We start from the raw sequence: 72,089 nt of genomic DNA, 5'->3' as shown, positions 1-72,089 counted from the left end.
AGGGAGAGAGAGAGTAGGTAGTTTGGTAGGTAGAGGGATAGAGAGAGACAAATACAGTAGATAGGTAGGCAGAAAGAGAGAGAGTAGGTAGGTACGTAGGTAGATAAGGGGGGGAGAGAAATACAGTAGGTAGGGAGAGAGAGAGACAATAGGTCTAGAAATACAGTAGGTAGGTAGATGTTTCCAGGTGTATTTATCCATTTGCTGGAGAAGGAAATCGCTAACAATCTGCAGCACCTAAGACTTTGTTTCTGCTGGCACAGCACTTGATCAATGTAATTCTCAGCAATCAGTTAAAGAGCTTTCCAAAAAGTTTTTGCACTTTGCAAACCTCACGAAAACACCTGTTTCTCCCCCAAAAGGGCATGAATAGCATTGGGGGGGGGGGCGGCTTGCAGAGTGCTTCTGGAGGAGTGGGGGGGATGAGCAAAAAGCAAAAATGGGCTTGTTTTTTGTCAAAAAAAAATATAGGCATAACATTATGGAGGCTTATAGAGTGCTGCTGGGGGCTGGTGTGGCAAAATACAGCCCATTTTTTGCACTTTTGCACCCCAGCCCCCAGGAGCTCTCTGAAAGCCTCCATAAGGGTATTCACGGCTATTTTGGTGAAGAGGGCAGGGCTTTGAAAGGCAAAAAATGTTGTATTTGATGTATAAGATGCACCCAGATTTTCAGCCTCTTTTTTGAGGAAAAAGGGTGTGTCTTATACTCTGAAAAATACGGTATTTGTTTGAAATGGTATAGGGTTTCCTGCCCAAGCAGAGGGTTGAACTAGAAGATCTCCAAGGTCCCTTCCCACTCTGTTATTCTATTCTATTCTAATAGAAAGGTAGTATTTAAAATGTGGTCTATTCATTAAAATTAATGTTTACCAAAAGAAGCAAAATTATTTCATAAAAGAACTGGCTTCTTGATGAGAGTTGGATGCGTCAAGAAAAACATAAAAATGGATTGAGTGAAGTGTGAATGAGGTGCTTTAAGAAGTGAGACAGGAACAGAAAAGATAAAGAGTGAATGATTGCAGAATGAACGTGGCCTGAGGACAGAAGCGAGTGACCAGTATGGAAAAAAACCCATACTGTGATGGTTTCATCTTTAAAAAAAACAAACGAGGCTCGTATTGTAAAACAAATACTTAAGAGAATAGGGAAGAGATGGGTAGACGGAGAAAGTTATAGCTTTGCAGAGCTGTCGGGATCCTGAAAAAGAGATGTGAGAAATTTAAAGAACAAACATGTATGAATATGATGGAAGCAAAAATAGTTATCTATTAGAAGTGTCATTTTGCAGGACCTAGGAAGATAATCTCTTTTATATGGTGCTTGCTTTCTGGAACATGATTCTCCCAGAGATTAGACTTATTCTGATGGCTTTCTTTAAGTCCTTGAAGATTAGGTTATACTGTGGAACCTGGAGTCCTGAGGATGTGGTTGAGCCTGTATTATGGTTACGTTAATTGTGCTTGTTGGTTTTTAACTTGGCTGGTGCATATGTTATTTATTATTTATTTTGATCAACATGAGGAAACCAAGGTGGGGCAGGTTTGAACATTGGCTTTGCTAGCCTTTTGATAAATGATTAGAGAGGGCTAATATGGATTGAATACTCCTATTTCTTTTAAAAATACTATTGCTAAATGATATGGCCACAATATGAATGGATGGCCTGTTAGGAATATAATCTAACGGTTGAGTTGGCAATATAGAAATCATGTAACAATGCTGTACCTGTTTCTTTAAATCATGCTGTAAATGTGTTTGGTTGCTGTTTCCTCAATCGGCCATAAGATTGAGCCAGAATCACTGTTAGATGCTGATCTGATCTGAGTGTTTGGAAGCTGGCTGTTAGAAATGCCGTATAGTGATTAGCGTGAGCTATTGTAAGTTTTGCAACTGCTAGCAAACTTTGTATACCGGACTGTTTGTATGATTATGGACTATGTTATTTGGATTATCCCTTAACTGAAAGATGTTTCAGTGAAAGACTGACTGTCTTAACCGTGTATGACTTGGACTGTTTGATGGACTCTTATACCTCTATTTCCACGAAAGTAAAAGCCTATTTTAACTGCAGTGTCTCTGTATGCTGGTTTGTGTGTTCTACAACACCACTCTCACAACGCTTCACTGAACGCGCTCGCTCTCCCAACGGGGAGCTTACCTAACATGGCCCGATTTTGTTTCCTTAAGTCAGAGGTGGGTTGCTTCCGGTTAGGCCCGGATTGGGCAAACTGGTAGTAGTGGCAGCGGGGGGCTCCACCCACCCACCTGGATGCTTCTGTTCATGCACAGAAGCATCACACATGTGCACGAGTGTATGTGCATCCACGAGCAAACTGGTAGTAAAAAAATTGGCAACCCACCCCTACCTTAATTGCCATATAGGGCAGAAGAATCTCATAATATTTGTATGCCAATAAATGAATGATTGATCAAATAATGATATTTTATTACCATTTGATTACTTCCATTTTTTATTTTAGATTTATGTTTGTACTATTGCTGTTCTCTTTTGTTTGAGCAGGTTGTGAACAATGATAGTGCATTTTAAAATAAAGTATTGCCACTGCAGTCTGTCTTAATCCATCTTCTTTTCTCTGTTAAGAGATGCTTTGATTTTTGAAAAGTGAGTTATTTTATTTCACAGATTGACAAATGCCAGTCACCACTGATGCATACTTTTGTCATTCTGTAGCTCTCATTGATTAAAATAATATTGGTTTATGGATATTAATGCCATAGAATTTGAATAGTGATACATCATGATAGATCAACATTATACATCCAAGGTTCAACCTTAATAAACATCTGTAATGAAGCAATAAACACTGGCAGGTGGAATGCTTCCAGTAGACTGTGCCACCACTTTTCAAAGTCCATTTAAAACGGACTTTTTATCTAACAATGTGAAAATAATCTTTATGTAAAATACTAGTTGGAATTCTGCAAGCATTTGCAAACATTGGTGAGAGTAATTAACAACAAAGAATTATTTAATTAAATACATAAAGTATTGATTTTTGCCTTTGTTAACAAACCATGATTAACCAAATGGCAAAGATAAAGGATGAACCAAAGTTGCTCAGCATGGGTGAGATACTGGCAAGTAAATGTTCATTTACTAATATTGACCTGAATAAACCTATTTATCATAAAATATTTTGGCAATTACTACCTGAAAAATGGTTACATACATAATTCAGACTATTTTATTGTTTCTCATATATTTAAACTATGTATATTTAAAATCTCTGTTTTAATTTGGTGTTCTTAAATTTAATGTCTTATCATGTAGTGATACTTACTTCTCAGTGTGCAATTTTATTTTCTGGGAATTTTAATGATTCCCAGAAAAAAAAAGATAATATAAATATTGCAAATGAAATTAAATAGGCAGTGAATTTTCAGTCATTTTAATACAGTAACATATATTAATTTACTGCTGATTTTATTTGATATTCAAAAATTATTAATGCATCTTAAAAGCAAGCTGTGAGTAAGAATCCTGATGCTATCTGTTTTAATGAAACACAAGAGGAAAACAATATTTACACTGTCACTTTTAATACTGATTCATCTTGAAGTTTTAGTTAATTATTTTTCACAGTAGTACACCCTTGGATGATTGGAGGATTTTCCTCCCTTTCTATTACAGTTTCTGATGGTGAACTCAGGCTGAATTTGACAGAATAAATCAATATGTGTCTCTAGCAGTTAATTAGAGTATATTCTTTAGAGATACATAGAACTTAACATGGCATCTCAACTACAGATTTATTTTAAAGAATCTTAATGTTTCTTGGTGACCCTAGTAATAAAATTTGAGGAAGTAATTAAAATTCAGCGGGAGTTCCAGATTTATAAAAGACGGTTCTTCAGAAGAAGCTTTTTAATGATAAACAGTTCCCTGCTGTGGGGTGGGGGGGGGGAGAGGGGGCAAATGGAAGTAGTCATCCACCACATCTGGAAAATGCTGAGTTGAAAGGGAAAGAGGTTAAGCACTTTGGAAACATTCCTTATTTTGCCATCAACAAGTACTCTTTGGGGAGCAAACTTAAGCAGAATTTGTTTCAAGCTTCTTAAATGCTGAATGGGGCTGCTGTGTGGTCTATCACTAATTGAAATGGATTACTAATTGACATCTTCCGTCTAGTCTTGTACTGCCATCATATGGGAATACTTAAAAAGACATATTGTAAAAGCAATCCTATTTTCGCATTACCCAGGAAGATGGAGATATGCTGTTGCTATATCAGTGGAACAGCTGCTGGATATAACATGTGGGAGGAAAATATTCAGCTACAAAATATGAAAAGCGCAGGATGCTGGGAAATTCTGATGATGCTCATCATAGGAATTGTCCTGCCATACACATGTGGAGACAGCTAATGAGGTCACGGTAATGGAACATCCCCCCATTGCTTCCAGATAACAATGGGACTCGGCTAATTTATCTCATCATCCCTACTTTACATTATTCTAGGAAAAGAAGATGGATACTATATCTTGCTACAGCCAGATGGCACAATGTGTTACTTTTTCAAACCCAGGTACAACCATCCAGGTAATACCCAAAGAATGGTGCTGCTGGATTCCCATGCAATTGTCCCTTGGTTTACATTCCTCCATGAAACTTCTCTGTAGTTGCTCAGTACAGCTGCCTATGTTCTATTGATCCTTGCCATAACTTGGTTGGCAAAATAGCTCCGGTAGCAATAAGTTCTAACAAAGCCTCTATCATTGCACAGTCTTGTCATATTAGTTGACACAGCATAGATGTGAATCAAATGAATCAAGTATTTACCGGGTTTACCCAATCTATAACCCTGGCCTATAAATGAAAGCCTAGCTTTGCAAACCAATCATACCAACTCAAATTAAAGCTAACCAAGCTTGATGTCTTTGGCAATTGCTGCTGCTAAGTCCTTAATTGCCCTGGTTAAGCATGTTTTGTGAACTCAGCTTTTTAGCATCTTTTAGCAGTATTGTCCTACTCTTGTCCTTCAGATGCATTGCATTTCACCCTCAGAGTGTTAAGAACACGATCCTACTTGCACATACAATTAATGCTATCTTAATTATGAAAGATAATATATTTCTTTATCAAATTTATACCCATCATAATGATGGCCTTTGGTGCTTTACAGTAATTAAGAATATGTAATATAATATCTACAATGACTTCAAGAACAAGTATGTACCGAGACAAAAAAGTTTATTGTCTTCTTTATATATCTGCAGCAGGTAAGTAAAAAATGAATAAAAACAGGGAGGAGGGTTCAAAATTCAAGGTCCCAGAAGAGAGGAGAAGCAACTACTTTGGACAGTCCCCACAATTTTTCTCTAGCCCTTCCTGTGTGCTAAGAAAAGACAAGGAGACTTTCTGGAAGATCAGAAGGATGAACATCTAGAAGGGATAAAAAATGAGACTATATACAACCAGGATGGACACTTGAAATAGCCTTATAGTGAGCTAGCAGAATATGCTAGATCCGAAACTGAACTTCTTTGGGACTAGAAGTGAGGCAGGATGTGACTCAGAGCCAAGACAATCCACAAACCACGAATACTTTTATTTGAAAAAAAAAACATCTGCTAACCATTTCAAAAATTTGCTTCAGATGTACACTGAATTACTTTTTTGTGCAAAAGTAATTACTGTATGTTTTAATCTACCCTCAATTTTTGCACCTCAAATCTCCCCATCTGGATCTGTGACCAGTATCCAGAGCAGTCTAACATTTGAGGCACTGTTGTTTTAGCCAGGCTGTAATTATTTGGTCAATGGACTAGCCCAGCTAAAAAGACTGTTTCCCTTTCCCTTTCCCTTTTTAACTTTGTTAACATTGATTCTGTTGTTTTCATCTCTCTTTAGAATCAAGGTTAAAGAGAAAAAGTAAGACATTTCTCCCTTAGGTAAGACAGTGTTGGAAGCTGAAAAATATCCATCACCCATAAGTAGATCACGTCCTATGGACCTGGGCTGCTGGGGGAAAACAGGGATGAAGAGCACCCTGCAGCTTCGTGGCATGGGAGCTACAAATTGGCCGCCTCCTGGAAAGTAAAGATCTAGAGGGTTTTATTGAAAGAAGATTAAAGAGGAAAGTTACAAGATACATAAGACAGCCAAAGCTTACTTTTTTCAGTAATATCAGTGGAACTGAAAAGTGAAAAGATTTGGCCTTGAATATATTTTTGTACTTTTTATCTGCTGAAGTTAATTGAAGACCAAGAGGTTTTAAGAATCCAAGAGCTGAAGGGGTAGGGATCCTGACCCCCGCACTAGCTAAAGAAAAATTCAGATAAGAGAACCAATTAATTTGGTAATTCCTTCTTGTAAAGTTATTTTCCTTAACTACATCTGTGTGGCAACTATAGTGTTTCTTCTAATTGTTCATGAGTGAGAGACAACACACTTTCAACCTGGCATTTTTGGGATTGTTTAATACAGCAAATAAGGGAGCAAGAGATTACAGCTGCACTTAAACTACCAATTATCACTTTTCCTGTGCCCGTTGCATTCCTTTACGATTATTTAAAGTTACACCTCAAATTGTTTTCCAACTGCTCTGTAGTTTGGAGCTATAGCCATAGCCATAGCAATTAGACTTGTATACTGCTTCATAGGGCTTTCAGCCCTCTCTAAGTGGTTTACAGAGTCAGCATATTGCCCCCAACAATCCGGGTCCTCATTTTACCCACCTCGGAAGGATGGAAGGCTGAGTCAACCTTGAGCCGGTGAGATTAGAACCGCTGAACTGCAGCTCGCAGTCAGCTGAAGTGGCCTTCAGTACTGCACCCTAACCACTGCGCCACCTCGGCTCTATTTCGGTACTCTATACTTACTAGAGACAGTGAAAACTATACACTCTGTATTGTGTGAGAAGTTTTGCAACTCATTTTATTATTATTTTTTATTGCATTCTCTTCTGCAAGCCAGTTTTGCTATATAAATTACATGGGAGAAAGATGGAAGGTCTTTGGTTCAGGCCTTGATATGCAGCTTGGGTTTCTGTCAATAGGGATGGATGGATAAATAGAAGGCAGATATAGCAATATGTCATTATGCTACATGCATCTGTGCAGTACATAAATTGTTTGTTATCACAGTTTCAAAAGCAGTCCACATTTGCCCCACAAAAAAAGAGCAATAGACCAGAGACAAAACAACCAGAGCAATAAGGAAGCTAGACCCGGCAGGTCAAACCACTGACAGCTTAGGTTGGATAAATTGTATTTTATGAAGAACTTTAAAAGGACAACCAATTAGAAGCTAGGGGGTTGGATTGTTGTGTAAAGGTGACTGGTCAGAGGTAAGAAGGAACATGCACTCTGGATCCCAAGGAAAAAAGGTTTAAATTAGTAGCTGAGAAATTTGGGACAGTCTTTTCTATTGTTGTGGCTGACTGAAATCACCTCCCCAAAACCCTTTTTTGGTCCTTGTGCAAGTTTTCCTGTGGATATGTAACTGAGCTGGACACCATATAAGGTTTACAATATAAGGTAAGGTTCCCCTCGTACATATGTGCTAGTCGTTCCTGACTCTAGGGGGCGGTGCTCATCTCTGTTTCAAAGCCGAAGAGCCAGCGCTGTCTGAAGATGTCTCCGTGGTCATGTGGCTGGCATGACTAAATGCCAAAGGCACATAAAACACTGTTACCTTCTCACCAAAGGCGGTTCCTATTTTTCTACTTGCATTTTTTACGTGCTTTCGAATTGCTAGGTTGGCAGAAGCTGGGACAAGTAATGGGAGCTCACTCCATTACGAGGTGCTAGAGATTCGAATCACTGAATGGCTGATTGACAAGCTCAGCATCTTAGCCACTGAGCCACTGGTCTACAGGTCTACAATATAGGAGATGCTTATTGATTATGATATTGGGACTTGGAGGAACATGTACTGCACTTGTCTCTTATCGCTCTGCTTTACTGTGTATTTGTTTTGCCTGCTTGCTTAAGTAAAAGAAGTCAAAACTTTCACTTGAGTATCTGAAATTGTCTGTTGTCTGTCATTAAAGTTATCTGCTTCAATGCCTACTGAGGAAATGAGAGTCCAGGCTGAATCTGAACACAAATGAGGCAACAATGTAAAGTTTCGGTAGAAACTAGTAGAAATAGTTCTAGGTGGCTAAGGAAAAAAAAACTTTGGGGAGAAGAAAGTAGGTCTGCAAATCAAATGCTCTGGTTGAATTAAATCCTTTGTGAATTTATCTAAGTTGGAATGTATGAGATGCCTCTTGCTGCCTGGGTGCAGACTTGCCAGACTGATTCAATGCTTTATATGAAGGGTATTTTGTTGACCCCAAATCTGTTGGCTGGATGATTCACATGTGCAGAGGCAAAGTTTTAGAAATAGGCAATGCAAATCATAGGGCAATTCCAGGAAAACATCTGCCAACCTCAAACAGAATAGAAGGTAAAAGAAAAGGTTCCCTTCGCACATATGTGCTAGTCGTTCCCAACTCTAGGGGGCGATATTCATCTCCGTTTCGAAGCCAAAGAGCCAGCGCTGTCCGAACACATCTCCCTGGTCATGTGGCCGGCATGACTAAATGTCAAAGGCACACAGAACTCTGTTACCTTCCCACCAAGGTGGTTCCTATTTTTCTACTTGCATTTTTACATGCTTTTGAACTGCTGGGTTGGCAGAAGCTGGGACAAGTAACGGGAGCTCACTCCGTTATGCGGTGCTAGGGATTTGAACCACTGAACTGCTGACCTTTCTGATCCACAAGCTCAGTGTCTTAGTCACTGAGCCACTGTGCCCCCCAAAAATGTAGCAATTCTCAAATCCAATAGGCTACCCTGAAGTAGCAATAACTTCCCCAGAAATCTTAAATAATTTTATTGTTGCTCAAGAAAACACTCAAAAGTGTCAGGTAGGGAAAGCAAACAGCCTGTCATTTCGTAGCTATTTCATACATTCATTCATATACCATATATTTAATGAATTATGGAATAGACAATAAACAAATAGTACTCTGAAAAAGTAAGGAGAGTAATATTCTGCATTTGCATTGTCATAGGAATATTTTTATACTTCTGTTTTTGGACATTTTTTTTTGCCTTGAGAGGATAAAAGATGATGACATTTTAAAAAATGATATGTTATCAGGAATAATTTTATATCAAAGACTACAGTTGAAAGGATTTCTGAAATGGTCTTCTTAATAATTTTCCTATCCTTTGTTAAAGTTGTGCCTGTTTCTAAAATATGCCCAAATTGTTTTACCTAGTAATATTTTTATGATTTCTTAGGAATAATTTCCACTGAAATGATTGCGGCTCACATTTAAATAAACAGGTGCTGTAGATTTTGTAATGATCCTTAAGATTTATATTAGCAGCATACAACCTGAGACCCCACGTTTATGTACAATCCTCCAAAGATGGTGAGATCTTTCCAAACCTACCATGTTTTCCACAAACTGTAATTTTTAATGTTATAGAAGTGTAGATTACCACATGTATGAGGACTGACCACATGAACAATCTTTGCTTTAATTTAAATTCAATTATTTCTGATTTGGCTAATTCTGATATCTACTTAAAGTTCAAGTACACTATTGTTGTTCACTGAGAAAGGTTGCCTAGTCTTAATTTATGCAATGTAGTGCATTACACGTATAATAATACAAATTATATTGATAAATGCATTTCAATCGCACATTATCTCAAGAAAGAAGTTTTATTTTATCGTTTCCAAGGGCCTTTTTCCATGAAAGGACAGCCCTGTTCTAAAGTCAGCACAAGTTTTGTAGGGCTTTCAGAGGTCAGTAAAAGCCAAGCCAATTATTTCTGAAAATAAATCCACTTGCCCTTCAGTGTTGAGGATATTCTGTGCTGTTCTGGAACTGTGGCTGGATATCTTTCCACTGCCAGGGATTCCTGACTGCCTCCTCCTCCTTTTAATTTCTGAAAACTCAACACCACCATCATGATACTTTGACTTCCATCTCTTTTTCTGCTGAATTCAGAAATTACTTTTCTGGTCTCCCAATAGAATAATGGCCAGTTTGGTTTTGGATGTTTTCATTCAGATGTTGGATGTTGGATGCTTGCTGCCTCCTATTTTTGGAGATATCCTGTTGGCTGGATAGAGGGAGCAATCAGCCTTTAGGGATACTACACATTATCTTTTAATGCAAGTGGGAAGAATTTCTAAGCTAAAAAAACCCATCCATTTGGATGAAGAAAGTTATTTAAAGACTATCTTGGAAGAATAATCCATCACCTTGATGAAAAGGTGGATTTTTCTTTCAGCATTTAGATTGTGAGAAGTTCTGGTTTCGAACTCCTTGATTATCTTAATCATTTATTTATCACTAGCGCAGATATGATGTAAGCATATATTTTCATCTCTATTACTTCTCTATGTTGGAGTCAGTGATGGTATTCAGTTGGTTTGGACTGGTTCAGATGAACCAGTAGTGGCAACCTGTGGTTGGCCTTCCTACCCCCCCCCCCCTGGTGCTATGCTGTACTATTTAGCCACATTTTCTAAGCTGAGCGCATGCGTGCAAGCCACGTGCATGTGTGCAAGCCATGCAGATCAGCAAAGCGCATGCATGGAAGGTGCGCACATAAGCAAAGCTAGCATGCTCTCTCTCTCTCACACACACACATTTTGTAAATGTGGTGGTAAAATTATGTGAAACCCACCTCTGGATGGAGCATCACGTATAAGGATCTATAAGAGTGTAGATGTCTGTGACTTTAAAAATCATACTTAAATCAGCTTTCCATAAGCCTGCTTTTCCTAGAAATTTTCTGGAACATCATTTCTGTTTTCATGTGAATCCTCTCGTTCCTGGCCCCATCTCCTTTTCTACAGTTCGCATACCTGACAAGTCTATTTGGAAATTACCGGTATACAAAAAAGAGGTAGAACTTTGCACCATAGCCATATCTAAGGAACAACACCAAAATCAGAATAGGGATGGTACATTTGACTTGGAATGGGAATTATCATGCTAGTCACTGAACAAGCTCATTTTATTTGCAGCAGAGAACATCTCGATGGAGGAAAAAAAGAAAAGAAAAAGAGACCTTTCCTTCTAGCTCAACATATAAAGATAAGATGTGATTCATACGGAGAATGAAAAATTCTTAGTGGTCTGTTCTTAAAATAAATGGCAGTGAACTTATTTCTTCCAGTTGAAAGGCTTAATTCAGCAAATCTCTCTTTTTTTAACCTTGTATGTACCCTGAGATCTATTCAAAGACTGTGCATGCAGCCAATTAATTTTTTTTTAGGAGATTGACACTTCCAGAACTCTGCATTAAGGAGAGAAAAGATTAAAGAGATCTACTTCAGCAGAGCTATGTGAGAAATAGATTATACTCTATCTCTTATTATCTTGAGTCAGTGGTATAATATAGCTTTGCTGGAAAAAGGATGAATATGGTTTAGGTCTCTTAATAGAACCCCAGTATTCAATATATACGAACTTACTTTCTTTGGAAAAGAGAAGTCTACAGAGAATATGCTAACATTCTTCAAATACACAAAGGATTGGTATTCAGAAAAGAGCAAATATTTAAGGCCTGCAGGTCCAAGGAGGCAGGACCAAAATGTAGCGAACATCAGGTTGCTCAGATGCTTTTCAGTTATGCAAATATTGAATATTTTATTGCATAATAGTATCTAACCCACATTAAACACACATACACACACCCACACACCCACACCCACACATATATATATATTCGTAGATTTTCACGGGTGTAGGTATGCTGGTCTTGTATTTAGGACTTTTCCCGTGTAAGATTGAGATTGGCAACGCTTCGACAAGGTCTCACTCGCCATCTTCAGGCTGGTGTTTTTGACTTAAAGCGTGGTTGGAGCTGCCGTCTTTCTATAAATTTTGGTGGGGGTGTGTGGGGTGCTGGCTTTGTTTCAGTAAATGGATTAATTGGCTGTGTGGTAGTCAATGTTCCCTCTAATATTTTTTTTAGCGTGTGTGGAAAAGTTTAGTGTTTGAGCGGCACATTTTCATGCCTGAGGACCTGAATATTTTTTAGCCATAATTGCCACCAGAGCAGATGTTGGGGAGGGGAGCAAAGAGGAAAAGGGTTCCCTCTCTCTCCCACAGAACTCCAGGAAGTAAGGGAGGGAAGGGGAGGGAAAGGAAAGGAAATGGGAAAGGAGAAAGGAAAGGAAAAGAGAAAGGAAAGAAAAAAGGATAGGAAAAGAAAAGGAGGAAGGAACGGAAAAGAGAAAGGAAAGGAAAAAGGAAAGGAAATGGAAAAGAAGGAAAGGAAAAAGGAAAGGAAAAGAGAAAGGAAAGGAAAAGAGAAAGGAAATGGAAAAGAAGGAAAGGAAAAGAGAAAGGAAAGGAGAAAGGAAAGGAAATGGAAAAGAAGGAAAGGAAAAGAGAAAAGAAAGGAGAAGGGAAAGGAAAGGAGAAAGGAAAGGAAAGGAGAAAGGAAAGGAGAAAGGAAAGGAGAAAGGAAAGGAGAAAGGAAAGGGAAAATAGGAAAGGAAAGGAAAGGAGAGAGGAAAGGAGAAAGGAAAGGAAGGAAAGGAAACGAGAAAGGAAAAGAAAAGGAAAGGAAGATAGAAGAAGGACAGAAAGGGAAAGGAAAGAGTGGACTGGATTGGTACTGCTCAAAAATCAAGTCTCAAGATCCCGTGGACTCCTTTGGCTCAGGCAGTCCAACTCCATGCTACTTTCCTCTCTCCCCAAAGCGAAGGGGTCACAGAAAAACTGCCGAGCCCAGAACGGGGCATCAGACCACACAATGCCTGAGAAACCCCGGATGTGCAGAGAAACGCAGGCTACAACCAGCGAATCCCATTTTCCCCGGAACCGATGAAGCCCCAGAGGACCAATGGGAATTGGTCATCAGTCTCTGGGCAGAGTCTTCCTTGATTTCACCAATCACCAGATGGAGGAGAGAGTTTGGTGCAGAGAGAAAGAGAGGGAGGGGGGATATTTTCAGTCACATTTAAAGATATTAAAAAAACTTCCGCATGGTGTTTTCTTGTTACCTGAGCGGCAGCGCAGGCGTGCAGCTTAGAGGGAACATTGGTGGTAGTATCATGATTGGTAGATTGGTGCTGGCTGTGTGTCCATTGTTGTTTTGTGTTGTAATGGCCTGGGTGGTGGGTGGGGCTCGTTTGTTGACTAGTGCTGGTTTCCAGATGTCTGGTAGGCAGGAGGTATCTTCATGTTTATTCATGTTGTGGGGCCTTACATCAAAGGCACCATAGATAAAATCAGCAAAATTCTCCACAAACACAATATCAAGACAGCCTTCAACACTGACCAAAAAATAGCCAACATCTTAAGAAACCCCAAAGACAAGATCCAGCTAGAAAACCAAGGAGTCTATGAAATATCACGCGAAATCTGCCCTGCAACATATATAGGACAAACGAACAGGAGAATAAATGCACGCATCGCGGAACACAAGAACGCAGTAAGAAAAAAAAAGAAAAAACTTCCTCCCTTTTCCAACACCTTAAAGCTACAGGACATGAAATTAATTTTGAAGGAACCAAATTAATTTCCAAAACTAAACACTTCAACAAGAGAATAATTATGGAAGCTATCGAAATAGAGAAACTCCCCCACATGAACCCCCAAAAAACTGAAGCCTCCAAAAACTGAGTGGCTTTTGGGGGTTTGGGCATTCTGGTGTGAGGGATCTTCCATCTTTGGTTCTGGATGGGGTTGCACTTCTTCAGGCAGACCTGGGATGCAATGTATGGATTCTTCTGGGCCGATTGAAAAGCAATTGTGGTGAGGAAGGCCTTTGAGTTGTGCACTAGTTGTTCCTGTTGCCTGACCTGGAGTCCCTGCTCTCTGTCATGCCTTTGTGACCTCCCATCTGGACTACTGCAATGCGCTCTACATGAGGCTTCCCTTGGAGCATTCTGAAGCTTCAACTAGTACAGAATGCAGCAGCAGGAATATTAAATGTGAATGTTTACTGGGTGCATGTAATACCACTACTCTGCATTGGTTGCTGGTATGCTTTCAGGTGCAATTCAAGGTGTTGGTTATCAACTTTAGAACTTTTAATGGTTTGGGACTGGGATACCTGATGGACCATTTCTCCCAAGTTATTCCCACCTATCTGACCCAATCTGGTAGAATGGGTATGCTCTGTGTCCCATCAGCTAAAATATCCTATTGGAGGGGCTCACAAGGCATGCCTTTTCTGCTGTAGTGCTGATCCAGTGGCTGGACCTTTCATAAGGCTTTAAAGACCTGGTTCAGTGGTGGGATTCAATTTTTTTTACTACCAGTTCTGTAGGTGTGGCATGATTTTGTGGGTGTGGCTTTGTGGGCGTGGCATGGCCTTGTGGGCGTGGCAGGGGAAGGATATTGTAAAATCTCCATTCCATCCCCACTCCAGGGGAAGGTTTCTGCAAAATCCCCATTTCCTCCCGATCAGCTGGGACTTGGGAGGCAGAGAATAAATGAGGGTTGGGCCAGTCAGAGGTGGTATTTACCAGTTCTCCGAACTACTCAAAATTTCTGCTACCAGTCCTCCAGAACTGGTCAGAACCTGCTGAATACCACCTCTGACCTGGTTTTGTCCCCAGCAATGGGACCCAAGAATGTAAAGGTGTCTGTCTCCTTGCTGTGTTAGCAACTGTTGATTGTGATACCTTCTTGACTAAGTATTTTAATTCTATGCATTTTAATTTTTATATTTGTGATTGTACACAGTTTTAAATTTAATTTTAAACATTGTTCATTACCCATTACATGCTGAGGTGGGCACCTATACAGCTGTATTAAATAAATTTTAACTTATTTATTTTTTAAATTTTTTAACCCTAAACAGCACAAAATAATTAGCATCATATTAGAAGACCTAGTATCATATTTACTGTATCTTTATTTAATTAATAAAGCATCCTTTCCGATCCATCAGCATTTGCTTACTTAGGAAGGGCTACTATTTAATTAGTGGCCCACTCGTTCTCCTTGTTTATTCTTTGTTTGTTGAGCATCAGAGCACAAAGTGTGTTCCTTGACAATTGATGCTTAGACAAAGGGCACCTCTGTTTCCCTGTATATAAATATCACACAAAAGGAAGTGCCAATAAAGAGATTTTCCTCACTCCTGGCTTGCATACGTGGAGCTCATACAAAATAAACAAATTTGTTCTAGGCAACAAAGGGAAAAAATCCAGAATTGCCTGTAGGCATTCATTTTGCTATAAATTTATGGTATGACTACAGAATCTGCATTAATCCCAGCCTCCCCAAATGTATTCAGAAAGCTTCTATAAATGTATTCTGAAAGTATTTCATTTCTGCTCATACAATTTACATTAAAATCCACACCAGCTTTACACATCATAATATTTTATTCTTTTCTCCATTTTTCTCTTGCCAATGAATAGCATATTTTAAAGCTTTCTCTGTGCCAACAAGGAGCTGCACGGATCTATGACAACCACCACACTTGCACTTTTCATTTACAAATCAGTAACTAAATTCTCATTAAATATTCCTTAGCAGTCTGCTCAACATATGTTTCTCTGAGTACCAGTACTTATAAGGGGAAAGCAAATTAGATCAGTAGTTAAATTTGCTTCCGAAAAGCTGTTGATATCCTTGGGACAGAATAATTTCCAAAATTAGGCCTTCAAGGTCTGTCCCAAGCTTTTTGTTTTCTCCTTAACAGAATACAAATGGAAATAACTCTGATCGTGATTAGGGTACCTAGATCTGGGTTGAAATATTCAGATGAGTTGGAATATTGTACAGCTCAGATCTGACAGGTCTGTACAAACTGGATTCCCATTTCCTTCTATAATATTGGTCAGTCATAATAATCAAATGTCCTAAGAGGATTTCTATGGAGATCCTCAGTCATCCAGGTCACGGTTGTCCCAAAGAGGCTTTTTCAAGAGGCAACTGGACTTTCTGGGTTTTTTTTTGAAGACGTTTTGCTTCTCATCCAAGGAGTTTCTTCAGCTTCTCATCCAATTCAACAGAGCTACAGAAGCTTCATGGATGAGAAGCGAAACGTCTTCAAAGAAAAAACAGAAAGTCCAGTTGCCTCTTGAAAAACACCTTTGGGACACCTAAGAGGATTTGTTTTTAAAGATCAATTAGGTTTTCTTTTTCAGATCTTTAGCCTTCCCACTGACATGAGAAATTAATAAGAAATTTGATGCGGTCTACTATACTTTTGAGGCAGGGGTGGGTTCCTGCCAGTTCTAACCTCTTCTATAGAAGAGGTTCCACAAATCTACAGTGCCGTTTAGAACTGGTTCCAGCTCCCTCCCCACACCCGTCCGCAGATCATCAAGATGAAGAGCAAGAGAAGGAATTCTGGGAGTTGAAGTCCACAAGTCTTAAAGCTGTCAAGTTTGAACACCCCTGGGTTTTTTTTTCTAAAGGGTTAGGGGTGCAAGGGTCTTGTAACTTGACAGCTTTAAGACTTGCGTGCTTCAAATGCCAGAGTTTCTGAGCCAACATTTTGGTTGCTAAGCAAGAGCGTTGTTAAGTGAGTTTCACCACATTTTACAAGTTGACCACACCCACCCGGTCACATGGCCGGCAAGCCACTCCCACAAAGCAGGCCACGCCTACAGAAGAGGTTCTTAAAAAATTGAAACCCACCACTGTTTTGAGGTATACTACTATTATTGTTAGAAGTAACTTCAGTGCAGTGGGACTTAACTTTGTAGCAGGTGCATACAAGAACTGCAGTTGGGTTGCTGAATGACAGGAGTGTTATATCAGGCTAGTAAATAGTCAGTAGATATTGGATTGTAAATTTACCATCTACCAGTCTGCCAGTGAATTTGTTTAGTTTGTGCTTCAGTGGCAACCCTCCCTGTCAGCAGAAAACTTCCAGCAACCACATCCCAATTACCATTGCATCTGTAATTTGCCCTGATGAGGACAAACAGACTTGAGTAACTTTCTTAACAGTAGCTTTCTTTCTCTGAACGGTCTACATGTGTGAAACAAAGCTTTCCCCTTTTGTCCACTGGAAAAGCCAGTTCCCCTATTGTTATTAGTCCCTTGCTACAAAAATGCCAGAGATTCTTCAGATACCCACAAAGATTAAAAATATTACGAAAACATAAAACTATAGTTGCCCCTTCTCATATCTACCCTTGTGACCTGTTGCTAGCAAGCCCCAAAAGTAGCTCAGTTAAAAACTTTCAATTACGCTTTTATGGGTTGCTTTTGTGCAGATATTTATTATTCTCTGTGCTTTTGTTTTAACACTTCCCTAAATTGTCTTTCAATCACTGATAAAAAGGAAGTAGAAGTATTCAAAATAAAAAGGCACACAAACAAGCAATTGTTTGGTTAATTGAGTTAAATTGGGTAAGTTCTTCCATAAAATATAGTGAACTATTTTGTGCATGATAACTCCTGCCAAGGATACTGGAGACTTCCTGTTGCAACGTACAATTCTATTTCTTCTGCAGAAGAATGATTAACTGAGGTGTAGGAGTACATGTCCATGTCCAAACTATTGTCCTGTTTCAAAAATAAATCTTGCCTAGTTTACTTTAGCTTGAAAATACATAATGTTTCACTTAGAATTCCCTATATGGGCTTGTACCACATCTGAAATTTGGGTTTATCTTACTACAAAGTCTTAATATTTTAACTTTCAGAGATCTGTTAAATAAGGACAGATCTTTGCTTTTTGAACAAAAAGTCTTGTAATTCTTTATTGTTTGTGATTTATATTCTGCTTTTATCAGATTTTAACAATAACCCAAGGTTTTTAAAACAATATGTGATATTTAAGTATGTAAAACAAAAGAATGAGTGAAAAAATCTGTCTAAAAAATAGCAAGTTCTGGGTCTGCAATGAAAAGCACAGTGATGATGCCATTTCATTTCTGCTAGGTGCAAATGAAATGGCTTCTCATATCATGAAATCAGCATTACCTATAACAGCCAAATCTGCCTTCAGTCAGGGAGAATAAATAAGAAAAAATGGGATGGAAATTTATCATGTCAAAAATTATTCTTTTTCTGCAAGAAAAAGTGGAAGTTGTTGGACATAGTAGCTAAGAGGCTCTCTAGAGACACTCAAAGATAACAAAAGCAGTTACCATCAACCTACCTCTAAAGAAAGGCTGGTGCTTCAGCAGAAACAGTTTGACACATATGATCTAAGGACAGGAAATAAAGTAAGCTATTTCTTTGCTTGAAACAGAACAGTGGTTTGGACAAAGGAGCCTTGACCCTAAACATCCACATTCACTTTGAAAACTGCACAGGTTGCTGTTTGACTATGCTCTATGGCAGTGTTTCTCAACCGCATCAAAGTTAAGATGTGTGGAGAGAGAAAGAAAGAAAGAAAGAAAGAAAGAAAGAAAGAAAGAAAGAAAACGTGCTAGTGTCAAAGGAGGTGACATGAGGAGTGTTTGTGCAAAGTTTCTCAAACATCTGGAAAAGTACAGAAAAAGTGGGACTAATGAGAGAACAATCAATAAAAGGAAAAGGCAGCCACTGCTAGACCCATACAGACAAGAAGCAGCCAATGAGATGAGAAAGGAAAGAAGGGAGGGGAATGGCCATTGGGTTTTGCAATGGCCACAGTCCATCTAAACAACATCTGGGCCCTGTTTCCAAGGCATTGCAATTTTGGTCTGGAGTTTCTGAAGTTGAACTGAACTTTCTGAACTGAAACAGCCAGTTTTTTTTTAATACCATAAAAGACATGGTATTCCTGATTGATTTATAAGCTTCATTCTTTGCTTGCATCCCCATTGCACAAGATATCTATGATCTTGTAATTTGTGGTGACCTCACCAATTTTTTTGTAAAAAATAAAATAAAATGGAGCAGTGCTCAATAATCAATTATGCAAAGAAATTCTTTCAACAAATTACATATGAATGAAGGTTCCCGACAATCTGGTGGTTTAGGGATTGCTCTGTTCTTTTTTTCAGCTTTATGAATATAAATGTAATTCAAGACAAAGTAATTATAGATTTACTATCAAAAAAAGTCTTATTGAAAAGAACATATAAATTAGCATAAAGGATACTATAAGAGGTGTGTGAATTGATAGATCAGTTTGATTAATGAACAGATACGTTATTTATCCATTGAAAGTATTTTATAATTGGTTTGTTTTGATATTCTAGCCTGTAAAATTGTTAGTAGCAGCGTTCTAGCTTCATTTCCCTCCCTTTGTTTTATTTTTATTCCTCTTTTTCAGACTTCATAGGAAATGTAGGATGTAAGGAGCTTCACAGATGCACTACATTAATTACTGCAAAGAGGTCTGTATTTCTGAGCATAAAACAAGCTACATCCAGCTACCTCAATCATAATGATTTTTGATTACAAGGGTAGAAAAGCAGGGTATTGAAGAATTAAGGATGTTGGGGTCATTAATATAGTGGTTTCAATCTACCAACAGTTTTCCCATGACCCCTTCAACAAAACAAACAGACAAAAAAGGAATAACCATTGATAAAAAATAATTGTAATTATTATCAGATATTATCTTTATTGGGCCAATTGAAGATTTTCCAAATAGAAGTTATGATTCAAGTTTTCAAGAATTCTTAATGGAGCAACATCATGAAACAGAAAAGTAGGACTGATGTTTGAACAATATTTAGAACTTCTTGAGTGCCTTCTGGCATGAAGGCAAATTATAGCCTCAGATGGAGTGAGAAAAAGATTCTCCACAAATGGAAATTGAGCCTTATCCGATGCTGGATTTTTAGATTGATTTTTAGATTGAATCTTTCCTGAAATTTAATTCAGTGTTGGATGTATCAAATGATGAAGTTTAGTGTGAACATTTACAGAGTTTATTTTTGGGAATACTATAAAAGCTCATGTGTTAGGAGAAATCCTCTTTCTTGAAACATATTTTGAGTTATGGGCTAAAAATCATTTTAAAATATTTTGTGTTAATATGAAGACAACAAGCCTTTTATTTTTCTATTCTGCTGCTTGTAGAAATTAGGCAGTTGGGATTTATTCATGCTGGCTTCTTTGTATACTTGTTAATGAATGGTGTGATATAAATGTTTTGAGTTAAAGCGTCAGCAGATTTTCTAAAATATAATCTGTTTATATACGTTGGTGTGTTTATTAAGAATAGGGCGTCATTGCCTCCACAGTCCAGTACTCTCCAGAATCTACCATGTGGTGCTTACTTTCAGGCAGTATTCTCATTCTGTTGACATGCTCCTGTGGGCTACCCAAGGCTCTTCCAGGTCACACCAGGCCTTTATTTTTGAACTCAGCTTTGGAGAATGCACTTCCTCAACCTCCTGCAGCCTCTGAAAACTGTATACAGCACACCACATTTTACCTAACCCTAACCTTAATCCTAACCCTAACTCATTCTTACCCGATTTTTGGAGGCTTCATAAGTGGTGGAGAACACAGCCTCTTGTGCAACTTTCAGAGACTCTGGAGGCTGTGTGAGAGCATACACCCTTTTGCACAGCCTCTGAATATCGTGCAAGAATGGGGTATGCACTAGAAAATGTTGGTTAATGCTGGCACATCATCCAAAATGTTGTGGTATGTCACCTTTGACACACATGTTATAGATTTACCATCACTGCAGTAGCTGACCTGGTGCCACTGTCTGATATTCTGAAACTTGGAGAGAGCAGTAAATCTAAGGGGAATGTTTTATACAGCAGGGAAACCATTTAAGTTTAACTGGAGTGTTGATTACCAATGAGAAATACAAATGCCTATGCCTCTAAAGAGAAGACACTTGCACTCCCATTTTCCAAACAAGCACATCATAGGTCTTAAAGATAATTTCACTATTTTGCTTCTATTTAAGGCTTCACTCTACTTCATTCGTCTTTTGAAAGTTTTAAGTTTGTGGGGGGGATAGGTGAAGAAATCTTCTGGGCATCCTATCAAGACAGCCTCAAATTCTCAGTATTTCTGAGAATTTCCCAAGAGTTCAGCAAAATTTAGATAATTGTGTAACAAGCCAGAGAATGGGCATGTTCTTGCTCAGTAACATCAATTTCAGATATATGCAAGCCATGCATAGTGAACTAAGCACTGTTTTATCTTTTCAATATGACCTGATCACTTTTCATATAAAAAAATGGACAGAAGCCACACACTTAAGAACTGCTATTGATTTGTCACCAGCAAGAAAGATGTTGGTTCTGTCAGTTTTGCTGTCAGAAGATTTTATGATCTGCTGTAAATAAATATTGTCTAGACCAAGAAGTAGAAATTCAGCTTATGTGACCTCTGGTTCCTTCTCCTTTTGTTCTTTGACAGCTGCAGTTATGCAGCTCAGTCACTGTGTTTATTTACTTCCCTTCAAACAAGCACAGTAGTTTTACTGTCTTTTTTAAAACAAAAACTGCTTTCCCTATAACTCCAATTTCCTCAACAAAGTGGCCATCCAATGGGAGTCTCAATGCATCTAGCGGAGGGGTGCAAACTGGTTCTGGTCCACAGCCTTTTGGGAACCAGGCCTTGGAAGCGGTGGGCGAGCATGTGTAGCTTCACTTGTGCATGTGCAGGATCTGGGTTGCGTATATGCTGGAAGGAACTAAACACCTAGAAAATATGACAATATAATGTGTCATTTTTAAATGGAGGAAAAGGGATAACCCCTACCCAAAAACTGAAAAGGACATGTAGGCTTAAACAAGCTCTAGGGGCAAAAGGACACCTAGACTAAAAGCAAGGAACAATTCCATAAAAAGTAATAGCTTTGTGAAATTTTTACTTCCATATTTGTGGTATTCAATTGTATACAAGATCATGCTTTGCTGTTGATTGAGGTCTCAGCTCCTTTAGCAGCTGGTACCCTTTTGCTGAAGCACTTTAATAAAAGTTTGCAAGAAAGATGGTCATTCATTTCTGGCTTTCATTAGGTTTGGTCTGTTTTGAGTCAACAGTGTGAAACCATTCCCTCCTCTCCTGTTGTTGCCACTGCCGCTGCGGCTGGTCCATGGAGCCAAAAGGTTGGAGATCACTGACTTAAAGCAGTGTTTCCCAAACTTGGCAACTTTAAGACTTGTGGACTTCAACTCCCAGAGTTCTCCAGCCAGAAGAGCTAGCTGGAGAATTCTGGGAGTTGAAGTCCACAAGTCTTAAAGTTGCCAAGTTTGGGAAACACTGACTTAGAGAATACCAAATAAGGACAGATATTATCCATAAATGTTATTCCAGTTTTAAAAGAGCTTCCTGAGCAACATGCTACCAAGAACCTATAAAGAAAATACTGCATTTCCAAATAAATGTAGGTGAAAGGAGAGATTCCCCACATTTTTCTTTGGCATAGTATCCTTTAGGATTAACTCATTTCTTATTTATCAATTCTGTCCTTCTCTTGAGAAATTTTAAAGCTTGTATATATTCCTACTAAATCATTTTTGAATGCATTCAGTTTTGTTTTATTGCTCATTCCTTCAGGGATTCTTGGAGAAAACATGTTATGCTTGTTATGTTAAGTTTATACATTTTAAATTAAATAAAGATTAAATTTCATGATTGAATGGTAGTAGCTGTAAATGGAAAGGGGACCTATTTCTCATTCACCATGGGCTGAAACGCTGGAGCTAAACTTTGAAAATTACAAACAGAACTTAAAAATACCTTAGTATCATTCCCAGCAACTGATATTCATAGCATGTGGTCTCCGGCATTAAGAATAATATGGAAGTATTATGCAAATATTTGACTGGAAGATTTGATTCAAAAGCAAATTTATCAATTCTCCTTTCAAATAGAATCTTTCAATTGGCTCACCATTTAATTAAATAATCTAATTATGTGCTTTCATAACGATTCAGTGAGTCAGTATATTTTTGCATGTGTGCACATGCTATTTAATTGAATTGATCATTCTAATTCTAAGTGATTAGATTATGCTGATTGATCCAATTCACACCAGATTCAATGTTGGTTTATTTACACAACTATAAAACGTATAACTGCATATCTAGTGGCATTGATATCTTATTTCATCCATTTTAATTGCTGAATCCACTTAGGTGGAAATTATGGCTTGATTTTGAAGGACTCTGTTTTGAGGTCCATTGTATACTTATGTTATATGAAATAAAGTACATTTTATTTCTTCTGAAACTTGCATCAAGTTTAAATGACATTTAGAGAGTGGGGGAAAACAATTTTATTCTCTTCTTTTGTACTGTGCCATACCATAGGGACTTCTATCATGTCTTTTTATATTTGAATTTTTAAAATCTAATTTTAAAACTTTATTTACAGGAATTGCTCCAGCCTTTTGTTGATTTCTAATTCCTTTATCTTATCCAGTTCTCCAACATTAGGACTACCAGATTTGGAAGGCAAAAGTCCAGATGATCAGTAGTTGGCTGCAAAGTTATCAGTTTCCATATCTTTTCTTATCCATCTGGTGGGTTGTCTGAATTTTTACAGTCCAGATCTGGCAGCCCTGTCTAATATTTTTTTGGAATTGTGGTGGATTGATAGTAGTCATACCCAAATGTTACATAAAGGTTGTTATGATATACAGTACATTTTTAAAAAGATATTCTTGTCCTAATGGTTTCAACATGGAATTTGCTCTTTAAAACACACACACACACACACACACACACACACACACACACACACACACACACACAAAAACACACAGACACACAGACACACACACCATGAGTCAGACATAATTAAAAGGAATGAAAACTACTCCAAAATACTGTGAATGTAGGTTAGACTGGGAACAAAACAACGTCTTATAATGGCAAATCACTTTATGCTATTGTCAAGAAAACTGTATGGTTCTATCCATTAGCATTAGGAGTTAAACTCAATTTAAAAGAAACTGTATATTTCTGAATTCTTTTGTTAGCCATTGAGGGATATCATCTTGATCAAATTATAGAATACTTAGTTTCCAACTATATGGATCTAAAGTCATGGCTATATTTTAAATCTAAAATACATAATTTTGTGGAGAAAATCTGCCTATTGATGGCTAGAAGTCAAAAGATGACTTGGCACAAAATCAATCAATCAATCATCAATCAAAAACAATGTTATGCTTCTGTACTTGCATTGAACCATCATTACTGACTTAATGCAGATTTTTCCCAGTTTGATCTTTTTCTGTATCTGTGTTTTAACCAGAATAAGTAAGTATAATCTTTATTGTCATTGTACTTAAATAAAACGAAATTGGTTAGAAGATCCAATCTTTAATAACTCCCTGTGGGTATAGACTAACTCTACTGTGGCACCAGGAGCTCAAAGCCACAGTGTCTAAGTGTGCCACCATATTGGGCGGGGGAGTAATAAGTAATTTCAGGTTGTCAGCCAAGTTGGACAGCCAGAGAATTCTTGAAGGAAAAGCTATTTTTAAACCTGAAAATTAATTCTGCTTTGATTGTCCGTTAGGAATTGTGGTGTGAGTACATTTATTAGATTAAAATGAGAAAGTCTCCCATTTAAATAAAGTTACCTGAATAAGAAGAACAGCATCAAAGTTAATTAACCTTTACCTGGCCTTGTTAAAGCCAAATTTGTTCTGGACAGAACATGTTTTTCCATAAGAAGATAAAAATTTATTTTCTAAGTATATCACAAAGAGTGAAATTTGAAGAGGAACAGCTGGGGTGATGGTTTTTATGATCAATTTAGATTATTCTATAAATCTGGGGCGAGGAGAAAGAGAAAGAGAATAAATACACAATTGTTTAAGTATTTAGAATGTGTAGCTGGCAAATGCATTTCTTTTTAAAATGGCTGGTAGCTGCTCCTGTTTGTTACAACATACATTTCTATAGTTCACCAACAAAAGGGCGAATGACAAAACCGCGCCCGACTAAACCGCGGTGACAAAACAGCGTGTTCTAAAGCGCTCTGACGAATGAGCACTGAATCGTGCCGACAACAACGCGGCGACAGAAGCGCGCTGTAAAACTAAACCTAACCCTAAACCTAAACCTAACCCTAAACGTAAGCTAACCCTAACCCTAACCCTAACCCTAACCCTAACCCTAACCCTAACCCTAACCCTAACCCTAACCCTAACCTTTACCTTAAGTTAAATTGGCTTTCTGTTGCCGCGCTGTTGTAAAGTGCTTCTGTCTCCGCACTGTTGTCACCGCGCTGTTGTTGGCGCGTTGATGACGTTGCGGTTTTAGCGGTGCGGTTTAGTCGGGCGTGGATTTGTTGTTCGCCCTTTTGTTGGGTCACACATTTCTATAGTGCTGCTACTTCACTCACTGGCTTGACAGCTGTCCCCATTATGGATCCTTAAATGTAATGGATGTACAACACACAGATTTTCCAGGTTTAACATTTGGTAGTTCCAATACATCTGAAAGATACCCACTTATGGAAGGGTGGCATAAAAGAGATAGGCAATTACAGTGCATGCAGTAGTGATGGCATATGGACTTTACAGTGGCCTATCTCTCTTTCTTACTTTGCCTGATGCTGAAATCAGTATATACATTCCTCTTAAATCTCAGATGGAAAGACCCAAAAGTCAATTACTGCCAAGCAAAATGCATTAGAAAATCTCATGGTTGATGGGAAAAAAAAGAGAAATCTATACATAGTAACAGATTTTTAAAAAATCTGATCTGCAGAAAAATGAGGGGTGCTATCGAGGGTAGTATTTGGGAGAGGGTTAAGGGAAGGGTCCTCTCAGCCACAGCTGAATCTGTTCTTCATGACTATAGCTGGAAAGATTCCCCCTCTGTAGCCAAGATGAAGATGCTGTCAAATTCTGCCATGGCTGGGTAAGCTATGAAAATGATTTGCAAGAAGTGCTTCACACCTTTCTCTGATTTGTTAAAGCTGTTAAAATGTCAGTGTTGTAAGAAACTGATTCATAATGTGACTCCCAAGCAAGCAACTTCCATAAGCCACAGTCAGAGCTCAAAGGAGGTAAATCTAGAGTTTATTAGATTAGGAAAGATTAGGCATATAGTATCATGTCTGGGCTGCAAAGATCCAAACAAGGGCTAGAGGGCAGCAAAGTGTCTCTAAATCTCTGATTCTCTCTGGTTATCTGCATTCCTATGGCCCAAGTATGGAATGTCTAGGAAAGGTAGTGTTAGCTACAGTACTTCTAAAACCTTATTCTAGGAAGCTAAAGTAATATCACAAAAAACACACCTGTTCCAAGCAGAGCATTGTGGATTAAGACTGAAATGGATAATCATAAGCATTTTTCATCTGGCAGCTTTCTTTCTATAATTTGATATGGCTTCTGGAAAAAAAATCCCCTAGATTTTGTGATAAAACTGGAGCATTTTATTATGGTTTTAGAAGTTATCCCTCCTAAATTATCTGTGAGATGTAGGTAGGTTGTGAAAGATTACCTTAATGAATTTTGACAGCAATGAAATTGAGGAAAAATATATTTGCTAGGTAAATCCACTTTTAAAACCCACCTCTTTCTCTTCATCTCAGCTTATTTTAACTGGCGATTCCAGACTATTCAAGAACATTTCAATACAATACATTTTCAATATATGATAGAAATTTTGGCTGACGCAGAGTAACCACCAGCATACAGAGAGGGCCTTTCCCCATTGTTAAGTTAAACTGCTGTTCATCCCTTCTTCAATCTGCCAGAGATCTCTAACCTTCTTCCAGTTTCTCTCCTCTTCTGATTGATTCTGACATCACCTGACTCGGGTGAATTTTTTTAAAAAGAAAATCTGTAGTAAAAAAACCCTCTTGTGTTACAAACAGCACTTTTGCTTAGGTTTTTATTCCTTCGTTTCTCTTTACAGAGATAACAAAGATCAAATTTCAAATCCTCTGTTTGTAAGTTTCTGGGGCAAAGAAGGAAATTGGGTTGGCAGGATAAGTTTATTAAAACGTAAGGAGGACCCTCAGAAGACCACACTAAGACAATAACACATCTGGGTTAGTGTTAAGAAGCCAAGTGCACAACCATTCTGTGTGTTTAGTGAATTCATAGCAGAAGTCAAAGAAGTTGAGGGATTCAATAGATTTGCATTGTGGGGATCAAGGACCAATAAAGAAGTAGGGATCTAGATGTGATTGGAATTGATACTGATACTTTTTGCTGCCAACATTTTTGATGAGCCTCCATGAACAGGCACTAGAGGACATAGAAATAGAGTTGGATGTCTGCGGTTTGCCTTCTGCTACTAGTAGAATCTTAAATCTGTCCTGGGCCAGACTAATTAAGACATGTATTTAGGATCAAGTGAGCAATGATGGAGCTGGTGGATTTTTCTTAGAAAATGGTTGCAGAAGCAGGAGAGCAAAAATACCAAGAATATCCTATTCTTATGTTTAGCAATATCAAGTTGTTCTTATTTTGTGAGCAAACAATCTTTATTTGGGATAAGGATGTACTTCCAATAACATGGACTTAAAACCTTTATATGTGGGTAGGCTTTAAACTGTTTAAATCTTTAAAAACTTACCCCCCAAAAAACAATAAAGTGGTGATTTCTCCTTATTTCTATATGGCAAAGTAGAAGCTTACCACCACCTGCTTCCCCAAAATATTCAGAAAAGCTAATTCTGTTGCTGTTACATCACTGGCTATGCTCCCTTCAACTTTCAGACAACAAAAGTGCCTTCTTCTGATCTCATTGACCTTGCTTGTCTTAATCCTTTAGAGTTGTCCAAACTGAAAAAAGTAAAACTAGAACATCAAGTAGGCACAGACAATTATGGGACAGATGTCTTTTCCCAGGATCACATGTATGCTAAGATTTTGAGATCATAGTGCCAACATGAATGAGCAAAATGGTTGAATTTTGATGGCATAACTTTCATTTTTGGGGACAAATAGGAGTGGAGATCTCTTGGAGGCAATATATTTTCACTTTCACTTTCAGCCACCTCCCCAAATTTTAGCCTTTGGCAGGTTTTAAAGGTCAAAATGGGAGCTGTCTGTTGTAGCTTGAAATTGGTCTGTAAAATGATTCCGGCTGTTCTTTAGAATTTGAGGAGGAATTTAAAGACAGGAATAGAAGCTGTTTGCCTTCCTTAGCCTTAAATTCTTCTTCCTGTGCTTAAAGTCTCACCTTCCCTCCAAGAAACCCCAAAACTCTGGGGAAAAAAGACAAAAAGGTTTAATTAGTTACTCTACTGCACTCTTTTCAAGAGTTAGGATACTGAATTACAGCTCCTCAGACATTTTCCACCTCTAGATTGACAACCAAAGCAAGGTCTGTTTGTCTCTGATAATACCTGAATGTCAGAAAAATCTACTTTGAGCCTGTTATTCTGCAATGTAATTTTCTAGTTCCTTGGCAGCCTCGAGAATGAAGAACAATTCTAATTTTCTTGCAATAAATAGATTTATAGTGATGTGTATAAAACTCTGTGTATTCTTGTCAGTTCTTTCCATTCTTTCTGCTTGGCAACTTTAAGATGTGTGGGCTTCAACTCCCAGAATTCCCCAGCCAGTTTGCATCCCTCCCAATATTACGCTTTCTGAGAAATAGTTTTCTTTTCTATGACTGCTTTCTTCTTCCAAGAGATGCCTTAGGACTTCTTTTCTCATTTGCCTTTGTTGCTCCTGGTAGGGATCAGAAAAATGCATACAGCTCTTATCTCAGGGCTTTTACTGCTGAAATGGAGTTGAAAGACTTAACAGGGCCCTCTGCAGAGGCAAAGACCATCCTCCATACAAAGCCTGAAAACCCCTGAGGAGGCAACAGCTTTTCTTTCCCAGTCTTCAGGCTTTTCTATAGGTGGAAGATAGAACAAGCTGCTTTTTTTAATATAATGGGGAAAGTTCACCAAGATGAACACAATAGGTGCGTCAGGCCCATTTCAGACCCATCTGAAAAGATGTGACAGATGCTGTGGTGTTTTGAACTGTCTAACAACATTCCTGTTTCCATTTGGAATTAATGGCAACAAATAAATGAATAAAAACCTTGAAAGCTGCATCCTGACTTCATGAGACCAATTATGTCATTGACATTTGTGTAAAGAATGTCATTTGTAACACTTACATTATGCAGATGAAATACACTCATTGTAATCACCAAATCTGTACTGAATGGACTTTCAAAGGTTACAGAAACCCATTCCCTTCAAACATTTCCTTATAATGAGGCTTCAGTATATTGTTTCTTCTCATTTTACTGGGGCCAATTTTAAATACAATGCTATCCAGCATCTTAAATATATTACTGTTTTTCTACTTGACTGATTTCATGAGGGAAGTTATTGGCATGATTTTAATGAATGCAGGTTGATCCATATAATAATAGGAGCATGATTTTGCATTAGGCTTTCATTACAATACAAAGATTTAAGTGCCATAAATCTGTGTCAACTGAAAGCTGGAAAAGAGAAGGCTTTTTATGAAAAGTATTATTTCAACATAACGTTTGTAGCGTTCCTTATTTTCATTTTGATGAAGTTTTTCCTGCACATGGCAAAGTTGCATGCTTCAGTACTGAGTAAAGAGTCTTATGCCAGTGTGATATTTCAGTTTTTTTCATTTTAATACATTTAGAGACATTTCAAAACTTCTGTTTTCACTTTGTCATTATGGGGTACTGAGTGTAGATTAATGAGAAAAAAAAGAATTGCAACAATTGTAGAATCCGGCTGCAGCATAACACAATGGACAAAAGCGAAGGGGGTCTGAATACTTTCCGAATGCTCTGTAAAGGTGTATTGATGTTATATTTTAGATATAAAATTATATGCACCTTTTGCTTTAGGCCTTAAGTTTTTACAGTTTGCCTCCATTAGATATTTTGTTCTTGAGACATTGGCATGCGTGAACATGAGTGTGAGCTTTCTTTCATTTAGTGCCAACTGTCTTGAAATACACCCCATTGTGAAAATTTTCTTGGCAAAAGAAATGGTTCATACACCAATTAACTTCTGATTAATTTGTCTAGAAACCATCGCCAAGAAATTATGCAGCACTGACTCTAAACTTTGGGGTTTTTTGGAAAATTCTGGGGAACTCTCTAAGGTACATTCCAAATTTCTTGGGCCACCTTGTTTTTTGCTTTTACTTGTTCAGTTTCCTCATTCATTTTTTTTCTCTTTAAGGAGGTGAATCCAAAAAAGACCAATGGATGGAACAATATATTGCAATAATAAATGTAAAAGAAGCCATAGAATTTTATATTTTAAGTCTTCCTTTTAACAGAGATTTCAGTTTCTTTCACAGTACCATTCAACAGAGCTGCTTCATATAATAAAGAGCATGGAAATTGCCCATCACTTGCAGGAAGTGATGTAGCTTGATTGACAATTACTATATTGCGAGGAAGAATGCTCATTTAGGTAAAATAAACCATATGTCCCCAGAACACTCTGAAATCTGGGACAACTGCTGAAATGTTAGCTCATAGGGAGAATATAGTTAACACTTGAATTTGTCCATGAAGTGCTTTCTGTTCAATTAATCTAGAACTACCTAGCCCAACTGGATATCTTTGTGTCTAATGCCTTTGTGACTATATCCCCCCAGAATTCTTAGTCAACAATGTCATTTCTAGAATATTTCTAGAGTACTCAGAAATCAAATGCCTTTGGTCCAACATACCTGGTGGGCACTAGATTTGAGAAGATGAAGCCAGGAACTCTGTGTCTTAATAAAGGAGAGTTATGAGTCATTCATTGCATTTGTGATGGGCAAGAATTTTTGCTGGAGGAGAGGTTGACGATCTTACAATACACTATATTACAACTAAAGACACCTTACATTTTTGTGAGTTATGAAGGTTTTTGCTATAAATTCATTTAATAGATTGCTATGATGCATGATATAATAAATTGATATTTTCAGAGGGAATGTTTTTCTGCTTTTGAAGGAATTCTGGTGTCACGTGCATTTGGAAAGCCTTCCCATTGCAGTCTCTCTTATCATCAAGGAAACATAGGGAACTATTGTTTGGAAGAGGATCAAACTTTAAGAAATCCCAAATTGCAGAAGGTGATTTAATAAGGAGACATAGAGGAATAACTGAAATCTCTGAAGAACAAAACAGAACAAAGTGCAAAAAAAAAGTACAAAAATGCAAAACAATATAAGAAAAGGGAAGACTTCACCCAGCAAATGAATTATGCTGCTCTTTTTTTTCAATAGCAAATTCTAACTTGTCTAAGTTATCAGGAAAAGTCTTCAGAATTTGTTTAAATGAGGACTTTCAACAACTGAAATTTAATGTTTGGAATGACCCTCCTAGTGCTTTTAATTTTCCTTGTAGTTACTTCAAAAAAATGTATCTATCTTGCTCAGGGGTCCTTCATATTTTTAGGCTATGGACCTCTTTAAAGTTTGATGAAATCTACTCCCTCCTGGAATAAAATGCATAAAACAAATTACATAGATTGTATTACAAATTATATTCAAATATGAATAGCTAATAAATGGACGCTTTAATAATATTGATAAAGTAAAAGCAAAATATGAAACATACAATTCAAATAATTTTAGATACTGAGATGTATTGAAGATATTCAACTTTCTTGTAGGTTGTAATTACTTCAGATTACTCCCAACTTGTTATCTATTGAGAACAATGGCCTTACTTAGAAGAAATATTTGCATCTTGAAATTCAGGGGTTGTAATTGGAACGTTCTGATAAAAACTTACAATGGACCACTCTGAGGTAGATTTCGCAAGGACACATTCTTCTTGTCTGTTCCATTCACCTGAAAGCTGATTATCCCAAAGTAAGCAAATTCTGATTTGGCAGGACTCCATTCTATGATGTAACAGCCTCTATTCAATAAGATACAGCTTCAGGCTAGGACTTTTCCCCCCCAAGCATTCCAATTAATAATGTCTACTACAAATATAATTTATTTGTTCCGTTCCAATTTTTGCAAGCCTGATGAAGAATGTGTGTTAGTATTTTGAAAGTAGAATGGAAATATATGTCCTTATATAGCATTTCAGCAGAGATTTAGTTGATGGTTGTAATACTTCATTAATAAAAACAATTTTCCTTAAATAGAGGTCTCCAACCTTGGAAACTTTAAGCCTGGAGGACTTCAACTCCCAGAAGATTCGGACCCTCACCACCCTCCAGTCCTTCCGCACCGCCCTTAAAATCTGGCTGTCCCGGCTGGCCTGGGGTTAACGATTCTAACCCCACTCGAATTGTATGACTGTTGTGTTCTTAAATGATGTAGTGTCTCCATGTTGTAAATTGTTTGTCCTTCCCCCCCCCTTTTGAACTGTGAGCCGCCCTGAGTCCCCCCAGGGAAAAGGGTGGCATACAAATAAAGTGAAAAAAAAAAGAAAGAAAAAAAAAGAATTTGCTGGGGAATTCTGGGAGTTGAAGTCCTCCAGGTGTAAAGTTGCCGAAGTTGGAGACCCCTGCCTTAAAGTCAACATAATAAGGATCAGTTTAACAGCACTCCCCCAAATACTGTTTTGCCAAAAAATCATGGTAACTACTAAAGTCTCTAAGAGCATTTTGACACCAGAGTGATTGAGGTAGATACCTTTCCCTGAGGTTTTAAAACAAAACTAGCAGTACAACTTTCATTCTCTCCCCCCCTCCCAATTACTTGAGCTACTGGAAAATGAAAGTGGAACTTTTCTAATTCAGGTGACTGGTAAAATAGTGAAACAGTGTGATACTGGATTATTTTAAAAAAGCACACAGAAGGAAAAGTTGGCCGCTCAGGGAACATAATTTGAAAAAAAATCCTACTAGGTTTTCTACCTGCAGTTTTCTATTTACAACGGAGGTGTTATAAACAGTGTTCTATCGTGGTATTCCTGGCAATGGAAAAGGAAAGACTAAAGGTCTTAGAGGTGATGGTACTCTTTGTGCCCCAGAGACAGTGAGCTGCTGGGGTTACCCGGTAACAAACTGGAATCTGAAATTAAGACAAGATGACGTCATTATTGAAAAGCTATTGCATTTTGGAAGTGCAAATAAATAAATAATAAAAGGTCCTGGGGCAATTTTAACAATGTGATGCTGTCCCCAGTTCGGGTGTGAGCCAAAGCCAATGACAGACACCAGACATGCGGTACAGGCTTTCTGATTGCTTTTTATTGGAGTACTTCAAGGAAAAGGGTTCCTTGTCAAAAGGCCAAGAAACAAGAACAAAGGATTAAGTGAGCTTTATATATTTTCACAAAAGGAGAAGGTGAGACAAGGTGAGATAACAAGAAATATCATCTAATAAACATTTTAGTAATAATTCTACAATTTGTTCTATTGGTCTATAGCTGTGCCATTCCTAAGCGTTGGCTAATGAATGCCCCAGGAGTTATCTAATACACATTTCATTTACTGCAGGCCTTCTCTATTCCTAACTTTTAGCCGAGGTCTGCAAGTTGTCTAATTCTTATTACTTTTTATCAGCTTTCTAGCTACCCATAATTGCTACAAGCTTTACACATGCATATTTCCTGTTGATAAGCATTCTTTGTTCTTGCGAGACAGACGGACAGACAGACCCCTCCCCCACATTACAGTCTTTCTGATTTACTTTCAAGTGTGTGACATGACCTTGCTTTAGCAGCCAGCCCATCAGTGGAGAGGAGTGATTGTTCTTTCTTGACCCTCCAAAATGGCTGCTGTTAGTTTTGGTGATGGAAAATGGGTGTGTGAGAATAAACCTTAGAGAGTCATAGATTTCATTTTAGTTTTGAAAAGAAATGTGTATAGGTAGAGCCCATTCTACCCAAAAGGTTGTTAAGGAAATCAAATCTCTTAGCATAAAATGCCTATTATTATTTTATAAGCATGTACAGTAGAAAAATAAGCGACTCCCCTGATGGCACGGAGAACTTCAATTTGTCTTACAGAACCTTTCTTCTTGAAGATCATAGATAACTGCTGAATCTCGGGGAGAAAAAAGCTATTTGAACTAAGAAATTCATCAGTTTGCTTTGGGTAAAATACCAGCTGGCACATGATAAAGATGAATATGCCAATTTATGGATAGGCATAATAATTCTGTAACGTTTGATACATTTGAAAGAGAAACTATCAATGTTTTGATGCTTGAGCAGCGGCAGAGATTATAAATTCTGAACACAGGTCTTGGTATTATAATTCACTAAGCATATTTTCCTAAAAACTCCCACCGAGCTGAGGATTGCAAACTCAAATATTTTCTAGGAAGCAGTCTGTCAAATAGCACTGGTTGACATCTGCATTCAACTATTTTTCTGCTAAGCCATTATTTTCACCAAACTCCAAAATGTCTTGTTATCACTTAGAAATGCAGTGAAAAATAATTGCATTTTAGTATTACTGGTCTACATTGTAGCAAACTATTTGTTAGAGCAAAGTTCACGCTATCCAACCCACTGAGTTCAATTTGTACAGAACTGACCCAAAATATGTTGCATTCTGATCTTTTGGACAAAATCTTGTCTATGGAAAACTGTGGTCTGGAAATAGTAATTCTTGCCTTCAGAATGAAATAAACAGTTTAGGAATGCATATCACTGCATTATAATTAGAAGAATGTCACAGCATAGCTAATCGATCAGAGGTGGTATTCAGCAGGTTCTGACCACTTCTGGAGAACTGGTAGTGGAAATTTAGTTCGGAGAACCGGTAAATACCATCTCTGACTAGCCCTGCCCCCATCTATTCTCTGCTTCCCAAGTCCCAGCTGATCAGGAAGAAATGGGGATTTTGCAGTAACCTTCCCCTGCCATGCCCACCAAGCCACACCACGCTAACCAAGCCACGCCCACAGAATTGTAGTAAAATTTTTTGAATTCCACCACTGTAATCAATGTAACAATAACAATCCTACTTAATCAAGATAATAATCTACTATGATTATCTGTGAATTTAGGAAATATGCTGAATTCAATTATGGCTCTCTGTGAATATGGCTCTCTTCTATACATGGGAGAGTTGTTTCCAATTGAGGAAAAATCTTGTCCCTCCAGAAAAGTAAACTGGATGGGATACGTTCAGATCACTGGCAGGCAATAGATGGGTAACCCCCACTATATTGGCTGCATCACAAGCATTGAACTATTTAAAAGAGCCATGGTGGTGCAGTGATTAGAATGCAGTATTGCAAGGCTAACTCTGCCCACAGCCTGGAGTTCAATCTTGATTGGCTCGAGGTTGACTCAGCCTTCCATCCTTCCAAAGTTGGTAAAATGAGGTCCAGATTGTTGTAGGCAACATGCCAACTCAGTAAATCTCTTAAAGAGGGCAGTAAATCACTGTGAAGCAGTATGTCAGTTGAAGTGCTATTGTTAAAAATCAACCCTAATCCTGGATTGCTATTTTCATTGCAGGGGATAATTTATAAATTTATAAATTTATAAATTTATAATTTATAAAGAGGACATAATGGTCCTCTTTGGATATTCTTTTTAAAATGACTATTTTAGTTTGCTTTTTAAATCACTTTTTCAGTTAAATAACACAGGTTTGATTCAATATCAGTATAAAATAAATGGAAATTAATTGGTAAAATGCTATTGAGGGGAATCTGTCCCTTCACGTTTCTAATAAGTCTCACTGAGAATTTCTTAAAACCAAGCTTTCTGCTCCATCACCCTAGAAAAACATTAGGTCCACATGCTACTGTTGCTGCCTGAATATCATAGAAGATATTCATTTTTGAAACACAGTGTGGTATAATGTCAGTAATCGTGCCATTCTGTTTGTATCCTGAGACACACTTCCTCAGGAAAAGAATTTCAAACCCAGAATCCTGAAATCCAAGCTCACCAATATATTAAGCAGCTCAAGCAAAAAATAAAACACCATCTAAACAAGAACTTCTAGCAATAATTAAAAGATGTCAATTTTTAGAAACAGTTATTTGCAGCTTATTGTATAAACAATGCCCTCCATATTGCAAGATATTCAAAAGAAGTGAACATGATAAATTCCAGAATGCAGACATTCATGCTTGTGTTTTATGCCGTCTGAAGAAAAACCAGAGTATGTCCTCATGTTTGTGTGATATTTTTCTATTCTGCTTACCTTGAAATGGTTAGAGCATCATGGCTAAACCAATTATCCTGCTACCTCGCCCATAAGAGAACCCAGGCAGGAATAAGAAAAGAGTTGCTGAAGCTTTGGATGTGGGAGAGGCGTAAGGGAAGGCAAGAGGACCTGCCAAAGTGAGAAACTAAACTGTCTACAAGGCTTGCCACATTGTATGTAGCAAGTGGAAAAACCCAGCTTTGATCTGGATTCCATAAACTGGTATAAAGCTAGAAATAAGCTACCTCAACTCTCCAAAGCAGGAAACGTTGATGAATTGGACTAGTTAAGAACTGTTCCTGAAGTGGCTGCAAATACTCACTGACTTTGTCAAGACTAGGCAAGAAGGTTGACTTTACAATGGGAATAGAGATACCAAAATAACCTAACCTTTCTTCTGAGAGGAAACCATCTAGGTCATGTGAATGTAACGCTATCAGCTTCAGGATATATACAGTTCAGTAACTAATAACTTAGCTATTGTTATATTTGCAACCAGACCACCAGATAGCCTTGATGAGTAGCATAACCAAGTGAAACTAATTCCACTGTTGGCCTGTGATAACTCTATGAAAGTCAGGCATTCCTCTTACTCTCAGTCTAAAAGCAGATTCACAATGTAACTGGGAATGGATGAAGTAGAACCTTGGGGAATGGTCAATCAGCCAGAAGAAGAAACAGAGCTCTCTCTTATGTACCTAAGAGCACTCACCCGTAGTAGTGACTTAAAGGTGGATCATTGGAAAAATGGTGACGAATGAGCAGTGAGGTCTTACAACATTCTTTGCTTGCTCACTTCATGGAACAATTTTTGAGTGATCTGATTCAAATTGCCCAACTGGGCATAACTATATGCTTGCTTTCATGAGTAGGTTGAAGGTAAGAATGGCAATTCTGCTTTGATATACAATATTTATGTTCTTTAAACAAGACAGATTAGAACTCTGGATTTGGGAGGGGACAATGAAAACACCTGTATTTCTAGGCACAGTATTTATTCAGGACAACTGTTCATTACAACCATTGTATCAGTTTGATGGATGACATTTGAAGTTGTAGGCCTTTTGAATGATATCAGTCACATCCAGCCTATTTATGGAATAGAATGTGAATCTGTTGGTAAACAATAACAAATGCTTCCATGTTTTTATCTGGTGAAGTTTCCAGAACCTGAAAAATTCCCTGAAATGTTTGGTGTCAAATACAAACATATTGTTTCCTGCAGGAAAACTCTGCCTCTCACATCAGCCTAGTTCTGCTTATGGTTTGATGAGCACATTGCTGATTCTACTTTGAATTACAAGATAAATCTTTCATGTTATATTGTTGGATCCAGAGCTGATCTTTAATCAGAACAATCATTTAATCGTTCTCCTTAGAATGTTCCATTGATGTAAGAGACCACATTTTAGTCAATTTCTCCTCTCTGTGTAAATCCCAGTGGCATCCCAATTTTAAGACTGAGAATATTTTTTTAAAGAAGGGGAGGGAGGACTCAGTGATAGAAACAGTGCCTTTTCCAGAAGTGTAGCTACAGTTGATTAGCATTATTATAGTCCAACATATCTGGAGAGCAGGCACCAGATTGGAGAAGATTAACATGGTGTCCAAATGAGAATTTTCACAATCTTTTATTCAAACTTCCTGATGTTACAAGCCAACTGACAGTGGTTGGACAACATTCCTGAGTTCTTTCAGCATTCTTCTTCCTTCTCAATCATCTAAGTGATGAAGTTCAGGTCCAGCATACTATATAATAAGGACGCAATTTGTGAAGTCTCCAATATCTTTAAGAAGAGTCTGGTCAAGCATTCAAAAATACTTTTGGCAACATTTCCTTAGGCGAGACCTCACATAAGCAAGCTTTCAGAATTCCTTTTTATACAAAGAGTTACAGGTGGTGCACTCACATTGGCTAATTAGATAAATATTTGGTTAATTTCCAACTAATTCTGGATGTTCCCTACTTACACAATGACTTGTACACATATAACAAAGCATCTATTATGGATAACAAATGAAATTTCCAGCTATCTGCATAGACTGAGACTTTTTTCCTAGAGGAAGGGAACTTGTGTTAATAGGTCCCTTATGCTATGATATGTGACATACACTGTAAGGTCCTCTGTTCTTTTGTGGTTGCTTTAGTTGCATATTTCAGAACAATTACATTAACCACATCCTTGCACATGTGAACTACCAGGGTCAAGCATAGTAACATCAGAGCAGCTGTTTTGCTCCTTTATTTCAAAGATCCCTTACATAGTGCAACTGTGAACCAAAATCTCATTGGGGAAGAAGGCACCTTTCTATCCTGGTTCACCATCTCTACTATGAAATGTACAAATAAACTTTGTTCTCTAAAAAGGAGAAGAAACATAGCCACTCTGATGCTCAAGGTAGTTCAAACTCAATGGTGGCAATGATTATCACCCACCTGCCTTAAGAACAAAACAACCCAAGGACTTACTTTGCTTTTCCACTTTTCAATAGAAACAAATAAAATTGCTATATAGCAGGAGCTGTTATGTAACAAATGTTGAATCTTTACAGATGTTCCCACCCTAGACTAGTAATGTAGTTAGTTGAAATACTGTAGATGAATTCCTTTAAAATTCAAAGTAAACATTGTTTTAATAAAACCTTTTACATATATTTGCTAAATGGGCTTTACAACCCAACCAAATACTTCCAAATCTTGAAGTTATGGCTTAAATTTGTTTTATGTTAAGTAGGAAACAGTAACACTGACAATGCTGTATTTTAACAATCCCCCTGGAGTTTAATTCACAACAATATGTTTTCAGTCACTGCCAGGATTCTGATTCTGCTGTGAGATTGAAAGGCAACTACAATTCCATAGTTTGGTCCAGCAATTATCCATATCACCACTCATAATGGAGAGTGATCTATAGTTAGGAACAGAAGCACAGTAACTGCTGTCTTATCAGATGTTTAAGACAAGGGAATTCCACTGATTTCTACTCCTAGCAGACAGAAAATATCATCTTCAATCTATCTTGAACTTTACCTCCATTGTTTTTGCTGCGCCCAAACATTAAATTCACAAGGATATTTTTTTTAAATAAAGCCTTTGTCACCCAAGCCCCCATTCCCTTCCCAGGGCTGCCTCTGGGAAGGGAATGGGCATCACAATCGAGAAGGTTCAGAACCAGCAGGAACCTGATTGCCACATGGAGCACCAACTTGTCTCTCCACTGAAGTTGTACTTATTTATCTACTTGAATAGAACACGTGTTTGAACTTTTAGGTGGACAGAAGCTGAGGTGAGTGATGGAAGTTCACCCCATCACACAGTGCTAGAATTTAAACCGCCAGAGCAGAGATCATCTTCAGTGTCATTAAGCCACTGAATCACCACACTTCTATATGTGCTGTTATCTGGATTAACAAGAGCTGAATCCAATGCTGTGGTTTCTAGACATCTGGTGGAAGTGTCACAGGACTCAATTCTTTCTGCTAGGCAATCCAGATAAAGCTACTGGGTAAAAATTGTCCAGAATGTAGACAGTTAACAAAAATCAAGAAATTATGACGTACTTTTATGAATCAAGCTAACTCATCATTTTCAGAAACAAATGTTTGAAATTTGGGGGGAAAAAAATCTCATCAAATATAATTGAACAGTGACCTAGATACTTTGTATTCAGAAATAAGGACTTCACAGACATTAAACTTAATGAATTGGAACGGCAGTAAAATATTGAAAATAAAATACTTGAAATTGAAAAATATGCTACAAAAGCAATAGGAAAACAAGTCAACATGCGCATCCATTTAGATACAGCCAATGAAGACTTTGAATGATCAGTTCTAGACCTATCTATCCATGTGTTACTAAGAGTTGACCCTAACTTGATGGCATATAATGAATTCAAAATAAAATAGAATGTCTGTTATCTGAATACAACAAAATATTTGAGAAAAAGCATGAAAGAAACTGTAATACAAAGAGTATCTCTTTCTTCCTTTTTGAGAAATATGAATATTTGTCCTTACAATCCCCTGGGATTCTATCTGACTTGAACATCTAAGTGGAAGAAATTCCAAGTAGGTTGTTTTGCAATAGTCATCAGTGAGTAATAAAACAGAAACTACAAAATTACACCCTCTCATTCAAAAGTTGACCGAATCCATAAAACTGAACCTTGACTGACTTTTAAATATTTGCATCTTTACTGCATATTCCCTGAGTATTTTATTCAATGTTATCTAAATCTAGCAACTGCCATCTCAAGATATAAACATCTCTAAGAACTGAACAACAAAGGCTGGAAAGTTGATTATTAGCTAATTATTTTAAAGTACACATTTTGTTATATTGTCACTGAACAGCTCATGCCTTCAAAGTAAAAGAGGTTGTGTTGCTTTCTGTCTTGTTCTTATGGTAACAGGGAGTCTAGTAGGATTTGTACAGAGCTGATTTAAATCCATAAAGGGCTTTTCTTTGTAAGATTTCTTTTTCTCACCCTACATGTTTGTAGTAGGCAATGTGATCCAATTAATCCTATGTAGGGATCACATCTGTATCATCTCTTTAAATCATCCCAAAGGTGGTTTTTCAGGAGGCAATTGGACTTTCTTGTTTTTTCTTTGAAGACATTTCACTTCTCATCCAAGAAGCTTCTTCAGCTCTGACAGGATAGTGGAGAGTGGAAGGAAATTTATTCCCTGAAGACAATGTTATTTGCATCCTTTTAGAGGGTCATTGAAGCACCTGGAAGTTTATCTGTGTCCTCAGGGTCTCCTGAGTAGCGCTCCTAGTTCCTGTAGTCCACAATTTCTCTCTCTCTGGATATCCATTCCTACTCCCACACCATTCAAAGGGTGTTCGTTCCAAATTGTATAGCCTCTAAAAGGATGCAAATGACCAGCTGTCTGCAAGGAATATAAATCCTTCCATTCCCCACTATCCTGTCAGAGCTGAAGAAGTTTCTTGGATGAAAAGAAAAAACAAGAAAGCCCAGTTGCCTCCTGAAAAAGCACCTTTGGGGCAACCATGACCTGGATGACTGAGAATCTCTACAGACATATCTTTAAATAGCACAATATCTTCAGTATTTGTTTTGATCACATTCTTGGAGTTCTAAAATTTAGAATAGTGTACAGTACTCTAGAAAAAAGTGTAAAAAGAAAATTAAGACCAAAATTTTGCTTTGATAAGATAGTTTTTTTGAGGTATTAAATACTTTTATTTAGATATGAGCAAGCTACTAAACTCTGGAGGGAAAAATCTCATTTTCAAATTTCTTCACCCTTATAGCCATTTCTTCAAGTGCAGCATTTGTTTTATTAAAGCAATGTTTATTAAAGTGTGGCTCGGGGGCCCTTTGAGGTCCCCCAAGACCTTCTTGGGGGGTCCACAAAATCAACATTACTTGCCAGCCTACATTGAAAAATAATGCAATATTAAAATACCATTAAACAATTGTGAGCTCTGGTAGAGGCAGCAAATGCATCAATTTTAATTTAAAAAACCATTAAACAAAGACAAACAAACATAAAAATAAAAATAAAAAACCCATCTTCCATTACAAATTGTAGAAAGTGTGTCAGTTGGTTACAGTATTTCCATGCATCTCTTCCTCCTTTTAATATCAAATCACATATTTTAAATTCACCTATATTCATGTATATCACAATTATTATATCTCAACCTTAATTTGACTATAATTGTTTTAATGTCCTTTTATAAATAATATTCAAAATCTAGAATAGGATTATATAATAACATTCCATTAAATCTTCCTAAAATCATCCAAACACAATACATCTTTATAACATATTTTTGAAAAAGCTTTTAAACCTCCTCTCATAATCTCCATATATTATTTATGCAAAATTTCATATTATCAAATTGATATATCTATATGTATCGTTATCATTATTAATCATTATTTACCTATACCTATTGTCGCTTCATTTTATACATACTACTCGTAAACTAAATTTAGCTTAATTTTTATTATACATTTTCATTGCATCAACCTGTATCCCTTCAGCAATAGTATGATCTTATATCTCTTGCCATTTGCAGCATTAATGTTCTAGTTACTTTCTTAATAAATCTTATATAAACCTCCCTTGGCAACATGCTGTTCCTTTCGTATCTCACAAAAGCTTGAAACCCAATATCTGCTCTTTCCATCAGCTTATCTTTGGTTATCATTAGTGCTTCTATCAAGATTTCTCTCCTTATCTCCGTAAATTTTTCTCTCTTTACTTCTTCTGTGCTTTGAAGTCTGGGGTAGAGTTCCAATCCATCCATATCCTCTTTCCATATTCTGCTCTTGCCATTACCAACCACACTCACTTTGTTGTCAGTATCCACGGTTTTCTTATCTTATCTCTTTGCTCATTTTTCCTTCCCTCTTTTGAACTCTGTCCTCCACTTTCTTCATTTGGTAAACATTCTCAGTTTTCCCATCTGATTTTTCTGTTTTGTATTCAATATTCTCCAAATTCTTTTCAATTCTCTCTGTCACAACTAATAGATTTTGAAATTCAAACATAATCATTTGCAATGTTACAATTTTTTTTCCTGCTGGGCCATTCTTTCAATTTTGCAGATACTGCCACTATAGGATTCAAGGCTATTTAATAAACTTCAAATAGGTTCATTTATTATCTTTCAAGTCAAAATGTTGTTTTCTCTCCAAAAGCTAATGATAGAACTTCCAAAAGCCACCTGTATAAACAACTTGTGCACTTCCTATTATCACTGTCAGTAAATAAGCTGAAAGAACCTTGAATCTCAAGTGATCAAAGAGAAAGAAGAAAAAACAATGTATCCAGCCTCCAGCCTCTAAGTGGCAGTGTAACTGCTTTTCATCCTGTTGTTACAACACTCTTTATAATCCTTCTTATTTTATTCTTTATATTCCAAGGTTAAGAAAGAAAAAAAAAACCTTAAATGGAGATAAAAAACAATCCAATCAATCAAATCAAGCATTATAAAAAAAGGAGAATTTTAATCCATAGGTATAAGCAAAAGTGAAAAAAGAAGAAAAAATTAATCCATTCAGTTTAAAAAATAGGGAGCCCCTGCAAAAGTTCCATCTGTGAGGAAAAAAAGAAATTAGAAACTGGATAACACACTAAGTTCAATGCAGATCAATCTCGCCACCTATAGTCTTTGTCTTCAATCTTAACTTAACTTAAAAAAATTTCTTGGGTAGTCTCTTCCTCTAATAATAAAATTTCCTCACCAATTCGACCTACTTTCTCGTTCTGCTTTCTTCCCATTCTGAAGCTGTCCCAACTTCAGCAGCTTCATTAACTGCATTTCTGTCGCCGGAAAAAAAGGCTATTCCTGGATCTTTAAGGGACTTTGCGGTGTCCCTAAGACCAGTAGGAGGTGCCCTTCTCAATCACCATCTCTGTGGGATGGTTTAGGTCCAAATGGACCGTCCAGTGGCAGGAATTTGACTGCGATCTCAGACCACCAAGATCGCACATTGTGCCATCATGACGTCAGCTCTTTTCTCCAATTTTAATTTTTAATGTAGTAAACTTTGATAAATATAATCCATGCAAAAAGAAATTTGAGATCTTCAATGATTTTTAAAAATGGAAGAGAGTCCATGGGAGAAAACAGAATTAAGAAACACTGTACTAAAGCAAGATCTCTGAATGAAGTTAATTCAATAAAACAACCGAGTTATTGGGCATTGTAAATACTTTTTTTCTCAGCAAGGATGAATTAGACTTTACTAAGACACATACATCTAAGCATTCTTATCAAGTGTTTGTAATTTGTCCCAGTAAATTCATTATAATTATTTCTTGATTATTGAAAGAAAATAATTATAATGAATTTACTGGGACAAATTTGCATGAGTAACAATTGGTCTCATTTTTCATGTAAATACTGCTGGTATCATGATGAGCCACTGTGGCTTACACTCCATGGGTGTTTGGCAGAGCTGGAAGCAGTTCTCTCTTGTAAAACAATGTTCACTCACTCCTTTTACCAACTCCAATTGAAAAGAAAGAGCTTCTTCTGTAAATATTGAAAGTTTTCTAGTTTTCCTATCAACTACCAGTCCTTATAAATAACTCTCAATAATGTGACAGTGATAAAATCCTCCTCATCCCAGAACTGAAATTGGGTTGTTGAATATTGATGAGAGACAATGAGGCATCAGCCTGTAATCAGTGGCATAATCACAGGACCAACCAGAGAATTAGCACATGTCCCAGGAAAGGTGAAGAGCTGACTGAGACAAAGATTGCACTTGCACATTGTGCTAAGACAGGGTGTTAAACTCAATTTCATTGCAAGTTGTGTTTACCTTGGGGGGCTGAGTGTATTTGGCCAGGGTGGGCATGTGCCAGGGCTCCATTTTTTGCTGGAAGAGGGCTGTAGGAGGCTGTTGTGGCTGAAAATGGAGTCCAGGTGGGCCGCACGCACCACCCCGATCTCTATTTTCACTGGCAGTGGCACCTCGGGCTGGTTCTTTGCTGTTTCCAGGGTGGCCCCATAGGCCAGAACGTAGAACCCCTAGGCCACCTCCGGCCTATGGGCCTTGAGTTTAACACCCCTGTGCTAAGAGATACTTTGGTTTGGATAGCCATGGTTTATCAAACCCTCATAACATGCTAAAACATAAGTAAACCATTACTTATGTTTTAGCATGTTGTAAGATGCCAACTACTTGGCTTCTTACAACATGCTAAAACATAAGTAATGGTTTATAAACTATAATATCATGGTTCACAGAACATGCTGAACCAAAACTAGTTACATGCTATTATGAAGCATGATGCACAAATGTCTTGGGAAAAAGGTCTGCACCTAGAATTAGTTATTTATACATAATTAAAAATTACATATGGTTCTTCAATAAAGGTCTTTAATACAACAAGCCTTTCTGCTGTATTAAAAATTACAATAGGTAATACCTTTTAGAGGATTCTGGGGACCATATCTTTGGTTTGACATATGGCTGATGCAGAAGATGTAGGAGATAGCAGATAGCAAGACCTGTTTCAATTTACAACTGAGCAAAGATTTCCTAGTCTAGAGAAAATCGCTCTATTCTTAACAGAATAAATAGAATAATAGGAGGTCTTCCAATTCAACCTCTTATACCTAGACCCTATACCATTTCAGAGAAATGGCTGTCCAGTCACTTCTTAAAAGCCCCCAGTAATGGAGCACCTACAACTTCTGAAGGCAAGTTGTTCCACTGATTAATTGTTCTCACTGTTAGGAAATTTCTCTTTAGTTCTAGGTTGCTTCTCTCCTTGATTAGTTTCTTGCCTTCTGGTACTTTGGAAAATAGGTTGATGCCCCCTCTTCTTTGTGGCAGCCCTCAAATATTGGAACACTATTCTCATATTACCTCTAATTCTTCTTTTCACTACATACCCAATTCCTGCAATTGGTCTTCATATACAATTCATGACAATGAATTGCTTTGTTCAAATCCTCATAGCTGCAACTTATTTGGTCCAAAAGATCTAAACAGCTTCTTTCGAAACAGAATCATTTATCCAAAGATAATCACAGTCTAATTGGAATACAATTTCATCTCATTAGCTTTCATTCAATCCATTATTGGTTCCAGGCACATAGTCAGGACTTCCCAAATCTGACTTGATTTAGCTGGCAAAGAGATGCAGACTAGTGTGTTATCAGCACAACAATGACCTCAGCTGATATCATATAAATATTGAACAATGAAAAAAAAAAGTCAGAACTTTGCAGGGTCCACTAGCAAAGAGACCAAAAGGTTAGAGAGATCCTGTTGCAGCTTTTTCCCTCCAGCTAACAAAGCTGTTTGATGTTATTGTGGTCTAACCTTTCTGTTGGTGATAGCGTTATGCTCTATGCTGTGGCTGATGTTTTATAAGTTAATATAGAACCAAAAGAACCTAAGAAGTAATAAATGAGTAGACTATATTTAAGGCAGAGAAAACCACCAACCAAACAACCAAATTAAACTATGCCTAAACTTGAAAACAGACAGCAATGAAGAATAAATTGGTCATTGTTGGGAAAATAGGAAGAGGAAGGTATGTTGGATAGGTTCACTACCTTGAGTTATTTGTAAAAGTAATAAAGGTGGAATACAAACAAAAAACCCCAAACAAGCCAGATTGATGAAGATGGATTCAGTGAAAGAATGGAGACTATTATAAGGTGACACAGATTCATTGAAATAACTTTTAAGGATTTGGACTGAAATCAGCAACAAATATTTTTATGGAGGTATTTAGCCTGTAATAGCATTTGCAGTTTTCATAATAAGAAAGGGAATGAAAAAACTCAGAAATAAGTACTATTTAACTGTAATCCATAATAGTTGAAATGGTCTTTTTCTCCACTTGAGAAATAGCAGTAATTGTCTGATCAAGAGATCTATAAGACAATGCTCTGAGAATTCAGATGGTGTGCACTGGGAATTCCCCAGACACTCATATTTAACTTCTAGAAGTTCAAGTAACTGAAAGATTAACAAATAAATTAAATCCTGAGCAGTGACTATCTTGTTGCAGATCTTTAGAACTTATTACCTTCCTATGGGAAAATGCTAGGTTTATTAGACAGCTGTGAAGAATATTTCTTCCGAATTATGATATAAAGCATGTTAACATGAGAACGTTGCCTTGTGAAAATGATTTACCTGGCTCCACAACACCAAAATAATTTTATTGTATTTGGATAATATAAAAAGAGAAGCTCTGGCATCAAAATGTCTATCTCGTGGGATCCTTCTAATATGATGCTTCAAACAAATAATGATTTAATGCATTGCTTAGAAATGTTAAAAGTTATTTTGCTTGGCATCTTTTTAACAAAATGAATAATTTTGTCTGTGCAGTTTCTCCCTGAATTGCAGTGCCCATCTCTTGTTGATATTTGCGATAAGTATGCGGTAAGTATGTGTACAAATATAAGGAATATCGATGTTTTAAATCATTATCTTTACTAGTTTAGAAACATCACCTTTAATTCATGCTAAAAACTTGAGAAATTGAGAAAGTGTTAGTGCAACAGATAATTATTAAAGAGTATGCACTTCTTACCTGCACTACCCTTCCCAATTCCATCCAAACTGGGCCATGATCCAAAAGAACCCCCACCACAATCTCCGTCCTCTTCGCCCCAGAAAATAAATCATCAGTAATTTATATAAAAGTTCATAATTATCCATCAAGTCAATATCTTTTCTTCAGTATGCAACTATGTCATTTTTCTTTTGCATGACAGAAGTCACAAAGTATTGACCATGTTCAAGATTGAGGCTGTTTGAAATAGCAAAATATTTTCTTTCTCTTTTATAAAAAGTTTGGACATAACTCCTTAATCAATGGCCAATAACTATTAAAGTTGTTGCAGTCTGCCTTATTTCCCCATTCGTCTGGTAGTCGTACCACTAGGTCCTAGTGCAGGTAAGAAGATCTCGGAGGTCGAATGGGAGCTATTTTGATATGAAAAGTATATTAATGATTGTAAAAATTGCTATCTGAATATCATGTTCGGAATATGAATAAGGGCATATTTAGGGAATTTCTAGGAGACACAAGAAAAGCATATATGAGAGGAGTACTGATGAATATAAAAATATATATGTATATATATGTACGTATATATATACATATATAGGTGTGTGAAGATGTGTGTGTGTGTGTGTGTGTGTATATATATATATATATATATATATATATATATATATATATATATATATATATATATATATATATATATATATATATATATATACTTAAAGTCACAACCCCTGGTATGCCCAAGTGAATCCCAGTAAGGATATGGCTAGCTGATGAGAGCTAAATAGCTTGAAATAGATCTATACTAGTCTTCCTTTATTTATTTATCAGCACAAATAAAAACACACACATATATATATATATATATATGGATACAAATACAAGGCAAAAAAAAAAGAGTTGGAAGAGGAAATCAAAAGAAAAATTCGAAAATTCTAAATTGTGTTATAGAGGAAGGAGGCACAAAGGGAACAAAATTAATGGGTTTGGAAATAGACAGAACAAAGCAAACTGTTTAAATTTGTGTAATGGTGAGAAGCTGAGTTTAATGTATACGAACAATGTAAACTGCTCATTATGGGACTAAGAAACTCTAGATAGTTTATGTTTAACATTAGTAATAACTTAAACTGTTTAAAATTTGGGTAACAGTAAGAAGCTGAGCTCAATGTTGAGATATTTTAGACTGTGATTGTTAAAATGCTATACCGTGTACAGGCTCTGGGAAGTCGGGGGGAGGGAAGGGAGGTGGGGTTCTAGGGGGAGGGGGGGAGGGGGGAAATACAATATGTGTTAAATTCTAAAGTACATGATTCCACTTGTATACTGTGGCTTTTTAATGTTAGTGTTAAAATAGAACAAGCTGAATATATTGGAAGGTAATAGAAGTACACCGAAAGGAGGAGTTGAGGGAAAGAAGAAGGAGAGTGGAGAGGGTGAGAGAGAGGAGGAGGAGAAGGAAGGGAGGGAGGGAATGGATTAAGAGAGGGAGTGATAGAGGGGGGGGAAGTAGGTAGTAGAAGGGTATGTAAGAAGGAAGAATGAAAGTTGGAGGGGGTTGAAAGAGGGTGTATGGTGGGCCAAGGAGGTATATTGGGTTTGTATTGTAGAGGGCATTTTCTATATAAGTGAGGGCTGTGTTTATTATTCAATGTTATATGCCCCGGTTATGCACAGTAAACATGTGATTGTATAGAATGGAATGGAAATAAAATTAAAAAAAATAATTATTAAAGAGTATGAACACCATGATGGCTAAAATTATATTAAATATGCTAGGACAGCAGCCCCCAAACTTTTTGGCTCTGTGGACTGGCAGCAGTAGTGGGGGAGAAGGAAAGGATGGCGTTGTGTTGCATATACAACCTAATCATGCACATGCACAAATAAAGCTTCCCGCTGTTTGCATGGCCAGGTTCCCAAGTGGCCACGGACCAGGGGTGGGTTCCTGCCAGTTCTAACCTCTTCTATAGAAGAGGTTCCACAAATCTACAGTGCTGTTTAGAACCGGTTCCAGCTCCCTCCCCCTGCCCATCTGCACATCATCAAGATGAAGAGCGAGAGGAAAAATTCTGGGAGTTGAAGTCCATAACTCTTAAAGCTGTCAAGTTTGAACACCCCTGGGGACTTTTTTTCTAAAGGGTTAGGGGTGCAAGGGTCTTGTAACTTGAAAGCTTTAAGACTTGCGTGCTTCAAATGCCAGAGTTTCTGAGCCAACATTTTGCTAAGTAAGAGTGTTGTTAAGTGAGTTTCACCACATTTTACAAATTGGCCACTCCCGCCCAGTCACATGGCTGGCAAGCCACTCCCACAAAGCAGGCCACACCTACGGAAGAGGTTCTAAAAAATTTTGAAACCCACCACTGCCACGGACGATACTGCTTGGGGGTTGGAATGTACTAAGCTATAGTTTGCTTAAACATGATGAGCTGAATAAACCATAAATGACTGGGTTCATCCAATAAATTATGTCAGAACCGTCAGATTAACCTCAAGATTGCTTAGTTCACACAACATGCTGTGCACAGTAAATGAAGTATATCACATGTTTTAATCCAATGTAGAAAGACACATTTAAAGATTATAGCATTATCATGTAAATTTTGATTTTAAGCAATTCCACTCACTGAACAGTGGTGGGATTCAAATAATTTAACAACCGGTTCTCTACCCTAATGACTATCTGGGTAGGTGGAGCTCGGTGGTCATGTGACTGGGTAGGCTTGGCCAACTCAACGTCACTTAGGTCGATGCGCTTCAACTTAGCTGTTACAATGTAATAAGGGTTAACCAAAGCGGCAGTTTCTGTAAACAGGTCAATAAAGATTAGGCTAGAAACAACACCAGAATGTTTCCTTCCTGCCTTCCTTACAGGATTAGCCCTGTAAAGTGGAAAAAAACAAAAGGACATTTCTTCCAACTATCGGTTCTCTGAACTTCTTAGAAAGTTACCAACCGGTTCTCCCGAATAGGTGCGAACTGGCTGAAGTCCACCGCTGTCACTGAATCTATAGACCATTAACAGTTTTATCATCCCATATTTTTTCTACTCAGTGCAATGCAAGTTGTTTTTGTTCTGTCTCCTTTGACTTTTGAACAACCTTAATGGTCATAATTCTCCAGGATTGTCTATCAGTAATTGGGTTTTTTTGCATCCTGGTAAACACATGCTTGTGTCGTCTGTGATATTTACTGTAGCTGCCAAGTCTTTTTCTAATCTGTTTTTTCAATTAACTTTGACTAAATGAATCTTCAGAATCATCAGAATGTTCTGCAATATTTATTGACATAATCTTAATTTGTTCTAATATTGAGCAACAGACTAGAGTAGCTTTTGAACTTTTCTTTCACCTTTCATTAGAGAGTTCTTAAGTCAACCTTGCTTTCAGCTATCAGAGTGATCATTGTCAGCATATCTGAGGTAGCCTGATACAGCCATGTTTTAAGGGCTATTCACAATTTGTTGGGGTCTACAGAAAATATTCTCTATAAAGAATGAAGCAGATATGAGTATCTTTTTGGAATTGCCTTTCTTTTTTCATCATGTATTTTATGTTGTCAATGTGGTTGCATCTTCTTTTGATTCCAGTGAATACACTGGCATTTCTTATTCTATGCATTGTGGAAATCCAGGTTGGAAAATCTTAATCATCATGTACAACATTTCATTAATTTGAATATTCTTTACCATTGTTTTTTCTAGCACTGCAATATAAATCAATCTTTAGAACCTACTCTTTCAGCCTGATGGTAGAAATCAATATTGTAGGATGAGCTTCTATCAACCAATTCATAAAGTCTTCCCTTTAATTAAGTGTTCTCAAGGCAATTTACTCCACATCAATATATAATAACAGGTAAAAAGACCCCAATCATTTGATCCTGCAGTCCCTAAGCTTTTGAAGAATCTCACTTCATCTTGCTTCAAATAATTGATAACTTTGTTATCTCAAGAAGACATAGGTAGAAGACAAAAAAACCCCCTTCCATCGTGAATCACATCACCTTTTCATTTATATGCTTAGAAGACTAGCAAGAGCCAACTCTCCCGAAGCCGTATTATCAGCTAATTGGAGCCTCAACTATGATAGCTTTTGAGACTTGTTAATAATATGAACTTAACACTCCAGAATATAATAGTAATCTTACTTTTTGATGACAGGCATCTCCGCCCCCCCCAAAAAAGATTGGGAAATAAAAAGAAAATGGGGGCAGGGAACTTTGCTTGCCTCTTCTAAATCTATTTTCTAGTATAGGAATTATTATTATATATGAAATCACAGCTGTCAGTTCTTTAGCTGGTTTTTGGCCTTTATACACACTGACCTCTTCAAAAGAGCCTAGGATGGTGTAATCTATCTGCACAGTATATTATAATTATATTTGGTGCAAACTTGTTGTTTATTTATTTCATCTATAATTTATATTATATGCCTTATTTCATTACTCATGCATCTTATGTAATTTTTTTTCAATTTTTACAATATAATAGCCAAAACAAAACAAGGGAATAGACTTATCTTTATAACAGAGATATGGTCAGTAAACTAAAGCCTTTCTCAGTTTAAACGTGTGTGTGTGTATGTATATCATGCATACACACAAGTGTGTGTGTGTGTTTGTGTGTCTGTGTTTGGTGTATAAATGTATGTGTATGAGAGAGCAAAGCAATTTTAAAAGCAAACTTCTAATCCTGCCTTACTAGTTTCTCTCAAAATGCAAGTGTTCTGTTCTCCAAGGAGTCAATTATATCTAGGTTCATAGAATTTATACACTTGTACAGACAAATGGAAGTAAAGGATATTTATTTGATTGGTGTGATATCTAGGCTGCCAGGCAGTTAATCTTGCATCTATTTTCTCACACCGAGCTTCCTGATATGGCCATATCTTTTAACTAGAATGCTTGAAAGGGAATAAAGCAGCAGTTTTGTAAGCTGTGGCATATAAAACATTACTTTTTAGTGGCAATAGTGGTTCGAAATAACAATGTGTTCAGATTTTTCTCCATATGTTTTTTGGGAAATAATAAAGTTATATATTTTGATACGGTTACCTTGTTGATGGACACAAATTCTATAAAATATACATATAAAAGGATATGAAACTAGGCAGGAATGGGTTGCTGCCGGCATTATTACCTTCCCACCAAAGGTGGTTCCTATTTTTCTACTTGCATTTTTACATGCTTTAGAACTGCTAGGTTGGCAGAAAATGGGACAAGTAACAGGAGTTCACTCAGTTATGCGGCACTAGGGATTCAAACTACCAAACTACCAACCTTCTGATCGACAAGCTCAGTGCCTTAGCCACTGAGCCACTGAGTCTCTATGAGTTTGGCATTAGTAGTAGTTAATTCTAATAAAAGTGCATCTTGCCCAATTTCCCTTCTTCGATATTTGTGTTTTTTCATTTAAAAGAGTAGATGAATTGCATCTCAGGGCACCAAAGGATTAATGCATGTGATTGTAGAACCTCTGTTAGTAATCTTTTAGATTGGACAAGAGCAAATGTCATCTCATCTTCATAAAGATAGAACACGTTACTGCAAGAAATGTGGGTTTTCCTTCATTAGGGGATCATCAGGAGATTACACTAAATGATTTCTCCCAACTCTGTGTTTCTATTGTATATGTTACGATTTAAACCAACCACTGTTTTTGTACAATTGATGCAAATGGAAGTTCATATCATGTGCTGTAATAAGCACTTAGTCTAATGAAAATTATTTGAAAAATTCATTAAAAAATATTTTGCAGAAATTATTTAACAGATTCTGATTTCAAGAGTGTCCTCTTGTTAAATCATTGTTGATTATGTTACATTCTATTAGCCTTGAATGTAAATTGACAGATTCCATGATACAACCTTATCTGCCTTTCTTCAGACTAATCCCAGATCACATTCCATGTTTAACTGTCTCAGGAATAATTGTAGATGTTTATTTGGTAAATAGTTTGAACAGAGGCCAAATTGGCAAGAATGACAAAACAGTGGGAAGGCTATTTTCCTTAGAGAATGCCCCAACTAAGATCCTTTTCCCCCAGTGCAGATCCCTTAAGGAAGTTTGTTTAAATTAGATACTCCACATGTACTAAAATTCCTCAGCATTATAGTTGAGGAAATTAGCCAAATTGATGGAAATAGGTAGGGGGTGCTACAGAAAAGCAAATGGCTTGGATGCTACAAAATCTGGGTTCCTTTGGTTCAAAAGTAAGGGAATGGAGAAGCAAGACCAGGGATGTCAAAGTAAGCAGGAAGAAATATGGGGAAAAGTCATGGAATCAGATAAAAAGTTTCTGACACAGTAAAGCCTGCAAGGAAATCAAGACAGGGCCCTTCCAAAGGAAGAAGAAAGGCTAATTAAAAGAGTAGAGAAAGAAACAAAGCTTAAAGTTTTGAAAAGGTGTACAGTTACAGTGTGATAAAGCATACCCAGAGGCACAAAGCAAATGTGAGCAGATCTGACCCAGAGAGAGAACAAAGTAGGAAGCAGTGCCTAAAAAATCAGAAAAGGATGTGGTTAGCCTAGAGAAACATCCGAGGACCTTAAAAAGAGAGAGAGATTTAAAGTTGGAAAGATTATTCAAGAGTAAAGAAGAAAAAAAATCAAGCTTTAAAGTGAGAACACTATAGCTGACTCAGATTTTCCTGAGACAAAAACCAAATAAAGCAGGAAGCTCTTCATTTAGGCAAGCAAGCAACAGCAGAACGATTACTCATGAGTGAAAAGGTTAACACCCATGGTTTTTTCCTCATCCTGCCATGTGCCTGCCTGCAGCTTGAAGGGAGATGGATTGACTAGCAAGTTCCACTCAGGAAAGTGTCCACTGTGGGAAGGATTGAGGCTAGAAAGTCAGGAGTGTCTGGCATAGATAGTTTGGAGAATGGAATGGGAGAGTCCTTTGGAAGCCAACCTGTTTTGGATCAGGACCAGTAAGGAGGAAGTCCAAGAAGGTTCAACTTGCCAGAGATATTCTTGCAAGGCAACTACGGTTGAATATCTTAGCCAAAAGGAGTTGGACCGTGGTGTGTTTAAAGTAAGTGGTTGCAAATGAATTGTCCCTTCAGTGCTAAGTATTGGCTTAAGTGAGGGAGACACAGAACAGACCTCTAAACTCAGAAGTTTAAGTCCACTGACTTGAGTAATTATTGCTGTGTAAATTATACTTGTAAACAAATAGTGTGTGTGTGTATGTGTGTGTGTGTGATGGAGAAAATGGGGATGCAGTAATAGAGTTGTCTTCAATCTTTGGTTCTGAATGCCAGTGAAAAAAAATAAAGCCATGTTGTTTGTTCATTAATAGGAGAATGCTTTATGTCATGCTGGATTTGTGGAGGTAGGATCCAGCCTGAATCTGTTAGGAAGCTTTCAGCTGGAAGTTTCTTCTGGAATGTGCAGTCTCAAACTCAGACTGAAGAACAAGATTATTCAGAAGACCCTGAGCAGCAACTTCTTCTCCTTTTTCTCCTGACTTTGGACACTGCCAATTCCCAATCACTCCTGCAATGTGAAAGAAAAGCATGTAAGGAAGCCTCACTGAACTCAGCAAGACATAACTACATATATATAAAACAGTCAGAAGGAAGCACTATAATAAACTTACTTTCTGGCCTTTAGAAAGATGAGGGAATCCAGAGTAAATTAGTTATCTGGGCTGTTTCAGGAATGCAATGAAATGATTGTAGTTTTAATCTGCCCTGAGAGAGTTTGGGAGAAGAATCTAAATAGACTACAATTTGTTGCAATTACTTTGCAATGTTTTATTCATTTATTTTATCATTACACCTGAGTGTTTCTACTGTTTAGGCACAATATATTACCAATCTATTATTCTTATTTTAAAGGAGTGGGTTCTCAAGCAAAACTGGCAGAAAATTGCAAACATATTGTTTTTCTCATAGAGTAAATATGGAAATTTGGCTTCTAATAAAGCCATGGTTCTGGAACTGCATTGGAACAAGTGTCCAGAATAATAATAATAATGCCATGTTAGTGACATCAAATTAGGATGCAGTAAATGTTCTCTCTATTCATTTTTCTAAATGAGACATGGTTCTGATGAGGTGGGGGCTGATACCAATGACACATTTCTTAAAATAGCACACACCCCATTTTGATGCAGTTACCTGAAGTAGAAAGATGCTGAGATGCACTGGGAGATATTAAGAAGACAATAGGAAGAGGAAGGGATGGATCTACCTGCCTTCCTAAAGTTCATGAAAGCCCTTATTTGCTTAATCTATGCCTCGCTGAAAATTGTGGAACTACTTGGCAATGGTGATTATGCTTTTTAAAACTGATTACTAGCCATGGCAAAATAGAACCTCTTTAATGCATATATTCAGTATATTGAAACATGCACTCAATAATAGCTTACATTAAGAACAACATTACTTGCAAGGTCAGACTCGGTATATGTGATAGTAAAATAAATTATAATCACTCAGAATGAACACAGGAGGCCTGAATAGTTATCATGAGGGCTGCATCGTAGAGGAAAATTTGCAATCAATTGTAACGATCTGGTCTGATTGATGATATAATAGGATGTTCATTCTCATCAATGAAGGTAGACTGTGAACTGAGAATTCTGTTGAAAAAAAGACACATTTAAGAGGCATAGGAAGAGAACTGGATAAAAAGCATCTGCAGGACAAGGGAAGGATGAAACAGGAAAAGAAGACTACATATGTAAATAGTTTAGTTCTATGGACAACTTGCTCTATGCTAACCATCCCCAGTCTAATACTCTGCACAGTTCTGTTGGATTAGAATGTTTATCCTCCCATGCCAGTATGACCAATGATTATGGCTAGGGGAACCAAAGTGGAGAAGATCAGTTAAACTTCTATTGCTTCAAAATACAAATTCTGGTGCTGAATGTTGCCAGCAGAATTAGAATAGAATAGCAGAGTTGGAAGGGACCTTGAAGGTCTTCTAGTCCAACCTCCTGCCTAGGCAGGAAACTCTACACTACTTCGGACAAATGGTTATCCAACATCATCTTAAAGACTTCCAGTGTTGGAGCATTCACAACTTCTGGAGGCAAGTTGTTCCACTGATTATTTGTTCTAACTGCCAGGAATTTTCTCCTTAATTCTAAGTTGCTTCTCTCCTTGATTAGTTTCCACCTATTGCTTCTTGTCCTGCCTTCTCTGGTGCTTGGAGAATAGTTTGACTCCCTCTTCTTTGTGGCAACCCCTGAAATATTGAAACACTGCTATCATGTCTCCCCTAGTATAATTAATATTACAAGATGGAGGTTTTTGAAGAAAGCATACAGGCTTTTGCAAGCTCTCATAGCCAATTAAAATGTATTTATTTAGAAAATTTATATTGCCATCTACTTGAATATGGCCACTCAAGGCAGCTTACAGGACACAAAAACACAATATAAAAGAAATAAAAATAATAAAAAATGAAAATAATAAAATAATACAAACACACAAACACACACACTGACAACAACACAAATTCATACCAGCTATTTAATGGGCTCCATCCTACTCTGGGTTCCCCAGGCCCTCTGGCAAACCCACCTCCTCAGGCCTTCCTAAAGAGTGTTAAAGTGGAAGCCAGTCTAATTTCCAGAGTAATGATGTTCCAGAGGGAGGTGACCCCCACGGAGAAAGCACTTCTTCTAGGTCCCATCAAATGTATCTCTTTAGGGGATGGGACCTGCAATATTCCTTGCCTCCCCGCTCTAGTGGGTTGGGTAGATGTGACCAGCAAGAGATGGTCACACAGATAACCTGGTCCCAAGCCATGAAGGGCTTTAAAGGTGATAATAACTACCACCTTGAATTGCATCCAGAAGGAAATTGGCAACCAATGCAGCTTCCACAGGTGAATTCATACATGTGCACCCTGAGGTCTGAACCAAACCATGCAGGGCACTGCATTTTGCACCAACTGGAGGTTCCGGATGCTTTTCAAGGGCAGCCCCATGTAAAGCACATTGCAATAGTCAAGACGAGAGGTGTGAATGACAGTGAGTAGGGGTCAACCATAAGAAAATATACAACAAGAAGATAAAACTGGAAGAAGATTGTAGAACCGTGGGATTCTTAGGGAACCAGGCTGAAGAGGAATACAGACACATATACAGATTCATAATAAAGTGAATATATTTAAGACACCCCAAGTTTGTATCGCACAGTCATCTCATCTTATTTGGCAAGGCTGATGGAAAACGTTTAAAAGAGTCCTTCTCATTGCCACTACAGGTAGACTTCACAAATGACTACTTTGGGCAGCAGCAACCATTCAGAGTTACAATGTTAATAAAAAGTAGCTCTGTGATCAATCCTTGTATTTACAAATTTTGCATATATTTTCTCAGTCACATGCTAGCCATCAATTAGCATGCACCATCCTGTGCCTGACCCATTTTTTTTCTTCCCCCTTAAGCAAGTGATTGCTTAAACAAGCTATCTTTTTCTAAGCTGCCTTTACTTTATAGCAGGTCCCTAAAAAGTGCTAACTGCAAGTTAACAAGCTCAGCAATGTGGCCTTAATTAGTCTGCTAATAGTTGCTGTCTGAAATTGACCAGACATTAAAGGCTTTTGTTTGTTTCCTAAGTGTGTTAGGCAAGCAACCATCCTGGTGCATTCTTTTGATATGTATCCCCCATTGTGATCTTTCTTACTCTCTTGTAATCCCTTCCTCTCCAATGAAGGTAAATGCAAGCATTAATCTCCCTCTTTGCTAATTATCCCTTTGCCTGTTTGAGCATTCCAAAGGGAGAGGGAATGGGGAAAATGGTTGTAGGATTTGCCTTTTTAATCTGGCTTCCTTGTCAGCTGAGTGAAACCTTTCCTGCTGTTTGGGCTCACTTGGCTATTTGAAGTCACATCCTTCTGATGCAATCCGTTTTTTTAAACTTATTATGGAATGCCTTCTTTTATTATGCTACAGTGTACAGAATTTTTAATTTTTTAATCGCTTAATTTTGGTACTGCTTCTTTATGTAAACTTTGTAAATACATCCAGAATACTGCCATTCAGAATCTAAAATTCCTTTATACAGCATAGTTAGCCCTGATTCGTGTATGACTGGCCAGAATGTTTTTATTGGTTTTGTTGTGAGGTACCTAGATTTATTGCATATAAATAGGTGATTATGTACAATTTAATAAGTAATTAGAATCCCTCCTCTGAAAATAGATTCTGGTGCTGCATTAAAACTAAATCCTCACGGGATAATCCTACAGACATGAGGAATGAATTGAAAAATAAAGCCTTGGAATTGATGTCACTACTACTATTATTTCTCATCTGTCCAACTTGGTTCTGGGGTTATTTTCTTCAAACTTTCCCTTTCACCCTTCATCTAGTGGAAACTTTAGGGGATCAAGTCTTCTTGTTTAAGGGAATAAATTGTTTTGCACAAGAAATTATTCCCTATTTCTAATCCCCTGTTTCATATAGATGTTATCTGAATCTCAGATCTCATAATGATAGGAGTCATTATTTCTACTTAAATTAACTGAGGATTAATTATCACAAACTAAAAGAACAGGGGAAAAAATCCGCTACCTTATAAATATAGCCATTAGGTTTCTTTATGAAGCAGCAAATTTGTTTTTCATTTTAGTGTAAGAAATGGTTTGTTATTGCATTTTTATATATGGTGAAAAACAAAAGATTTATCAGAGGTTGTGCAATTGCTCCCGAGAAAGATATAAACACAGTCATTTAACAATCAGAATCTTGGAAACAGAAGGAATCCTCTCGCTTTTGTGTTTATTCAAAGCTGTGAGAAAAACATTAGTTGTGTTTTAAATATATTGTTATCTACCAACTTTGGAACCGCTGCTGTAGATATGATGAAGGAAACATAAACAAAAAAACAGCTGCAAATAAGAGCAATGGTAAATAGATGTGAATAGGGTCCTTCTCGTTTCTTATTCTACCATGAGAATACAATTTTCTAAAAGCTATGCAGGCAACATTTTTTCTAGACTGCACTTCAGGAACAAGGTAGCATCTTACATCTAGGTATACATATATGCAGATCCACCTCTTTGCCTGTGAATACATTGCTAGAGGTGTCTTTGCAGTACAGTAACAGTATTAATGGGACTTGTAATAAGCAAATTATATGAAAATATTTCAAAAATGAATTATGCAGCATCGTGCTAATATCCTGTTGACATTCATAAAATGTTTATGGAAAAATCCATGGAGGTACAACTTGTCCACAAGTAAATACTGAATGGTACTGTATATTATCTATACATTTATGGCAGAAGATTACACAGACCTTCCTTGACTGCATACCACCCACTTTTTCAAAAACGTCCAGGTGATGGCCCAATATTCATGGAGCATGAAATACTATGTTATCACTATGGCAATGAGCATTGCTGGGATGGCAATGATGATAGGTTGAGCCATTATCTGACCAATGTGATCAACTTAATACATGTACTTGTCACCATGACAATAGTGCAAAATGATTGAGCCATCACCCATCTGTTCAGTAAAAGAAAATACATGACATGATTTATCTATAAGATGGGTAAACATGTCTGTTTATGGAGACTACTTATACTTAAAAAAAAGATGTTGAGGAAGGTAAGGTGGCTTCCCCTACAGCTATTGTCTCTGGTCCAAAAATGGTATGGCTTCAAGCCACAAAAACTGAACTTCAATGTAGCATGACTTGATCCCTAAATAAACAGTTCAAATTGGAACCCAGGGCCTTTTTGGGGAGCCTATATTGTACTGTCACATTCTCAGATATAAAAATGTTGCTATGGGCTATGTTGCATTACCCATATGAGTCAGTATGACACTGCTCTGGTGAGAAAGAACCAAGGCAACAGGTAGAGCTTCTCAATAACTTGATAGGTATATTTTTGATAGGCATATGTATCTCTACAAGGCATAGTGGTTCCCCAAATTCCTCTTAGTAAAGCAAATGTGCATGAAGTTGGAGGGGAAGGAGGATGTTTCTTCTACTGTTTTAAATGGTGGACTAATGTATTGTCTCTTTAAGACTTGTTTTGTCAGTGCTGTTAATATTAATAAGTAGTGACTATAATCATTGTGACTCCAGTTTAATTTGTTCTACAGAATGCTGCCATCTCTAGAGAGCTCCAGGTGATTAATTTGAGCTTTATGATTTGATAAATATAGTGTTAGTTCTTTTTTCTTTAAGTATTGCTGCTTGTTATAGAAACGCTAGAGTATGATTCAGTTCTAGATTCAACTCCAACAAAAAATACTGTTGTCCCTGCTATATATTATACTGTATATGAGATGTAATTAATGTAGAGATATCTACAAGAGGTGGGGTGAGGTTTAAAAAGTCAGGATAGTGACTGCAACCATGCGATCAAAGTCATAACATTTTTTTAAAGGTGTCATATACAACATATGTAGAGCTTGATTGTGTGGCGACAGTAACTATCTTGATTTTTTTGAACTTCCTCACAGATACTTCTGAATGTATGAGAATGTTTCTTGTAAGGCTATTTAAAGGAATTCAGAACAAATTTGCTGATCTATCCTTCAGTTTCTTAGTTGGTTCATTTCTAAAACAGTGGCAGAATTTTAAAGTGCTTTGATTGTTCCTGTTCCATTATGTTGTTAAAATAAAAGCCAAAGCACATTGTTGCATAAACAGAATAGAACATTGAAATACAAACTAATAAAATAATACAGCTATCAATTTGTAAAGAAAACATAAGAAAGAAGCAACATTAAAAAAACACCCTTCCTTTTCAGGCATTTGGCCTCCCTTTTAAATCCCAAGGGCTGATTGATTGATCAGCTGACATAAGATCAATAACAAACAACATAGAATTCCTGCTATCAGGCTTACAAGCTGAAATCTAATTAATGATAAATATAATCCAGTGAGTTATAAATTTAATTCAAAGCTACCTTATATAGAAAAGACTTTAAGATGACAAAAAGGAAGGGAAACCTGCCAAACACAAGGGTGTCAAAATCTGAAAGATGGTGAGCATAACATAACTGGCAATTTGCAGATTTTGACCTTCTGTGACTGTTGTTGACCTGGTGAACATTCACTGAGAGATTATTTCCATAAAGAAAAGCTTGTCACTTGCATACTTCCAACACAAACCCTCCTGGATCGTAAAGCTTTGTGCCTCTTGTTTGTTTGATAGCATCGTGTTGGATTTTATGTTTTTCCTGAAGTTCATTATTTCAATTTCTAAGACCAATGGTGTTTGGTTATCAGCTGTCATTGATGCCAAATTTTAATGGTCAGCAAAATGTGACTGTCCATGGTGTGTACATAGTGGAGTAACGGTTAGTAGGATTTCAAATACATTTAATTATCTCAAGTTACATTTGTGTTTCAGTTCAATATAACATTTTAAAATGCTATCTCATTCATTGCTCTGGTTATAAATGTCCTGTTCTTACTCAAAATAATGAGAAAGAATTTGGCAATTGTAACACCATGCAAAATGAATTAAAATTAAGCTTTGACCTAAGTGGAAAATCATTATAAAATATAAATACATTTTGTCTATTGACTTGATTTATTACTATATTGACTGGATTTGTTACTATAAAAAGACATTGCAGGATTGTTGCAGGATTGTTAGAATGAGATGTTTGGTCTGTCCTATTGAATGGATTTTAGTACTGCAGAATTCACTTCATTTTTTTTTCTACCTCCCTATATTTTAGTATAGAATACAGTGAGCTGGAACAGAGCTATTGATCTTTGCTGCATGATAAGGGGCAAGAACTAAACATTTTTTTTCTGTGACTCTTAGACCCAATAAGAAAATCCAGTTCCATAGATGAGAGAACAATAAGAAGTAATTTAAAGCAAGCAGCATAGTAGCAGATTAATAGGCACTGATGAGGTTTAAACATGATCCATGATCCAAACATGCAGAGCATTGATATATTAAGAGGATGAGAGTGAATAAGTTACTTTGGTTTAGTACGAGGGTGACAGCAAAAATCACATTCCAGCTTGAGATGCTATTCCTTGGTGGATATAGGATTTATGGAGCAGCAGAAATTGCTGACTTGCAAACAATCTTGGAGGATGCTAAGAGAATCCATCTTATGCTTAGATTGGTTGGGGATGGTTTGGTGATTCTTTGATTGATGTGAGCGGGTGTCAGTTCTGCCCTTCCCCCAAAGTAAACCAGATAGGAAATGTAATTCTATTTTATTGTAAGACTACATTAACAGAATCTTGCAAGTTTAAGAGTACACATTTCCTGCCTCCACTTTTAACCACCCAAACAATCAAGGTAGATCATTCCTAAATTTCTTCCTCTGAGTGTTAATCTACCATGGGCTCCTGCCTCTCTTCTCTTGTTTGTTTCCTAGGCACATCTCTTCTCCTTATCCTCCAAAACCACCCATACATTCAATCACAATTAGCTGGTTCTTATTTTATGTGGTTATCTACTGTTCTAATTCAGGGGAATTGTGATCACAGGATATCATCATTTGAGAGAAGGGATGGAAGCAAATGCCTGCTATCTCCTTTCAGGTTGTTTCCTAGCCTTAGGAATGTTCCCTTAAGCTCCATTTAATATTTTGGACACAAGTCAATGAAAGGGAAAGGATGTTTTATTTTTATATTAATTATGGAAGCATTTGATCTGAAATCTGTTGGTCTACAAGGGAGAAGTTAACCTAGATAATTTACATTGAAGTTTTACTTTAAACTCCAAGCCTACTAAAACCACAAAAGAGGGGTTTTGAATGATCTGTACTTCTTGCTACTCAGATGTGGTAGGATTTAGGATTTAGGATTTATTAGTATTTATAGGCCGCCCTTTTCCCTGAGGGGACTCAAGGCGGCTTACATAAAATAAGGAGGGGGGGGGTACAGACAATAGACACAAACAATACATAGAAGTAAAATAGTAAGCAACATTCATTCATCATTTGGGTGGGGACAAATTATCTTTATCCCCAGGCCTGACGGGCTAGCCAGGTCTTAAGGGCTGTGCGGAAGTTCTGGTACCCACTAGCCAGACAGGTTTTAGTATCTGAATCTAATATGGACATTTTTAGAAAGAGTTCAGATCTAGTGAGATCTGACCTCACTTGGTAGGGTAGGAAGGGGAAGAGAGAGGGTAAGAGTAGGGGAGAGGTAAGGGAAGAAAGAAGGGGAAGGAGAGGAGGAAGGAAGGAAGTAGAGAAGGAAGGGAGGGAAAAAAGAAAAGAAAGAGAAAATAAGGTGGTGTTACAACAGGCGCTAGGGATGGTAAACAAAGCAATCCAAACTGTACCTTATAACCTTTTAAATGGAATAACAATAGTATAAGAATGGCAAAGAAAAAGAATAACTATGTGAATGTATACTTATAATTGTATGTAAGAGAATAAATGACAGTAAGAATATAAAGCACAATATAGGTAAATAATATTTGATCATAAGTAGCTAAGTATAAATAAATATAGAATTGTACATAAAAATGGATAACGAATAAGGAGACCATGAATGCAAGATAGAAATGTATAGAAGGGAAAACACTAACTGCAAAGAAACCGATATGGAACTGCTATATGATATACGATGGAACTTTTTGTTCCTATGTTGTTTTAAGTCATGTGTTTGTTTTTGTTGATGTGTTTATGTGTTTAAAATAAAAATTTATAAAAAAATAAAAAAAAATAAAAGATGGTGTGTACAGTATCGGGCTTCCTGGATAACCCTGAGGGCCTCATAACCAGCTCTTCTTGGTAGTGTTTCTTTGACTTTTGGGTTGAAAAGCTGAGGCTAACTCTTAGCACTTTAAATAGCTTGGAACCACAGAATTTGATGGACTGCTTTTTCCCACCTCATGCTTTTCAATTGATATCCCAATCCCTTTATTTCCCCCCTTAGCGCTGCTTCCCAGATTGATGGGCTGAAAGAAGGGGGTCTCCTTTACCGAATCCTCCTGTTTGTAATATGAAGTTTGCTTCATTTGGACTGATTACTACAAGAGTTTGGAATAACCTTAAAGATGCATTTTTTTAAAAAATCGCTTCCACATGAAATATCTTTATTAGATTATTTCTAGTTATTGATGGGATGTTTTGGGCAAAATGTATCTGTTTTTATTATATCCATGGGAATTTTTATCTGTAGATAAAGCCCAAACATATTTTGAGAACTGTAATACAAAAAAATCTCCACACAAAGCATCTCACCCCCCTCTCTCCTCTCTGTGTGGATATAATGGTTTGTAGGAATGAAAAAAGCAAATTGTTTATGACATGCATATATGAAAGCAACAATATAGAACAGAATTAATATTGTGCCACCTGTGGCTTTTCTAAGTGGAGAAATTCAGCCCTTGAGATGGTATTATATTGATTTCTCTAGCAATCTGTCAGAATATTTCAATCTTGCCATTAATCAAACTGAAGCACGTGTCTTTACTGTAAAACTGATTTTTAAAAATACTCCTGTAGTACTGACTTGTCTCATACTCTGTTTGATCTTGGCCATGCCTGCATTTTATAAACACAATATTTATTGAGAGAAAAATTACTACGCCTCTCTAGTCAGTTCTGACTCACTCCAGCTATCTTCGTCAAGCACATTCAGGCATGCATATTCCGTGCATTCCTCTGCCCCCCATATATAAGCTATGCATATATGTGAAGCATCAATTGTTAATATAGTGAACTAAACAGCAAAAATTTCAGGAATGTTTAAGCTTTGTTTCTCCGTGCTCTATAGCCATGATGGCGAACCTATGGCATGCGTGCCAGAGGTGGCACACAGAGCCCTCTCTGGGCACATGCGCCATCTGCTCTTCTGATTTCTGGCATGCCCATGTGCACTGGCCAGCTGGTCTTTATGGGTGCCAGAGTGGTGGAAAATAGCCTGAAAACGCCCCCCCCCCCCCCCCAAATGGCTAAAACAGCCAAAAAACAAGCATGTGCACACCAGCCAGATGGTCTTCGGGTTTCTGGTGCTTTGGCATGCGAGAAGACCAGATGGCTGGAGCGCATGGGCACCGGCCAGCTGATCTTCGGATTTCTGGTGCTTCGGCGCGCACACATGGATGCACATGCATGTGTGTTCTGGTTTAGGCACTCGGTGCCGAATATGTTCATCATCACTGTTCTATAGGTTTAGATAGTATTTGTCAATATCTAAACAAGACCCAGTGTTATTTAGTAATCATATTTGTTCTGGGTATGTTCTTTTAGTATCCTAAGAGATCTATGATCATTAGCCATCTCACACAAACCAATTTTTCTTTGAGAAAACCTTTGAGGCAACCATGCCCTGGATGACTGAGAATCTTCATAGATGTCGATTTTAGATGGTTTCTCCTAAGCCAGTGTCAGAACAGCTGTATGTGAGTTTGTTAATCAAAAATAAACCATAACAATCTTCAGTGATGATTAGAAAAATATAAGACTAAGTAAGTTTGGATCATTACAACTTTTCTAGGAAGAGAATGAAAGTCACTTCCAGTTCTAAAGGTATGTATTCTATTATAAGGAAATCAATTAGTGAAGCTTATTTCCTGTGAACCTGGAAGGAAATCTCTCCATTTTTCTGCTGGGAAAGATTTTTGATGATGTCTAGACTGGTCCTTGGTGGGAAAAAGAACACTGGGATCTGTTTATGTTATATAGTAGCCCAATTGATGAGGAAATGACTAAACACTGATATGGGTTATAAAAAATATATGAGAATGACACTTTTTGTATTAAGATGCTCAGTGCGGATAAGCTAGTCATGTCTAGGTAGATGATAGTGTGGAGTCAATCTTGGTTAATCACAAACTATTAAGCAAGGTCAGGCCTGGTAGCAGAGGTGGTATTCAGCAGGTTGTGACCAATTCTGGAGAACCAGTAGCGGAAATTTTGAGTAGTTTAGAGAACCAGTAAATACCACCTCTGATTGGCCCCATCCCCATCTATTCTCTGCCTTCTGAGTCCCAGCTGATCTGGAGGAAATGGGAATTTTGCACTAAACTTCCCCTGGAGTGAGGAGGGAATGGAAATTTTACAGTATCCTTCTCCTGCCACACCCAATAAGCCACGCCCACCAAGCCATGCCATGCCCACCAAGCCACACCCACAGAACCGGTAGTAAAAATATTTGACTCCCGCCACTGCCTGGTAGATATTTGGGTGAAAATCTGCTATGGAATCCAATCTGCAGACTAGTATAAGAAGTTGAAAGGACTTCCTAAAAGAAAGCCTTGAAACTATTTCTGTATTGCTGCCAAGAAAACCAAATGGACATGTACACAAAGTCACCAGGCAATGAACTCAATCAAAAGAGACACTAATAAACAGCCCTGGTAATTAGTTCCCACTCTATGTGAAGAGTGTACATAGAACAAAGATAGCACATGGTCAAGGATAACATCTAATGACCTAAAGATGTCATGGGGCAACTACATCCTTTTTTTCATACCCTTCAGGACCCTTTTTAGTGACCAACAACTCTCTGGTCTTCACAAGCACTCCATTCATTGGAAGGCAGTAGTCAAGACTTAGCTACACTATATCTTAATATGTCCTTCAGTCAGATCATGGCCACTTTATGGATTAATTAAAATTCTCTAGTTATTATTATCTGTATTAGTTCCCATTGCTGCTTGAATTTTATATCATGAAGTTAGATTGGAGCAAATGGGAGAGGGAAGAGCCATCATATGGAGCTAGAATTCACTCACAAAATGTTCATGACAGATACCAAATGCCTACTCCAGCTCTGGATCTTATTTCATTTCAGGATTGAACCCACATGAGTCTGCTCAGCCAGGCTGAACTGCTAAGGACATCTGTTCTGATACATGCGTATGATAGCTTGATGCACCGTTGGAGATATGCCAGTTTTGACTTCCAAATGCTTGCATATCTGTTCTGTGCTCATTTCCTTCGTGACTGCTCAAGTATATACCAAATTCTGACAAATAATTGCAGTTTGAAGGGCATGCTTAATGGAGGCCAATAAAAGTGATTCACAGGCAGCTGTAAACTATATACTCACACTAAAGGATAAAAAGCTGCCTTAATGAGCCATACAAGACAGTTATTGATGTATTTATGAAAACATTCCTAAATACATACAAGCAGGGGAATTAAAAGATAAATATTTAAAGATTGAGCAGCACTTCTGCTAGGCTATGGAAATGTTATTTGTAAAGATTGAAAAACCATGCAGGATTTAATACAGAGTTTTGTGAATACGTACATTTTAATGCATGAATTGGGCTATTATTTATTGATAAGGTTTGAATGTTGAAAAGTGAGTCCAAAGTGGGGTGAAAGGGGGTTAAATGTGCAAATGCATGCAATGCTAGTAAAATGCAGTAACAGAGATAATATTAACAACTCTTAAAAAGCCAGGTTCTTAAATGACAAATAAAGGAAGGCAGCTTTGGTGCCGGGCAGGCCTCTTGAAGGTAGTTTTTCTGCAGATGAGATGGTGTTGCATCTTTCCCACTTGTAATCTATATGTATATGTCATCTATACATACAAGAACTTGGGACAAATACCCACTTTTTTCTCTTGGTTTTTGCTGCTTGTAACTTGTATAACTCCTATGTATAATAACAGGTCAAGATGTTTGGTCTATAAATAAAGCCATGTGCATTTTAGGACCTGAATATCTAATGGATCATTAGTATTTTCCTGGACATTATGGATGAGTTTCATGATTGCCTTTTGAAGGTACTTCATTTGCCAGACACTCAGTCAGGAATCTGAAAGAGGGAATATTTTTTTATTCAAGTGCTGAGAGATTTCTCTACCTAACTGTTAAGTCTAATAAGCGTCTCGTGTTAGCTAAAGTTTTACATATTGACACTGATTTTGGGATGAACATGCAGTATATAGTAATAGTTTTAAATATTCAGTCTTGGCTACTTTATTGGTAAGTGTTGTTCATGCTAACTTGTCAAGCACAGCTTCTTTCAGTTCAGTGGTGGGTTTCAAAAATTGTTCGAACCTACTCTGTGGGTGTGGCCTCCTTTGTGGGAGTGGCTTACCGCCCATGTGACCGGATGGGAGTGGCTTGCCGCCCATGTGACCGGATATGAAGATGCCGACAACACTTGTCAGAACCACCTTAAATTACCTCACACACAGCACTGGCATGCGTAAGAATATGATGTAAACTTGTTTTTTAAAAGGCATCTTTGGTTTGCGTTAAAACAACTTCAACACACGCAATGTTCTGATTGCACCACAAACGCAGTAGTCATCCTTACCTTTCACAGAGGCACTGAGTTTTATAAATATGAGCTTGATAGTGTAGAATAATCATATCCAAGGACCAGTGGTGGGTTTCAAAAAAATTTGGAACCTCTTCTGTAGGTGTGGCCTGCTTTCCGGGTCCACTGGTGGAACCTCTTCTAACCGGTTCGGTAGATTTGACGAACCGGTTCTACCGAATAGGTGCGAACTGGTAGGAACCCACCTCTGTTTCAGTTGTTGGATGTTCATCTTTGTATCAGCTTTGATGATATCAACCCAGCATGTCTTTTGCTTGCCCCTTCTTCTTGCTCCATTACCATTCTTAGCATCATTGACTGGTCCACTGAGCGTGCATGTGTGACATGGCCAAAGTAAATCAGAAGTAGTCTTGTGATTTTGGCTTCTAGTGATCGTTCTGGTTTTATACAGTTCAGCACCACTCTGTTGATTGCTGTGGCTGTCCGTGGTATACACAATACTCTACACCAGGACATAGTTCAAAAATATTTGAAAAATATGTATTCATGTCATAGCTGTTGTAATTGTTGCATTGGCATTTTATATTCTTAACTTTTGCATTATTTGTGATTTTATTGGTTTACATTAATTTGTCTTGCTAGGGAATTGCTTTGAATAAAAGCAGAATTATTTTTGATTTTGGTTTTAGAAATGACACAATAAAGTGAAAAGGGAGGGGTGGGTACATTCTGACTTTTGGCAGTACAAATATTCTAGTACTGTACTAGTAACTTGCATATCAGGCAATATTTTTTCGTAGGATTTAAATAATGTGTTACTGAAGCTCTTTTAACCTGTACAGCTGCCTAAGAATTACAATAATAATGTACATATTGTATATTTTTAATATTCAATTTTTAAAAATAGAACCAAGTACAGACCACTATACTGTACTTCGGGACCTCAATTTTCATTCAAACATTATTAAGACCATTCTTTTGTATGTATAAGGCATTTAAAAAATATGAATTGAATCCCGTATTGTGCCATCTTATCTGTTTCAGGAAAAATAATATTGTGTAATCATTGTGCAGCATTTAAGTATTTCCTTTCATCCTCACACCTGATTACCCACTTGCTCAACTGTGATCAATGCACTCATGTTGTAGTTCATAATATGGTAGCTTTATTGTTACCTGGGAGAGAACACTATTGGCCATTGTTATAAATCTGATTTATATACAGATGAGTTCACTGTCTTGTAATTAGACATGCAACACTCCCATTTTCCTAATAGCTATGTTGTTTCCTTATTTAGTGTTATTGTTTTCATAACATTTTGTGATTTATTTCATAATAGTAGAATGTGCACAGTTGATTTAGTTCCTTGTTCTTTAAATAATCAACCATAATCAATGAAAACATTATTGTTTTTAGATATTTATGGTATTTTATTTATTTAATTATTTTTATCTCAGGTTTCTGCTCAGACAAGCTCTCAAAATAACCAAACATTTAAAACAGAAAACACAAAGTTTTTTTAAAGTTAAAAAGGTAAAGGTGCTCCTTGCACATATGTGCTAGTCATTCCCAACTCTAGGAGGCAGTGCTCATTTCTGTTTCAAAGCTGAGTACTATCCGAAGATGTCTCCGTGGTCATGTGGCCGGCATAACTAAACACCAATGGCACACGGAATGCAGTTACCTCCCCTCCAAAGGTGGTTCCTAGTTTTCTACTTGTATTTTTACATGTTTTCGAACTGCTAGGTTGGCAGAAGCTGGGACAAGTAACGGGAGCTCACTCTATTACGTGGCACTAGGGATTTGATCAATAAGCTCAGCATCTTAGCCACTGAGCCACTGTGTCTCTTATCTTTTTAAAGTTAAAGGTTACTAATTTAAAAATGGGGGGAAAGCTGAACTTGACTTCTGGTGTCTATATGGAAAAAATATAAAAATCATTCTAAAATCAGTTATGTTCTGGAGAGACAATCTCCATAGACATATGGCTTGAGACACAATTACCTGGAAATAGTTCCTAATACCTAGAGACTCCGTAAAGATGGGTAGGATTTTATCTTGTATCTTGTTATATAAAGAATACTGTAGTGCAAGGTTTTTCTGGTTAAATGAGAAGAATTTAAACAGGGCCCTCATTGGGGCTCAATTTCTGTTTTAAATGAAAATAACAATGCATGTATCCAAATTGCATCATTTAAAAAACAAATTGTGCAATGCATCATCTCTGGGTGTGCTATAACCTGTGAGTAATATGACTATGCATTTTATTTGCTACTTTCAGGTTACAGTCCATACACGCAGTCATGCATCATAGGTTTGCTTTTCCATTAGTTGATTAAATAAGAAGGGATTGGCCTTAAACTCTTAATCAAGAATGGCAGTTTATAGATGAGCAGCATTTTTCTAGACAAGCTTTAAAAATATGAACATGCTCAACCACTGCTTTGTTAATAGTTTTAATATTTATTTGCTAACACTTGGTATAGTAACTGAGTTTAAGCTTTTGCTTGGATATATCTTTCTCCCTCATTTGATTACCTAATTACTGTCTCTTGGGTTATTACTGTGTGTTGTGCTTTTCCATTCCTTTTTAACTTTATTTCTACCGCTTGATAGTTATGGTACAGTAGTTTTGTGCAGTGGAATACTTCAGTAATGGCTGTACAATGTGTCACTTCATTAAGCAATTCATTTATGAGAGTTTTCAAAGTAACTGCTGGCTACTTGGCTTGTTTTTTATGAGAAACTTGGAAAGAAGTAGAGAGAAGATAGGAAAAATGCTGAAACAATACTGTTTCTTAACAACTTTAAATCCAGAGATCTTTTCTTTTACAGCTTTATTTTAATACTTACTTTCTGTTCTCTTTAAATGCCTGGCTCTGTTTATTCAAATGGTGCGTCAAGCCAAGATACAGATAAACCTAGTTCCATGTTTTTCCCCCTGATGGTGAAATATCTGAAGAGGGTGGAAATATGAAGCATGAAAGAAGGGAGACAGTGAAATTCCTAGAGTTAATATGAGATCTTATAAGAACTAGACTTAGGGGTTCTATTGTCGGCATGAATGAGAGATTTTAGTTTTTGTGCAGTGAGAATTTAGAGGGTATTGAGTAAGATGGAATATTGAGACTTCATATCAATCCCTGGATAGTCTCTTCTTAGTTCTTCCCCCAGCCAATTGCCCATTCTGGTGTTCCCCCTCCCTATACTTTTCTGTACTTGCTCCTCCACAAGTTGTTTTTTCCATTCATTGAAGAGAACTTGAATCAGAGGTGGGTTGCTCCTGGTTTGGCCCGGATTGGGAGAACTGTAGTAGCGGTGGCGGGAGGCTCTGCCTACGGGCCTGGACGCTTCTGCACATGTAGAACTGGTAGTAAAAAAATTGGCAACCCACTACTGAATTTAATACAGGATAGAACAACACATCAACCTCACCCACCCCCTTAATTTTTCCAGAAAATGTTGAGGGAGGAGAGGAGTGGGGAGTGGTTTAGGGAACTCCATAGCCCACTGGAAGGCAAACTAACCTTAATTGTGCTACAGGAACTGAATGAGAACTTCCTTCTTCTCTTTATGCAAGGTCTCTTGGTGTTCAGAAGAGAAAGTAGTCTTCAACTGCATACCTATTATAAACAGAAGAAAGAAACACTTGATATTGGAAGTAAAAAAGGACGAATAAAGTAGCTAGATTTCTCATTCACCCTCCACTATGATGAAAAAGTTCTTTTTATTCATTTTTACTTAGCCTTAATTCCAATCTCCATGTGTAAAGTGGGGAGAAGATCGGTGTATGAATGACATACTTCTACCCATGTCTAGTGAACAATTGGAAAAGCCCATAGAATTGTTTCCTAACAAATTCTCATGTAGCAAATTACTAACTCAAGCTATGTTGTATGACAGAAGCCTCTTTTGATGATCCCAGCATAATTTCAATTATCTGTGCTTCTATAAATTGAATTAAACACAATCTGTACTCCTTTCTGTGCTTATTGTGCTATGGCACTATTTTAGCTGAC

Source organism: Thamnophis elegans, chromosome 2, assembly GCF_009769535.1.
Source record: "Thamnophis elegans isolate rThaEle1 chromosome 2, rThaEle1.pri, whole genome shotgun sequence".
Classification (NCBI taxonomy): Eukaryota; Metazoa; Chordata; class Lepidosauria; order Squamata; family Colubridae; genus Thamnophis; species Thamnophis elegans.
This window is presented reverse-complemented; position numbering follows the sequence as displayed.